We start from the raw sequence: 71,601 nt of genomic DNA, 5'->3' as shown, positions 1-71,601 counted from the left end.
AACAAACATGCACACTCTGTTTTTCAGACATTGGAAGCAATGTATGATCCTCTTCATATCCAGAAGGAAGAAATACTTAGTGATGGTATTTCACGTAAATTCCCAACATAACCCATTGGAAAATATGTCTATAATGATGTGGAAAATGTACTTTGGTCAGCCTTCCCTGTAACTTTCTGCAGTTGGCTGTTTGTAGATCTGGCTGCCGTCAGAAAAAGAAAAGGACGAAGCTGATTTGTTGCCTCAGCCAGTGCACAATGTTGCATTTCATTTTCTCTGCTGATCTCGTTGCTTTTGCACTTTTTCTGCCTTCCATCCTCCTGCAGCTTTCAGTGCCCTCCGATTCTCCTTACAAACAAACATTGTTATCTATTTTCACTCCATGGCAGCGATAGAGCCGCTTCCCTTCCATCCTCGGTCTGATTGCACCACCGTACTGCTTCCGCTTTGACACGGATAATGCTGAATGCCTTCAGACCCTGAGCCGCTTTCAAGCCTCGCTAGTACAGTTTTCCTTCCCTCTCGGCAGCAGATCGGCGTTTTCTGTCCAAAGAAAGCTTTTTTTCAGAACTTGTTTGGCTTCACGAGGAAATTCAAATCTGTCTTTGCGTCATGCTGAGATGAAGTATTTAGTTTTATATGTCTTGGTAACGTGAAGCTGACATTTCGTCTGAATGGAACTCTTGACTTTTTGAGGAGTTTTTGAACATTTACACATTTTGTCGTCACTGAAATTGGCTCAGTATAGCAATAAGCTATTATAATCAGATTGCTGGTAATCCATTATGTAGTCTTCACTTATCATTTGCTCAGTGGACGTTTATCTCAAATTTTGCCATTCTGTGTTTGGATTAGGAAGCATTTCCGACCAAAACAAAGTTGAAACAACCTGAACTGGGTGAGATTTAGAAACTTTCGGTCTTCCTCCAAATCACACAGCTCGTCTGTTGTGCGTGTTGGAACAGCTTCCGTCCTTCTGGGCTGACCAAGCAGGAAAAATGCCAGGTGTTGTTTCTCCCGCAGAGCTTTGCAGATCTCTGAAAGTCTAAAGTATTTACAACATCGCAGCGTGTTTTCCTCCAGCGAAGCGTCCTGCTGGACGGCGTCGCTAATGGGAGAGATGCGGCCAAGCAGATGGAGCCGCAGACTGTTTCCGAGACGTTCAAATGGGATTTTATTTGTTTGTGCCGGAGAAGTGGCTCGTTTATGGGGATTAATCTCGAATGCGACCTCCCCTGGTGGGCCTCGAGCGCTTCGTCGGGAGCCAGAAAAGCATCAAGAATCAAATGGTGAGGTAACTTCCTTCACAGCAGAAGAGTGAAACAAACTCACTTCCTTTGCAAAACGATTTCAATAGAGATCTTGACAGAAGAGGCACCTGCCTTTAGGCGAAATAGATGAAATTATGCAATATTTATTTGTTTGCCTGTGTCAGTGACACAATACAAGATGACCTTACAAAGAGGACAACTGTTAACAAATAGTTTACAGCCTCAACAACATGAGCGATTGCAAATCTGGAAGCCATTACAGACAGAAAATATACAAATATTTACATAAAAACTGCTCTGCAGTTTGTAGTCCGTCCAGCAAGAATACAAGGCGTTTCTTTAGTGAATCCCTGATGTATGCTTGGATTAGAACACACAGCAGATTTGTTGTTCATTCTTCTAATATTCAGTTCACTAACATAATAAAAAAAATTGCAGGTTTACACGTGAAAGAAAAGCAACAGTTAGTGATGATTTGTTTTTTGTGGATTTTACGAATTAAATGTACAATAAACGTTGAAAACGATATTGGTTTGTGATGAAACTTGACCTAATTTGGAATGTTTTCGTATTCAGTTGAAGAGACTGATGGGCCAGGTTTATGTATTTAACTCAGCAATGGAACAAATCAGGTTCACAATATTGTGATACTGTAATTGCTGAAAATATCTTCTTTTTTTAGGGTCAGGGTAAGTCGGTCCACAAGAGATGGCCCTATAGATATTTTATAGTTGGTCTGATTGCATTTAAACACATTTTGCTTCCATAAACCCCCTGAAAAGGATTTCAGAGGAAATTATTAGCACCACAAAGAACAGGAAGCATGACCTCATTTGTACAAAAATGTAATTCAAGTACAAAAAGAATTCTGTTTCCTTTTTCAAATACTACTTTTTTATTGTTCCTCTTTATTTTTATTTATTCGTTTATTTTTGGACAGCCTCTATTTATGAAAGCAGCACATTTCCACTTCCTGGTGAAAGGAATATTCAATAGCACCACTTCAACAGCACCACTCTCTTGTGGTAGAGAACATTGAGAGAATTGAAAGGGGGAAAAAGTAAACAACCAAACACAGATGCTCTGCCAACCCCGATTTCACTCCCAGTCTTACTGGACGCCCGGCGCCACCAGGTATCCGTTGAACGTGATGTAAACATCCACATCGTCGCTGTAGATGGCGTTCTCGCGCTCCCTCTTGTAGAGGCGGACCCACACCTCGTCGTTCAGGGCCAGGTCCAGCATGACGCTCTGGCTCTGCATGATGGACCGCTCGCTGGGCTGCGCGTACAGGATCACCTTCTCCTTGTCGTTATGCATGAGGTGCAGGTAGGTCTCCTTGAAGTTCCAGGTGTGGATGTTGACGTTGAAGAAGTAGATCCCCGGCACGTAGCAGTAGAACTTCCCCTTGAACATGTTGAAGTGCTCGTGGAGGTTGACGAACACCGTGTCGAAGACCAGCGCCTGGTAGTACTCCACGCTGTGCAGGGACTTGCGGCGCCCGACGGAGAAGGAAGAGTGCGGGATCTTGCAGGCATCGCCGGGAGCGCCCGCATGGCCTTTGCTGCCTTTTGGCCCCAGGGGTCCTAGCTGCCCGGCGGGCCCTTCCAGACCCGGCTTCCCGGGGGTGCCTTTGTCTCCTCGGTCACCTTTGTCACCTGCAGACACAGGAACAGGGGGAAGTTTGATGGAGGAATTTGCTGTCTACATAAAAGACAATGTCACAAAGAAAACGTTAGCTGTCGCACATAGCAATGATAGCTATGCATATGCTATGTCCTTGGTTGTTTTGAGTTGTTTTTGAGGCTTGATTATTCTGTGTTCCTTAGTTTCTTTCTTTGAATAGACCAGTCTTGTTTCTGTTCTACTCTAGTTTAGTCCTTCTTGGTGTTTCTAGTTATGTTTATTTTTGTCTCTAGTGATTCCTTGCTTCTCCAGTTTAATTATGTTTCTTTTGTTATTTTGTTAGATTAATTTTCTAATCCTGAGTGTCTCTCTTCCTCTTTCTCACGCTCCCTCCCCTCACACCTGCAACCAGTTAGCCAATCAGCCCAGGTCTTTTGTTCAGCATTCAAACTCCCAGTACTTAAGCTGTTAAATGATAGATTTTACTTTCCACTGTCACAACATGCATGCTCGATGTGAAGGTTTGCTGCAAAGCTAGGGATAGTCGCTACGTACTCATGCAGGAGGAGCGAATGCTCGGTGCAATCTGCTGAAGTTCTTTAGACCTAAAATTTTAATAATAAAATGAGCTTAATGCATTGTTTCATAACTAGGATCAATTGGACTGCATGTGTGTTTGAACTGAAATTACATTTGTTGTGAAATGACGCTGTCTGAATAAACTGGATTAGATATAATTGCAGATTTGCATTTTTGAAGAACTACTCCTGATATGACTGAACAGTCTGCTCTCTTTTGGCTTGAGGGTTACACTATCTAAATCAACAAAAAAACAACTTCATAACAACAAAACTGCTAATACATTTAACCAGAACTGCGTGCATGAGCTGATTGGTGTAGATGGTTTCTCTCCATCACAGTCTTGCTACAGTGTGTGGAGTTCTGACTTAGACGCTCAAAAGTCTTTATGTTTAATGTCGAATAAAAATGTGGACTTTGGGTTTGAAACATTACCATCAAGCTTTACTCAGAGTGAATCTGTCGTAGTTCAGAGGTTATGATTGTTGACTTTTGGATTTTTTATTTTTTTTTTAAACGTAAAATCCAAAAGACAAAAGGTCAGCGCAGATGTGACGTTTTAGTTGCTAAAGGTCCAGCAAGTGAAACCACCAAATGATCATAAACTGTTTAAACTACTCTGCTTAAGTTGGTTGTGAAGTATCTGAAACAACGTTTTATGTAATAAAACCAGGCTTTAAAATGTAGTAAAATATATCTGAAACCAAAGTATGTAATAATTGGCACAAATGTAATAAAATCCTTGAACACATTTTGCTATGCTTTCTGCTCTACATGTAATAACATTATTACACTTTGTGCCAATTCCAGGCATCAGGTATCTTGAAATTGGCCTCTGTCTCTTTAAGGCTCCTGTTATGTTGAGGGTCAAATTGATCCTTTTAAAAAAATTAAAAATCATTAAGAAAAAAAAAGTTCAATGTATTTTTTTCTGTTTGAACTTTCTTCTGCTTGGCTTAAGTAATCAAATCTTTCTTACAACAAAATGAACCAGTCAATGTTTTACTTAGCCAAATGTATTTATTTATTTTTAGGTTTAATTTAGACTGTTTCTCTCATCAGACCTTAATATCTCCTGAATTAATGTTTATATCAGTTATGTGTTAAGTCAACTTCACATAGAGCACAAAATGATGCATGCACCAAGGCCTCTTTACAAATGACATGCTGGTGATACAAATACAGGTGTATGCTTCAATGCTTTTAATAAATCAACGTCCAGGGCTTCTCTGAATCTATATTTTTATTTATGTATATACAGTACAGACCAAAAGTTTGGACACACCTTCTAATTCAATGGGTTTTCTTTATTTTCATGACTATTTATAAGGCAAGAAATCCCACTTATTAACCTGACAGGGCAGGTTGACCTATGAAGTGAAAACCATTTCAGGTGACGACCTCTTGAAGCTCATCAAGAAAATGCAGAGTGTGTGCAAAGCAGTAATCACAGCAAAAGGTTGCTACTTTGAAGAAACTAGAATATAAGGGGTATTTTCAGTTGTTTTACACTTTTTTGTTTAGTGCATATTTCCACATGTTATTCATAGTTTTGATGCCTTCAGTGTGAATCTACAATGTCAATAGTCATGAAAATAAAGGAAACTCATTGAATTAAAAGGTGTGTCCAAACCTTTGGTCTGTACTGTATATATATACACAGTATATATATATATATATATATATATATATATATATATATATATTTTGCATTTCCCTTCGATAGAAATTGTCAAACGTTGTACAGATTACTGCCACTGGACTGCCTGATTGTTTACCAAGAATCATTGAACTGTGGTTGATTTTAAAAGTGGTTCCTGGTCGTTTCTATCAATGGAGCGTCTAATTTCCTCTTCAAACAGCACGTCTCGTATCTCAGTTCCACTTACCCATGAATGCATCGTTACAGTCGGCTGCACAGTTCCAGCATGATTGCTCTCCTGATTAAGCACTACTACACCGAGGCACACAGCCTTCTGCTTTAAGTCGAAGAAGGGATTAAAGCAACGCAGCGCAGAGATACGACAGAGTGCTGGGGGACGTTGTAGACAGAAAGAAAGAGGAGTAAATTTCACACTAAAAAGTTAGAAATTTTGAGATGAATCTCAGAAATGTTCTAGTAAAAACAAGGAAATTTCTCAGTTTGAAAAGTCTAAAATTTGCTAGAAAAAAAGCCCTCAAGACTTTTGAGATTAAACTCAGAAATTGTTGAGAAAAAAACTTGAAAATTCCAGCAAATTTGCAACTTTCCAAACTCTGATATTTCTACATTTTAATGATTAATGTCAAAATATCTGAGTTTTTTCCAGCAATTTTTTGACTTTACAAAGTCAGACGTTTTTTAGATCTTCTTTCTAGTAGATTTCTGAGCTACTTCAGCAGAGATGTACTGCTCTTCCTAATTTCTATACAAAGGCCCTAATATGTCGTCATAGAAATGAAATACTTGCAGAGACACAGGGATTAAAACGTCACAGTAAAGCGCCACATACCTCCTGCATTTCTCCCTGCGTGGATTTTCTGTGCTTTAGGAATCGGAAGAAAATCAAAACCCTGAATTTCTCTCTGATCTTTAAGCGTCTTCCTACAACAAACACAGTTTGGAGAAATACCACAGGAGACTTGCGGTACCTTTGAGAATGGTCATGTTGATGACAGTTCTGACATCAGGCATTTGATAATGAGCGGTGGTGGCCGGTGGATCCAGCTGGTCGCAGCATCGCCTGCAGAGCCGAGACGGCGATCTGGGCGAAGAGGAGACGCAGCACACCAAGGCGAGGAGGAACAGCGGGCTGGAGCTAGAGGTCAACATGGCTGCCATCACCTGAGGAGGCAGGACAGAAAAACAAAAAAACATACTCACTGAGCTAAGCTGAAAAAAATCATGAAGTGTTTTTTTTAACAATCATTTTTTTCCCATTCAACGTCTGAAACGTCAAGTAAAAGCTAAAACCACGATTTTCTTTGTTGGTTTGACTGTGTTAGATTTTTTTTTTTTTTGCATTCCTGTGGATTTCTGGTCAAATGTGCAAATACTTCTTTGACAATAAGAATATCCTCCTCCGAAAGTAATTCTCACACATGACTGCCAAACGTAATGAATCTGGCCATAACTCTTCTCGCTTAATGGAGCCCTGGAACGCGCTGCACATCCGAGACTCGCAGGATGAAGTGCATGCTGCATTTCCTGTGATTTCTCCAGGGATCCAGACTGGCCAACATGAAAAACCGAAGCAAATCCTAAAAATCCCCGTGGCTGATTCTTGGCCATTTGAAGGTGTTGGACCAAAAAAAACAAAAACAAAAAAGAAACACGAGGCAAACTTCGAGACTAAAAGTGAGGAAATACCACAGTAATGCTTTCAGATTGCGTTCAAGTGAATGCAAACAAACAAACAAAAAAAGTATGAATTTGATACTTTGATTTGCTTTCACAAATATTTCCAGGGGAAATGTGTGCGCTTTCTAAGCCCACGGATTTCTGTGCATGATTTCCCTGAATCACTTCAGAGATTTGTTTGATTTGCATGAGAATGTGACAAAGTAGCAGTGTTTCCCAGCGCATTCAAATGCAAATATGGTCCAAAACGCATAACAATAAACGACAGAATTATATTCATCAAAACAAATCCAGCCACCTAATCTCTATACTGACTTTATCTGGTTCAGAAATGCCCAGAGATATGGTAGATCTCTGCCAACAATCATTTGTTGTTTTTCTTCTTCATCTCTCTTTCATTTAATGGAATGAAATGGAGGAGGTGCAGAGTTTCATAGTTAAGGTGGACAGTCAGTTGACAGGTCAGCCGTTGGTCGTTCTCAACATTTTACCCTTTATGGATGAATGAGAGCTGTTGTTAAAGGAGCAGTATTACGTTAAATAAACTTATGGGTTTTTTTTTTTTTTAGCTTTACATCATATTATAACGTTATTCTCTCATCAGAAACATTCCTGAAGTGTTGCTTTGATTCTTTCATGCATGTTTGTGACATCCATTCATCTCCATTGGCAACCACTCAGCTGTGTAAACAGCCTGACTGGACCTAGCCCCGCCTTCGAGAGGCAGCTCCTCCCCTGAACTGCAATTCCCAAGTTTCTGTGTTACAGAGCAGCTCTCCCCTGTGACTTGTAACAGCCGTAATTGTGTAGTGTCTCTTTAAGATACTCTGGTATCGTTAATGATGTCACTAGTGTGGGAGAGACCTGCTGCAGCTCCACATGTGGACTGAGACGGACATATTAGCCTTATTCATGTCTATGATGTTAGCTCCCTAACTTTAGTAACGTTACAGGTTGTTTGGACTCTGCTCATTTTAATGTTTGATGTTAGCAGCTTGGTGAAGAGAGTGTTTATTAAAGGACAAACACTGTGGAATTACCAGTACCAGTGTGGTTGTGAGTTTTTGACCGTCCTGATGAGTCTGCCGCCTCCTCTCCTCCCTTGAATACAACCCAACTGTTACAGACTTCCCCTCTCAGCTCCTTCAGACTAGCCAGCAGCAATTAGCAAACACCTGGTGGAGCTGTTATCTGCTGAGCTCATTATAGGAGCTATTTCACAGGGTAATAGTGGTAAAAACATTGTTAAAGGGTCAATAGAAGAGCAATGGTGCGGTGACGTCTTGGAGGTGGAGTTTCAGAAAGAGCAGGAGTTTCTTAAAGAGTCGAAGGTCTAATCTCAAGGTGTTAAATCTGGAAGTCATATTAGCTCAGTGGAGCTGGGCACTTTACCTGTGGAAAATGTAATGTGCAGAACAAAACTGATTCCGATATGCTGAAAGAAAAAAGATTTATATCGGCCGATACCAATATCAGTGCCGACATATTGTGCACGCCTAGTAATCATGGAAGAAAACCTGAAATAGACTTGAATCTTGGAGGGAGTTTTAACTCCTGCAAGACAAATAAACATCCAAATCATTACGTTTATTTATTAGAATTACCTGATTGCCGCTGATCACCATAATGTGACTCCATACGCTCCTATCTGATTAAATGAACAAAACTAGCGAGTGGAAATTTTGGATATAAAAGCCTGATTGCATGACTGTGTTCATTGTTTTTTCTTTTCTCTTCATTGCATGTTCTTTCTCTGTGTCCAGTGTACTTCATCTCCATCTTTGAATCTCCCCTCCTCCGTCTTTCTTCTACCACTTTCTCCAATTGCCTTCATTGAGAAAATGAAATGTTTGGAGCTCTGCCTCAACATTTCTATCCAACACAACCACTGTAGTTATAAAGAGCATCTGTGTCACTGTTAAATTCAGCCAGCTGTCAGAGGACAAGCTACTGCTAACTCTTAAAATATATTTATGCTGTTGATTTAAAACGTCTCTTCTTAGTTTTGACATATACCAGAGTATTTATTGTCCTGCTGGTCTACACAGATTGCACCAAATATGGAGTTTTGATATTCTTAAGCTATATTTTTCACATAGAGTCCCAGTCGGTTGAGACGGATGGTTAGTGTTTTTTTCCCTCCCGTTTAAAAGAAAGCCCTTCCTTTCAGCTGTCGCCAGATGCTTGCTTAGACGTTTGTTGTGAATTGGCGCCACATGAATCAACTGAATTGAACAACATTCGTCAAGAACAACTGTTACAATAAAAGGGGCAAATTTAATTAGCTTGCATTTACTTTGTTTTCTTTTTTCTCGGTTAAAATCCCCCCCCAAAAAATATGTCCTTTAGCTCCTCTATCAAGTGACGATTTCACTTCAGATGAACCAAAGTTTGACAGACGAAGGAAAGTGGAGCTGCTGGTTATCATTGAAACACATTCTTGTTTGAATATGCGTCATTTTAGCTGGCCTGCATTTTGTCCTAATCTTGACCACATTAATGTCCCTTACAGCTGGAGCAGGACTGAACGCCACCTGGGCATGGAAACACAAGATTTCCATCAAGCGGACGTTCGTGGTCTGCCAGGGTGAATTGTTTGACCTCAGACGTTAGAAACCATGAGCCGTTTGCATTTTCTGGCTGCGAGTCAAAAGACTTATTAACTTGCCGAATGCAATGAGGTTTGACACCGAAGCTACAGCACATAGAACTTGAACTGCGGTGCTGTAACCAGACTTGACATTTTAATAAAATACCTCTCCACATCTCAAGTTCGGCTGCGAGCGGCTCCTTCGTGAAGACGTAACAGGTGTGTGTTTCTTGGAGTGTGTGTTTCGAGACGGTTTTCTGCAGGAAATTTCACCTTGTGTCAAAAGTAAAGATACAGAAATGCAAAGCGTTGCACACAGTGACCAGATCATCCACAACAGACACAAACAATCCCTTGGTAGGTGCTGCATTATGGATATCTATGAGGTTATGGATATTGTACAAGTGCGTCAATAGAAATGACTAGAAATAAAACATTATTTGGGTTGTTTTGAGCTCTTGCTAGCATAAAGATGAGAATGTCTCACTTCAATTCAACTTTTATATAAACCCAACTCCAAAGTCCAGTGATGTTTATGACCCTGAAAGACATATCAAATCATCTTTAAGACTAAAATATCTGGCGCCTTAGAGCACGAGGGGCTGCTGCTGTAGGCAGGAAGCGGAGAGCTCTCTTCACAAAAAAAAAAAAAAAAATCCAGAAAATGGTAACGCATTCTTCCACATATCGGCAACACAGCGCTCTTACTTCTCCCAGAAATCTGAAGTGAGCGTTCTTACAGGCATCCTGGTTCTGGTTCTGCTCTGCATCCCCAGAGCCACAACTAAGCATGGAGAAGCAGCATTCAGCTTCTATGTACCACTCATCTAGAACAAACTTCCAGAAAACTGCAAAACAGCTGAAACACTGAGTTTCAGCTGTTTTGCTGAAACAGCTGTTTGTTTAGAGTTGATTTTGATTCATAATTACTGGAGCATTGATCAATATATTTGATGTATATTTGCTTGATGGCATTTAACAAAATGTAATGTTCATTGCTTGTTTCATAATTACTTGCTGCATTGTGTTGTTATGACGTAAATCACTCTGGACTGCCTAGTCGCTGACATGAGCTCTACAAATAAACTTGACTTGACTCAGTTACTCTGAACTGCACTTTCAGACCATGCAATCATGCTTTTTCTAAACCTTGGCCAAAAAAAAAAATGGAGCACAGAATCAGGGTAATAACTTTGACTCATTTAACTGAGATCTATCTGTTGCGTCATCGTTGGCTTTGACCCCGTGTTAGAGAAGGGTCAAGTTCAGATATGTCCCCACCCTAAAACCGCCTGCTCTGGCAAAGAAGTTTAAATTTACTGCACTCACAGTCACTGCGTTATTTGAACAACCCTCATTCTAAAACCCCTTCCTTTCCCCAAACAATCTGTGTACAACTTGTCCATCTAAGTCCTCGCTAGCGCTTCAACGAAGTGAACACACTCTACTGGAACTGAGTCAACCAGATCCAGCAGTCAGAGGGATTTCATTGTGGAAGCCACGTCTACAACGCCAGAGCATCAATTTGGCATGCAGCGGGAGTCCGGATAAACCCGACAGAAAGAGTTATACAACTCCCTTACACACACACACACACACACACACACACACACACACACACACACACACACACACACACACACACACACACACACACGCACGCCCCCCGCACCCCCTCACACACACACACTCTCACGCACACACACAAACAAAGCCGGGTAGCGCGTCGGGGGCGCGTGACAACGCGCGCGGGCGCCGTTACTGTAACTTTTGAACAAAGAAAACTTCTGCTGAGTTGGCGACTTGTGAGGAACTTCAACAATCCTGCGCGTCTCTGCAGGCACGCAGACGCGCCGCCGGGTGTTTCTTTTCGTTTTCCTCCTTCCCGGCTCCGCTTTTCTTTGACATTTTCCCTCCCTTTCTTCCTCCCGTCTCTTTCTTCCCAGAATTTTCTGCAGACGCTCGCGCGCTCGTCGCAGGTCGCTAGCTGTCACATCGCGCGCGCGCGCGCGGGGGTCGCTTCTCTTACCTGGTGGATTTTCCTCCACAGTCGAGGAGGAGGAGGAGGAGGAAGAGGCAGCGCTGCTGTTGCTGCTGCTGTCAGATTGAGAGGTGGAACGACTTAGAGGAAACCTCTCTACAAACACACACACTCTCTCTCCCTACTGCTCAAGTCTGCACACTCACACACACACACACACAGTCCTCCCTCCATCATGAAACTCTAGAAGGCTTTCAGAAGTTTATCTTCCTGCACACCAGTCGCCCCCCCGCCCCACTGCAGAGGTTTAGGCTGCTGTTCCTCCTTCCAGATGTTCTGTCGAGTCCAGAGAGTGGCACTGACAACCTAAAGAGAAGTGTGTTTAAGTCATTACTCCTCCCTCTCTGCTTTCTGCCTACACACTGCGTGTGTTTTATGCATTGAATTTGGTGTTTACATGGTGCTTTCCAACTATACGGCCCCACTGCGGTCCTTTAATTTCAGCAATCTTAGTTGCACACCAAGCCACCATCCGCTGGTTTCATTCTCGAGCTCCTGCTGTTGTGCTGTTGTGTTACCGTGTTAGGATTATTCCATTAAATACTCTCAAAACGGTTGGGTTAAAAACATTTAGAACTGGGTTGCCATTAGCCTGTTAAAAAGTGATCCATTGTCCTATGGTACAGATGGTACTGAGAAACGTTTGCTTCCTGGACACGTGGGCTATGTTGAAGTTTGGCCATTCGACGGTGTCAGGCTTGGCGGAAATAGGCTTCTTTCTAAACAACCGTCCCTCACTTAACTAACTGCGAAGGAAGAAGTTTCCAGTTGAACCAGGCAGCTGTTGGTGTCAGTTCAATGGTTGGAGGCGTGGCCAACACGGACTGACCGGCTTTGGTCACTTCCTCTGCTGCTAAAAATAGAATTCTACTACAAAGTGACGTCATCTTCCACAGCTTCTACTTCTGTTTGCTGATTGGCTGAATGAAATTCTGCCCAGGGAAATTCAGTTCAATGGTAGAAAAAAAATATATAATGCAACATAACTTCACTCTCTTACCTTTTCTTATTTTATCCTATTGAAAAGATTCAATAGGATCTTTTCAATAGGAAATAAAATGATTCCTATCAGGTCATTTTATTGTTCAAAATGGCGGCGTGTGAAGAACGATGGAGCTCCTTCTCTTCTCTGCCCTGATAAACTAGATTGCAGATTTTGACTAGTGAAAGCAGGGATGTTCCAAAGTGTGTCCTATGGACAATTTGAGGCATCTGAAATGATAGTGTGGCCCCTGTAATCACATTTTAAGAATGACACAAAACTGGTCAACCATCACTAAAGGTTGGTAGACCTATACTTTTTACTTGACAACTTAAACTCTTCTTAAAATATTGCATTTTGGGTAAAACACCAAGTGTTTGTCTACTCTCAGCTGAATGTGATGCTACGAAGGACCACAGGCATCCAGCAACATTTGCTCAAAAGCACAGTAATGTAACCCAATCTTTTTTTTTTCTTCTTCTTTTTTGTATGTGCGCTTTTAATGAACAATGTTGATTAAAAAAATAGTGTTAGGCCCTTTTGTCATTATTTTTTAAATTGCTCAATTAAATGTGATCAATCTAACTGATGTAAGATAGTTTGCTGGAGGCTGGTGTGAGGAAACATTGGTGGTTTCTGATATGGGCGACTTGGGCACCGTCCAGGGCTGCATCTCATCAGGGGGCGGCACAGCTGAGTGGTTGCCAGGTGAGATTCAATGATTTCTCAAATATGCATTAAAGAATCAAGGCAACACTCCAGGTATGTTTTTGATTTAAAAAAAAACCCCAAAACATTATAACATGATGTGAAGCTCAAAAAGTCAGTTTTACGTATTACTGCCCCTTTGAAGAAATACATAAGTTTGTCATTCTCTTTTATATTTTATGTTTCTTTTTTTTGAGTATTTCTTTCATTTAAAAATGTTACATTTATCTGTTGCTTTGTTTTCTCACTCCGGACTGCATTTTGCGATGCTTGATGATGCATCCTCTGTGTTTTCATGCAAGACATTACACAAACCAACATTAAAATCTAAAAATGTTACATTTATGTCCAGACATAGTTCACAGTTTTAGTTAGGCAAATAAAGTCAAGCTATTTTCACACTTTTTCAGCCCACAATTTGACAATAAACAAAAAAAAAACCCGTAGAAATCTGTGAGCAAAAAAAATCCCTCTGATCACCGCCGACATTTCGGAACAGCTTTATCTTTTACGGCTAACGGAGTGTTTCGTTTTATGCCCAGAGCCTATTGATTGTTTGCAGGGCTTCCTGAAGAGACGTGTCGTTTATCGGAGCTAATGAAACATGTTTACAGGCCTTAATCTCCTGCTGCTGTGCTAACACAATCATTCAATTAATACCGCTGCCTTAACTTGAACGAAAAGCTGCAATTACAGAACAACCTCTGCTGACAAAATTGGATTGGATGAAATTGTCCTGATTAATCTTAATAAACTTCTGATAAGTACAAATAAATTGAAACAACAACAAAAAAAGAGTGAAACACGATGATTTAATGCAATTTGAGACGAGGTGAGACGAGCCTCCGTCTCCACAAACCAACCTAAGCGAAGTGGAGTAAAGTCCCATTTTCGTGCCATCAGCCTGAAGCCAGTCAACGCAGTTCTAGTCGACTAAAACGCAGAACAATGGGCTTTGACGGTAAAAAAAACAAAAAAACCCAGATAATTACATGCCGATCGCCCCATGCGTTGCCTCGTTAAGTTTATTTGCTACCAGAAGCTCTTTAACTGAATTCCAGCTCCATGCTTCACAGTGAGTCACGTATGGTTTGTCCACCAAGCTTCAGGGTTTCGTTCTTCACATTCACAATGATTCATTGGGGCTGTTTACCTTGAACCATTTTCTGTCGTCCTCAGTCTGATAAAGAAACGCAAAGTTTTAACAAAGATTTGTTTGTTTTTTTGTCTACTTTCTAGTGTGAAATATCTTGGTTCACTTGAAATAAGATCAAACTAAATTATAGGTAACTTTTCAGAAAGATGCAGGAGTTTATTTTAAGTTTTAAAAAAAAATCCTTAAGTAGTAGCAGATTATTTCACTTACATTTTTCCTTAAGTGAAATAATCTGCTAATGAAACTAGTAATAAGAACTAATAAGAATTTGTTTTACCTCAAACAAACTCCTGCATCTTTCTGAAAGTTTGATCTTATTTCAAGTGAACTAAGATATTTGCAGAGTAGAGCAAAACTACTCTGCAAGACAGTTTTGTTTTTGCAGGGCGTCACTTAAACTCACCTGTTTTCCGCTGTGAAACTTATCGATGTCAATTTTTACTCTTTCATTTTGACCATTTCTGTGTTTTTTCCTGTAAATCCCACAAATTTCCTTTCATTATTTAACCCTGATTGCCACATAAATCTAATTGAACCTATCTTGCGTCGTAATGAACGAGTGTCTTCATTCTCCCATGAATCATAACTGACTACCATAGTGGCCAAACTAATCATATATTATGTGTTTTGCCCCATGTCTCAGCTCCATCCTTCACCTCCGTCTGTCTGTCTGCACCCACCACTTTTCGTTTTCTTTCATCTGTTTTTCACTCGTTAAACCCAATTTTCCCATCTTCCTTCCTTCCACCATCTCCTGCGCCAGCATCCGCACTCCTTCACACTTTTCAGCTCTTTTCATCTTCCTGTCATGCTGTCTACTTGATCTGCTGTCATAAGTCTGCAGCTTTGAGGTCACTTTTTTGTCTGTTCCAATATGCGAATCTCCTTCTAAATTCCTCTTTTTCACAACACTTAGGACCCTTTTCTTCTCCAAACGTGCAGTGTTTGTTTGTTGTGAATTCTGTTTCTCCTACTTCTATCAAACATAACCTGAGCAAATGAAAAAAAGCACATTTCAAATTATTTTGTTTGTTAAACCTGTAGCGTGTAACTTTTATATAAAAATCATTATATTAGTTAAAACTGCCATTATTTTGTGACAGTTTGTTATGAGACAGAAAATGTCTCAGAAGCTTTGAGCTCCTCTAGAAATACACTTCTCGGTCAGAAACAACCAATCAGAGCCAGGAGGAAGGTCTTAACGCTGTCAATTATGCTTATGTACGCTACTTACACCCTGCCAATTGTTCTCTGCTGCACTCTCAACGACAGACGCTGCCATGCTAGCTCAAGCTAGTTAACATAGCCACTGTTGACGGCGGATAAGCGTTTTTTTGGTAACCTTCTCCGTCATTAGCACATTTAGCAGCATGTAAACAAGCTTGATTGACAGACCCTCCCCTTGGCTCTGATTGGTTGTTTCTGACCAGGCGCGGTGCATTTCCACAGACAGCTATAGAAGCACTGGGAGGAGGAGAAACTTGATCTTTTCACAGATTATGTCTTATATTACACTGTCAGGAGATAGCTAACGTAAAAGAAAAAGAAAAAAAAAGATTTTTAAAATACTTTAAAATTAATAACTTTAAGGGAATAATTTATGTAAAGCAGCCTCGCCCAAGCATCCCTTGTTAAATCATAATTGTGAGTGAACACACTTTTGGCTCAGTTTAGCGAGCCACACCCAGGTCTGATTACTACTTGACCTGCAAGTAAATCATTTAAATAGAGCCTGTGTATTTCAACGATTCTACAGCAAATTGCATTTCAGCTTTATGTTGTTTCACTGGAGTAAATTTTGTCCCATTGTTTCTGAAACAGGATTGATGGGTTTGCTTTCCATTCTCTATCCAACAACTAACAACAGTGGAACCAATATAACACATTTTATACTTTTTCAAGGTAATAAATACCTGTAGACTTATGAATTCAGCATAGTTTTTTGTAAATAAATGCATGAAAATGTTCCTTTAGTTTATTTTTGTTTTATAGGTAAATTAAAGACAAAGATCGGGGAAAAGAAACTTTCAAGTTGTTATTCTTTCAAACTTGTCAGTTTTAGATCGGGGTCAATAGGCGATAGGTATATAAATCTCATAACCGTCAGCACTGATGGACTCTGGAACGGTTCAGATGTACGACTCAACACACTGTTACACTACAGCTGCAGACCTCAGGTCAAGTTTCACTTCCTCAGGCAGCGGATGTAGGTCAAATTAATCAATGCTGTATTTTTAAATCAGAAATTATCCCTGTATGCGATATGTTACATCTGACTCTCAGCATTTCTGGCAGGATCTTTCTTTAACTTGATGGAATAAAAACCAAAACAATAAACAAGGCACTTTGGAGCAAGACTTGTGGGGTTCTGGTCCCTTGCCGGGTTTTGCAATTTATCAAAAAACGCGTCACCATGGCAGAAGCTCTATATGTGTGTGACATTCAAGATAGAAGAAGCTTGTTTGAGATGCATTACTTACTGACTTATATGAGCAGGAATTCATGATTTCTTTGCCAATAAGATCTTCTCACTGCAGTACAAAGTGATAGATTCAAATGGCTGGAGGTCACAGAAAGCGCTGAGTAAGAGACCAAACTTAAACAGGACAAAGGGTGTTCAGAAACTAGAACAAACTTCAATTCAATATCATCAAAAAATAGTTAGCAATGGACCAAACTCAAATAAATAAAAAGATCAAATAATAAATAACATGGACATTAACTGAACAATAATTGAACTCAATCTGGTGTCTTAAGTGCAGTAACCTAAGCTTGCCACATGAGGGCGATACAGCATTACAAAGGGACAAAAAAAATACAAAATTAGATAAAGCGACATATAAAACAAAGAAAGCAAAACAATCTTTAATTCAGCACAATTAATAAGTGAACATTAAAGTGAAAAAAATAAATAAATAACTATACGGTCAACTTTAACAAATACAACTGGTGCATAAAAGTAGTGCAGATTCAACTACGTTCTCAAGACGTTTAAGAAAATAAATTGCCATGTTACCACTGATTTATTGATACAATGAGAAAGTTTTGTGGTAGTTGTAGATTTGATATGGGAATGTTTTTAATTAAAAAAAAAAAGCCATTGAAGTGGCAGAAAAAGTTAAATTACTTGACTTTTGATATGTTAACAGTTTTATTCCTGAGCTTGTCGAGCGATTTTAAAACCCAGACAGAGTCGTTGCAAAAAGAGTTTTCAGCAGATAATTTAGTAAGATCTAGCAGATGATTTGAATACTTTTCTTTTTATTTAAACAAACTCAAATACTTTAACCAGAGAATGCGCTGCCTATACGTTTTTGTCATGTTACTGTAAAAGGTTGCAGAATTAACCAAGAGAAGTGTTGGGGTTTTTTTTGTCTGTAAAACTGGAATCTAAAAATGGGAAGTATATAGAGAAGCATTTTAGCGTGCCTAAAAATACCAAAATGTAAAAAAAAAATGCTGTCTTAAAATTCCTGCTTGTTGTTTTCTATTGTTTGTTTTCACAAATTCTTTTGTCCTCTGCGCTCATATTTCCTTTGTGACCTCTGTGCACTTGAAACACCCTCCTCCCACGTCCTTCTGAGCCTAACCACTGCTCCGAAGATAAATCTGAACCGCTGTTAGCAAAAACACCCACACAGGCTTCAGCTGTGGAAACCATCATCTGGGGAGAGGATCCCAAGGGAGCGACGGAGGAAAGGATACACGAAGAGAAAGAAAAAAATAATAATCTAATGTTTTAAAATTGACTTGGAGTGCTTTGCAAGAGTGTTTAAAAACCTTGAATGTATTTCAGTTGGAATTCAATTGATAGTAGGAAATAAATTACAATTTATAAAACAAAAATATGAAACCTGTGGTGGCCCTTACATCAATGCTTTGCAATAACAGCTGTAATACTTGTAACTGCATACAAATTTCTGCACATCCTTTCTTTGCAAAATTAGCTCGGTGTGATAAATGAAAATCAATTGAAAAATCTTTCCACAGATTTTCAATTTAGAGTTTTTCTTGAACCAGGTCAAATGTTTTGGGACCTGGTCCAAGAAAAATTAGCTCCTGTGCCTGCAACATCATGCTGCCATCACCGTGTTTCATCATAAGGATAGTTTGTTCAGGGTAATGAACACTTAATTGTATTTATATTTAGAAGAAGTTCAATTTTGGTCTCATCTTAACTTTTACACTCTAAATATGTTAGTTTTATTGCTTATTCGCTTTCAAAAGGACTTTTTAAGGCTAACATTAGCTTTCATTTCATTGACCCCCCCTGAGCTTTGGATCTGTGTAGTTCCTGGAGTTTTCATAGGCTTTTTGCCTTGTTTGCATTCTAAAAGACAACACCTGTTCTCACTTCATTTATGTTTGTGTGCTTTTTTAAAGTTATTCCTTGAGTAATGTAGGTGTGTTTTAGAGGTGCAGGACTAAGTTCTTGCGTGTAAACTGAGAAGAACCTCGCTGGGACTGACAGTGGTCCGTCCAGTCCCTTCCTGTTTCCTGCAGCGAGGTGTACTTGTGTAAACTGGACATGTTACTGCGGAGTGCTAGAGCGCAGCAGTGCGCAGGCGCAGTAAATTAGTGAGGGAAGCTTCCAGGACTTTCTGTCATATTGGAAGAAGCAGATTTCTGTAAAGGTGAGGTATTCGTCTTCGACATATTTTCATGTGTCACGTATGCCATGCCATTATCATTCACGTTTACTGTGACGCATTCATTTTTCTTATAAAAGATGATGCGTAAATGGCTAGTATGCTAATGTTAGCATATGCTTATGAGGCTAACATTAGCTAAAACTGCCACATGTTTAACTTGAGAGCCTTTATTAATGTTTTCATCCGTGACAAGAGCTCTGGCCAAACATTACTTGTCTTTCAGTTGTAGCCCTTTAGCATGTATGTAACATAAACCAAGGCTGCTAACAGTCACGTAGCATTAAATTCACTCGGCCATTGCGGCGTTCGCAAACAATTCGATTCTTTTAAACGGCTCCATTCCGTGAACGGTAGGACTCAAAGTCTGAGTTTGTGAGAGCCGTTCTTTGTTTTTTATGACTTTGCTTGTTGCACATGTAACATGGAAGAAAAAAAAAAAATTCCACCAAAAATCTTTCACTTGTTAATTTTATGTATTTTTATTTTCTTGATTTAGTACCTTCTTTTAATCTTCAAATGATTATTCAAAAAGAAATACAATAATTTGGGGGAATTTATTTGATTTTGGTGTCCATAACCTGTGACATCACTTCCTCCCTCCCCATGCTGTTCATGGCTGCGATGGAGGAAAGTGAGTTTATCACAGAGCTCCTGTTCAGTTACTACCTGAAAATTGTTTTAGAGAATGAAATGCTGTAAAATCTATCAGCTGACATGTTGGTAAAAAGTTTGTTTCGTTTGCTGTATGTGGTTTGGTGAAGAATATAATGTTTTTTTGAGCGTTTGCCCTTATTTCTTACCGTTTTTTGCAGCGTTCACCAGAGTGGCGAAGGAGTCGTGGACAACACACTTCCCAAGATTTGTGTCCAGTTTGAAAGAGGGGTAAGCATTCAGATTCAGATTTTTTTAATGTATTTTATTTTAAGGGTAAAGAAACTCTGCAAGTTTGTAATGTACATCTTGTTCAGTTGGACATGCACATGGTTCCTCTTCCTCACATCCTCTCATTTACAATAAACTTAATGATAGGTGAAACCAACCAGTTTGGTGCTGTATTAAAGGGACATTGGGATGTATTTATTTTGGGGAAACATTTGTATTGCTGCTGATTGGTTGATTGAGACAGGAAAAAAACAATAATGAAAGAATGAGCACCAGCCTGTGGCATTAATGTACTAATCAGCTGATGGCTGGAAATCGCTGTTGCTCCTTTAAATGTACAAACATTGAAATTCTAATCGGTCTTAGCCAGACAATAAACAAATAAAGTCTGCATATAGAAAATTTGAGTTTGATGCTTAAAAAAAAAAAAAAAATAGAAAAAGAAAAATATAAATTCTTCTCTCTGGTATGTACAAGGTAAGATTCTGGTATATTTGGGTGTTACTGTGAGTTTTCACGTAATAACTGTGTGTGGGAGCAGTGCTATCTGTCGACTCATCTGTTAGATATTGGTGAACATCCATCACTAAGTTACTGAGGTTAAAAAGCTCACCAGAACAGGATAACGTCCCTCCATCGGGGTTCATCTCCTGCCAGTTTGAGAAAGAGCCATTAGCTTTTGTCAGTCAGAAGAGAGTTAAATATGTCAGGAGCTGTTTTCCCCACCTCATAAGTAGGATTTAGTTGCAGTGTTACGAGCTCCGTTTGTCTTCAGAGAGTGCTAAAACTTAGGATTTACACATCACCCACTGGAAAGAAAGGTCAACATCCTCCTCCTCCTCATAGCCGCTGGATGTAAACATTCGTCGGACCAGAGTAAAGAGAAGCGGCGAAGCTTGAAAGAAGAAGTGAGTAACTAGAACTTTACCAGAAAAGGAGCACATTCTAAGAGCAACTATTGTAAAACACGAAAGGGATTTAACATTTTGAACTTTAAGAGAAAATGTTTTGTTCGTAGCACTAAAGGACACATCAGCCCATTAAGGAAAGCTTGTCAAAGTGCACTTAACTCTCGTTCAACAACATCAACCCATGAAGTACACGGGGCGACAGAGCAGCAACAGTGCCCTTTCTAACCAGGGAGTCGGGAGCATTTGATTCGACTGTTTATATAACCCCATTAGTTTTTTTTTATCTTTTATTTTTATATGAAGCGTTTGGGGTTTATTTTAAAGTCATAGCTATACCTAGCTCCTATAAAGCTAAAGCTAATTTAGCACCGTTACTGGAAACCTGACCAGTTAGCGGGGGGGCAACAATTTCACAAAGTTATGGTGAAACAAGCATAGAATAGAAATAACTGCAAAGGTCAAACAATATCCTCCTTTAAACGATAGAAAAACAAAAAGTCTACTAATCTCTAAAAGTTGCTGAGTGACCACAAAAACATCTGGAACTCATACTCAGGAAAAAAAAAAGAAGAAAAACAGTCACCACAGCTTGTTTTTGTTTTTCAAAGCTTCAGCTCTCGATGTTCTTCACTCCTGTGTTTTTTCTCATTTCAGCACCGATAAACTGCTCGAAATGGAACAAAAAAAACAAAACAAACATTGGGTATATCCTCTGAAGAAAGACTTGATATCTCCTGTTCAAATGCGTATTCTTAAAGGGGCAGTATTATGTGTTTTCCATCCACATAGAATCAATTTATGACACAATCTAGTAACTATGTTACATTATGTTGTTATAAAAATACTATACATGTCAAATATGACTTAAAAGAAATTTGACTTGATAAATGAATGCTTTGAAATTGGGCCTCTGTCTCTTTAAGAAGCTCCTACTCTTTCTGAAACTCCACCTCCAGGAAGTCATCACAACATGACTCCTCCATTAACCCTTTAACAACGTTTTTATCAGCATTGTATCAGAAGTCGCTCATATTATGAGCTGAGAAGATGTGGAGTTTCACCTGAGGTTTGCTAATTGGCTAGTCTGAAGGAGCAGGGTGGGGAAGTCACGGGAGGGCTGCTCTGTGAGGCAGGAGCTTGGAAACTGCAGCTCAGAGGAGGAGCTTAGCGCTCAAAGGCGGGGCTAGGTCTACCCAGTCGTTTGCACAGCTGAATGGTTGCCATGAAGATTAAAAGATTTCTCAAACATGCATGAAACAATCAAGGCAACACTCCATGTAAGAGGGGATAACATTATAACATGATGTAAATCTCAAAAAATTTAATTTTACATAACACTGCCCTTTTAATATTTTTAGTCATATCAGCAGTTATCCTCTTTTTGAGTAAAATACAAGCTTATCTCTTCACTCAACACCATTTACCTGATAATAAAATTTTCCAGAGCTAGCAACTTTTGCTTCTCTGTGCTACGGATTGATTTGTTTTGTTTAATGATGAAGATAAAGAAGAGTTTCAATGAAACTCTGTGAAAGATAACAGACACTTTGAGGGGAGTTTTCCTTTCCACCTCCTGCTAACATCAATCCATCCAGTAGTGAAACCTACATGCCGACGCTAAAATTCAAAGCATTGTTTTCTCTGCATATACACAATGTATGAAATGGCAGGTCACTTGATACAAGCTCCTTCCCTTTAATTCCAAGTGTAACTCATGGAAATATGCTGAAATTGGCTCATAAATATTGTAGTTAGTGCGTGAAAGGAGAGCTTGAGTCTGGTAATGACGAGCATCATTATGCCTCATTAGCTTTAATTAAACCAAATTCATCTTTCATAATTGCCTTTAAAAAAAAAAGAAAATGCAACAGAGCAACAAGCTGAGTCCATGCCAAATATTTAATAAACACACCACTCTAGGTTTACTGGTTTTTGGTATTCAGTGCTAATTCATTCTCTGCATTATTCACTCATTTATATGAATCTGTATTCCCACATATCTGGTGATTTGACCCAGCAGAGGATAAATCTGAAGGAGCTTCTGGCCACCCTTTGGCAGAATGATCTGTTTATTTCTCCTCCCCAGCTGCCACTCTTTTTAGCATAGCTGCCTATCAGTGGCATGGAAATGATTAACCTCCCCAAGTCTGAGTCTGGCACAGTCGATTATGCAGCACAACAAAACCAGACACACACACTTTTTTTGTTGTTGTTGTTGCAGAAGTCTTACATTTTTGGAGGTCAGTTTGAACTTTTTATCAGAATATCTGGTGATTTGTGTGAAATCGGGAGTCTGTTTCACTCTATGCACTACAACTGGTTTAGATGGATGTGAAGGCAATGTTTTTTAATGATAAAAATCTAAATTGCCTTTGCAGACAAACAGTCTGAGACCATGTAGTATTATCCATGCTTTGCTTATGTGAGTGGGTGATATGAGTTTTATCACAATGTTTTCTTGTACTATTGTGATAATAAAAGTGACTATAAGAACTATTTATTAAATTATTTGGTTGGCTCTTGAAAAGCATACCCATTTGTAATACACATATTTAGTCATACTGAAAAATGTCTTGGTATTTATTGATACTCCTTTATTGAACTAATCGTGGTGAAAAATAGTAAATATAATAATCCTGACAATACAAACATTCTTTTTGGTTTTTCTTAAAACATTATAAACCCTGTGACAATGATAAACCAAATGAAGAAATTTATCCCAATAAATGATAAACAATAAGATAAATGCTCTTCCCTACTTGCTTATGAACCTAGTCCAGACTAAATTTCGAGAATTATCTACTTGTTTTTCACCAGAAACCTGAGGTAAATAAAATGTTTACTTGTGCTTAGCATTGTCCTTAGGCTGTTTTCACACCTGATAGTCCGGTAGACTCTGTTCGATTTGGGACCAAATTTCCAACATTTGTTACATTTTCAGCTGGTGTGGTTAGCCTTCACAGTGTTAAATGAACCAAACCCTTAATTCAATCTGGAGAGACTCAGACAGAAATAAGAAGACAATTAGAAGAGTTTATTGACCAACAGAATTTAAAGTCTTTGGCGCTCGGGCCCCGGCCGGGGATAACGGTTATCGCAGCGTTAGCGATAGGCTTCAGATGAGCATTCCCGATGCTGTTAGGAACGTCATCCCCCAGGGCCCGGCACTGGTGGTGGAGGTTGAAGAAGGGTGCCGGCCTCAGGACCGGGCGAATGGAGGAGAAGGGGTGGTGGTGGGTTGAGCTCGACTGGAGAGCGAAGGACACCATGAATGAAGGTCCTTATCAGCTGGGACTTGGTCGATGATTGGACGTGACGTGGCTTGGTCCAGCGTTGATAGGTCGACGATTGTGGGCAGGTCGCTTCAATTAACGGGTCCCGGTGGGGATAAAAGAGTCTTCCAGTTTGAATTTGCGCCTAGGCTTCATAATAGCTTTTCCCCTACTGGCCTGTGTTGGCGCTGCACCAAGAGCTACTGAAAGAAACGACAAAAACGCAGGAGACATGAGTGCAACTTCCTTCTTCATGAAATGTAAACATAAATGGAGTGGTGTCAGATTTTAGCGGCTGTAGGATTTCTCTGTCGTTAGTAAAAGACCATTTCACCCGCTGTCGCTAGCCTAGCATATTTGTTTTGGCTGTAATTACCCAGAATGCCCTGCTTCCTAAGTTTTTTGGTGAACTAGAGTGGGTCTCATCCCATTGAGACCTCCCCAAACATACCGGACTTGACCAGAGTTTGATGAAAGCTGACTGAACGGGGCTGGTGTGAACGCACACTTAGAAATATTTGCTCAGTTACAGTTTTACAAATGCATCCCAGCCATCACGGCCATTTGAAACACACCAAACAGGAAACTGTGGGTAATTCAAACATTACTGGAAGCAGTTGTTTTGATTGATCGTGTCTGTGCTCACTGAAGTCATGTTTTGTGGCTGCAGTTGTGCTTCATAGAGCAAAACGTCTCCAATGGTTTGCAGCCTAGTAAAAGCTCAAAATGGGAACTTATGGATGAGGAAATTTTCCCTGCGGAGAGCGACTCGTTTCCACAGAGACAGAAGCATAAGACTAGGCCTGTTACGATAACAAATTTTGCTGAATGATTAATTGTCTCCAAAATTATTGCGATAAACGATAATATTGTTTGAAGACCTTTTTACACTGATTTAATGGAAATGACGTAATAATGCATGCGATTTCTTGCCAAAGATAGATACACTTTATTTTCAAAAGAATATTTAACACTTGAGCTGATAAACAAAATAAACAAAACAACCAAAAACAAAAATAAAATGGATTCTCAGTCTCCATTAACAAAAAATGCACTTGAAAAAAAACTAAACAAAGCCAAAGTGGAAATAAATACTGCATTCAACCAAGAGTGCAGATTATGCAGTCTGTATATCATGTTGCCCTTCAGTAATAAGTAGATTTAAATAGAGAAAATGGGCACATCGACTACATGATGCAATAGTTCACACTACACGGTTTTTTTGCCCCTATTTTTCCCTTACAATTTTGTAACCGATCATCCTGTAGTGTTTGGTGTGTCACGGAAGATCAGGATGCTCAATACGTCGATCGCGGGAAGGTTTTGAGTTGATCTTGGCAGTAGGTGACATACTGAAGCCGCCAGGACGATGAGACCAGCACTTCCTCTTCTGACGCGCTTATCAAAATATTCACTAAGATCCTAAACGTTTGTAGCTTCATTAAAGAATAATAATTTTTTTTAAAAAATCAACAAAACCTGTTCAAATTTATATTCTCAGTAATTATTGTTTCAACAACGTGTTGCACAATTCAGTGCGTTTCAGTTCCATTAACAAAAGAAAAGGCGACTCAAAGACCGACTGACTAGCAGAGCAGGAGTTTACATTAGCTAATCAACCAATAATTGAGAAATAAATATCAAGCCTGGAAACTTGGCATCGTAACGGACTGAATGTTACGTTTTTAATGTCGCTGCTCCGTTGCGGGGCGCAGGCGGTTGCCACGGCAACGGTTGTGCTTAACGACAAAGAGAGAGAGAGTAAAACGGTAGGAGAATCTCACTGAGGAAGAAATATATTGCATTAGGTTTTCTATCACTTTATTATTTCTGCTATAACTGATGTATATTTGCATATAAAATAAGTCAAAAGAGTTTAATTTACAATTTTTATGGCTTCGTGTCATGAAGTAGATCTCAGCCGGCTGGTGACAGAAAGTTTGAGCAACCCTGCGGTAGATCATCGTTGCCGCTCCGATCTAAATCAGGGGTTTTCCCCCGACTGGGATCTTAACGCAGCCTGTTGAATGTGACAGGGAGCCAATCAGAAAGCGTGGATTCCCCTCGTGCTTTCTGAGGGGAAATACGTCGGGGAATCCCAAACAGCTGACAGGCGCAACCCGAAGTCCAGCGGACATTGGACATGATATGTGGAAACAACATTAATGTTTATTCAACATGTTGTGCAAAGAATACAGCAATGACAAGGAGAGCAGTTGGAGCGAAGTTGCTACCGCAGTTGATAAACCCAGTAACTTTTCAGCTGTTCTTCGTTAACGTGACATAAATAGGTTATAATGATTTTCATTCAGTCAGGACTTTACACTGACACTAGCCACATACATTGCAGGTAGATTGTAGTAAAGCATTGATTAATGCCTGGTTTTAAAATTAGTTAACTGGACTTGTAGCCATTATTTTGTTCCTATTGTTGGACACCACATGGCAGGATCGAACCGTTATAGCTAGGATTTCTGTCAGCTAATGTTTGGTCTGTCAGGTGTTGAAAATGGGCCAACAATCGGCTGGCAGCTCTAAGATCGTGAGCCATTTTTTCATTCAGTGTCATTAACAGAAAGAGAAAAAGGCCGGAAGAGACGATAATGCCGATAATTAAAATGACATCGATAGTTTTAATTTATCATACGATTAATTGATTTATCGTTTATCGCTACAGGCTTATTAGCACCATCTAGTGGCAAAAGAAAACCGTCATACTCAATAGCGAACTACAAGTTCCGCAGGAAAACTAAACATATATTTACACAACAAAACACTCACCTTGTTCCCTCATCAACCAAGCGCCAATTAACTGATTGTCTACACCTTAATTTGAATTACTCCGTAATTGGCTATCTCAGCTCGCTCCGACCCGTGCTAGCTCTCTCTCTGCGATGACCGAGCAGTTAATTGTCTACAGTTTGCCACCTTTCCGTTCCAAGCCCTTTCACAATAAAAGCATAGACTGTCATGTCAACAAATACTCCTTATTTACATGAGGAAATACAAAATACTAGTAAGGTCATTTGCACACTGCACTGTGTCAAACTAAGAGCAGACGAGTAAAGTGTAGAAATATTGCTTGCAAAAATATCGTAAATATATAATGTATATGTGAATTTATTCCTTATAAATATTTAAAAACGTGACATGTGCTCACAGTTCGACGCTACAGTTACCTTACCAAAGGATTGTGTTTAAAAATAATAATTGGATAAATGGCTTAAGACCATTTATACCACAGCAGGTATGGAAAACCACAAATGCAAAAATTAAATCACAGACAAATCTATTAATCTCTTCAGGTTAAATAAATTTAAAATATTACTTTTTATTTAAGTATTTATGTCAGCTTGAGTCATGCTGAACTGATCTGATCGTTTCCATAGCAACAATCAGAAGCAAGTGCCAGAAGTCCAGTGAGCTCACCGATGAGGTCATAGATGATGTCATGTACATCACAGTAGATCAAAGAAGTTCTAAAGCTTGAATGCGTGAATCTCAAAGCATCAGTCAGGATCAAGAGATTAATATTTGTGCTCAGCAACGATGTTGAGTGTTTCAAACGTGCTCATTCCTTTGTTTATCCCGCTTGGTTGGAGCCTGGGGTATGCTGTCACCATGGGGTTAAAGAGAGTGTTCCCTGGAAATTTTGATTTTCAAGAGAAGGATTTTGATAAAGGTTTCTATCAAGACGAGGAGGACGATTTGTTTTGGAAAGGTGTTCCTGAACGACAAGGAACAACATTTAAACGACAAAAAACAAACCGACACGGCCGGGTGGGTGTGTCCACAGCCAGTTTGTCGGTTGTTCGTTCTAAACAACCGACCAATATCTGTGGGACCACAGACATTGGTGCGACTGCGACTGTACAAGACCGTACCAAGTAGAATATCGTTACTCGAACAAAGTGACCCGGCTGGGGAAGCTTGTTCGAAGACGATCGTACACCGTGAGGGTCACAGTACAGTCGCAGAAAAATCTAACCCGGCTGGGGAGGATTTGTCTGTGTCTGAAGTAACAGCACAAGCTTTGGTTTCGTTGGTTCCATCGCTTTTCTGTCATGACAAGAATTCTCTGAAGAAATTTATGGGACAAAAGGGTAAAAAGATTCGACAGGTTTCCTGTTTGCAGGTTTCTCTCCGGGCGCTCCGGCTTCCTGCCACAGCCTGGATCAGTTGAGCTGTCCAGTGTGGGTCCTTAGGCAAGACCCTTCGTGCGCTGCCTGCCTCATACCATGAGAAACAATGAAATTCACGCTATGACGGATCAGACGCCGCCCGGCCAAACTAGGTCTATGTCAGGTGCTGGGGAACCAGAGCACCTTGATGAAAAACGGGCTACTGGAACAAGACGGAAATGGACGAGAGGTGAAAACATGGATCTGTAGAAGGGGCTACATGTAAAAAATGTGGGAGGACTGGTTACTTTGACATCCCCAGTCAACACTAACTGCCAAAAAACTAGCAGCTCAGTGTTCCAACATCCACAAACTGCAACTGCTATCACAACTTGAGATTGATGAGGTACCACACAAATGCTGCGGCAAGGCAGAGCCAGACTGACATAACTAGAAGCAAAAAGAAGGAGGATCTTGGCTGCAGATTTTTTTTCCTACCAAAGAGAAGAGAATGATTACTTTCAGGAAAAGCCCGACAGCCTTTAAAAAATTATAAAATCTGCTACATTAGGCCTCAGAAAAGGACTGATGGAAAATATTTAGGATTATCTTTTAATTTTCTTTACAGAATACTTACAGTTAAAACTGTTTATAACTATTTTTTCTTCATTTTATGACAAATGAACTAATTTTTCCTCCAAATTTTGTTCAATTAGCACTGCAAACGTTTTCATTTGATAAATACAAGAATGTTGAGATTTTCTGGCTGTTTCTTCAACATGCCTTTAGATACTAAGGATCTGAAAATTACAATAGTGTCATAAACGTTGAAACAGATGAGAACTAAAGGGCCTCTCTGCGAGGAAGAAACCATCAGTCCAAAAGCGACACAAAAAGTCAGTTTCTTAGTTCAGTTTAAGTAGCAGAGTTTGGTTTACTTCATCTCACTTGTCTCTTCAGCTTCTTTTAAGCAAATTTTGTTCACCTTTTTCTAGCAAAAATTTAGTTTCAGGTGGTCCCACCCTAGCATAGTTAGCTTAGATTTATTTAGCCTAACATCCATCCATCCATCTATCTGTCATGCCTGAAGCTACACGCTTGACCCACATGCAGAAACACAATGAATCAGATAAATCAAGTTTATTATTTCTTTCTTTTCAAAGAAAACAGATGAATATTTGGGTGGGGAAACGTCCTCTTGAAAGGGCTGGATCGGGATCGTCTGAGTGCTGGTTGCAGGAAGGTGGAGAGGTAAGTTTATGTAAACTGGAACCAAACGGGTTCTGTAAGGAGCTTACTGGGTGAGGTGAGGTTCGTCCGCCGGGGTGGGGGGTGAGAGACCCCAGGTGGATATGGAGTCTTGAAGGCTGGGTTTAGGGTGGAGGAGTCCGGTCCGGGATCCGGAGGTTGGGTGGATTTTTCGAGGTCGCGGAAGGGAGAGTACTGGCGTCACGAAGGAGGGAATCCAAGGCCAGAACTGGGTTCTCACAAGCCGAATACTCAGCATCACAAAGATGCACCTGAAAACAGGAAAACAAGGAATGATTACTAAGAGTAGGATTCTTGGACGAAGCTCATAGAAATCACTCAGGGGCTGTGGGTACCATTACTGGTTTAACACTCTGGCGCTGGAGAACCCGCCGTCCGCTCCTCTTTTGCGGGCGATGATTGTGCCAATTACGCGACGGTTCGCGGGAGCCGCCCTCCAACAGACCGCGACTGCATAGCTTCTCCTGGTGGAAAAAACAGCTCCCCACAAGACTAGACCTCCAGCCTCCAACACTATCGATCTATCTGTCTAGATAGAGATCTATCTATCTAGATATAGATCTAGATCTATATATCTATATATAAATATATAGATCTAGATGTATATATATAGGTATAGATCTATATATATATACTGTATATACAGTATATATATAGATCTACTGTATATCTATATATATATATATATATATATATATGTTTGACCAAGCTATTGTTTTAATTTCAGTTTCCTGATCTTTAGACAAAAAACGACAACTTCTAATTTTTAAAAAATATATTCTACTTGGGGCTGGGAACTAAAGCAATAGCAATGTCAATAGATCAGGGGTGCCCAAAGCTTTTAAGACTTTTTGGTCCAAAATTGCAACATTTATTACATTTTCAGCGGCGTGGTTCACTTTCACACTGTGTAGCGTCCCGGTTGAAAGGATGGTCTCTCAAACTGATGGTTCACAGTCCTTTCTTCTACAGCCTTTGTGTGTGAACACACCGTAAGAGCTACAAAATATATAAATAAAATACCAATAGTAACTCAAACAGTGTTGTTCTAACCTTTTACCTTAACATTGAATCTTTTACCTTATGTAATTTCTCATGCTATAATTATGTGTTACAATACACGTATTTATTAAACTCTAACATCCCTGTGTCATGAAATAAAATACAACGTATTTCAACTGTTGATGGTTGACCAAAGAATATTAGCTCCTAGGCCTGTCACGATAACAAATTTTGCTGAATGATTAATTGTCTCCAAAATTATTGCGATAAACGATAATAATGTTTGACGACCTTTTAACACTGATTTAATGGAAATGATGTAGTAATGCATGCTATTTCTTGCCAAACACGGATACACTTTATTTTCAAAAGAACACTTAACACTGGAACTGATAAATAAAATAAACAAAACAACCAAAAATAAAATGGATTCTCAGTCTCCATTAACAAAGAATGCACTTGAAAAAAGAACCTAAACAACATAAAGCCAAAGTGGAAATAAATACTGCATTCAACCAAGAGTGCAGATTATGCAGTCTGTATATCATGTTGCCCTTCAGTAATAATTAGATTTAAATAGAGAAAATGGGCACATCCGACTACCTGATGCAATAGTTCACAGTACACGGTTTTTTTGCCCCTATTTTTCCCTTACAATTTCGTAACCGATCATCCTGTAGTGTTTGGTGTGTCACGGAAGATCAGGATGCTCAATACGATCGCGGGAAGGTTTTGAGTTGATCTTGGCAGTAGGTGACAAACTGAAGCCGCCAGGACGATGAGACCAGCACTTCCTCTTCTGACGCGCTTATCAAAATATTCACTAAGATCCTAAACGTTTGTAGCTTCATTAAAGAATTATATATACTGTATATATATATATATATATATTTAAATCAACAAAGCCTGTTTTGGAAAGGTGTTCCTGAACGACATTTAAACGACAAAAAACAAACCGACACGGCCGGGTGGGTGTGTTCACAGCCAGTTTGTCGGTTGTTCGTTCTAAACAACCGACCAACATCTGTGGGACCACAGACATTGGTGCGACTGTACGAGACCGTACCAAGAAGAATATCGTACGTCGAACAAAGTGACCCGGCTGGGGAAGCTTGTTCGAAGATGATCGTACACCGTGAGGGTCACAGTACAGTCGCAGGAAAATCTAACCCGGCTGGGGAGGATTTGTCTGTGGCTGAAGTAACAGCACAAGCTTTGGTTTCGTTGGTTCCATTGCTTTCCTGTCAAAAACTAAACAACATGAAGCCAAGGTGGAAATAAATACTGCATTCAACCAAAAGAGTGCAGATTATGAAGTCTGTATATCATGTTGCCCTTCAGTAATAAGTAGATTTAAATAGAGAAAATGGGCACATCGACTACATGATGCAATAGTTCACACTACACGGTTTTTTTGCCCCTATTTTTCCCTTACAATTTTGTAACCGATCATCCTGTAGTGTTTGGTGTGTCACGGAAGATCAGGATGCTCAATACGTCGATCGCGGGAAGGTTTTGAGTTGATCTTGGCAGTAGGTGACATACTGAAGCCGCCAGGACGATGAGACCAGCACTTCCTCTTCTGACGCGCTTATCAAAGTATTCACTAAGATAATAAACGTTTGTAGCTTCATTAAAGAATAATAATTTTTTTTTAAAAATCAACAAAACCTGTTCAAATTTATATTCTCAGTAATTATTGTTTCAACAACGTGTTGCACAATTCAGTGCGTTTCAGTTCCATTAACAAAAGAAAAGGCGACTCAAAGACCGACTGACTAGCAGAGCAGGAGTTTACATTAGCTAATCAACCAATAATTGAGAAATAAATATCAAGCCTGGAAACTTGACATTGTAACGGACTGAATGTTACGTTTTTAATGTCGCTGCTCCGTTGCGGGGCGCAGGCGGTTGCCACGGCAACGGGTGTGCTTAACGACAAAACGATAGGAGAATCTCACTGAGGAAGAAATATACTGCATTAGGTTTTCTATCACTTTATTATTTCTGCTATAACTGATGTATATTTGCATATAAAATAAGTCAATAAAGTTTAATTTACAATTTTTATGTCTTTGTGTCATGAGGTAGATCTCAGCCGGCTGGTGACAGAAAAAGTAGCTCTTGGTCTCAAAATGTTTGAGCACCCCTTCTGTAAGTGTCACTAAAAATGATTAAAGTCATGAAAAAATGTATTTTTATTTCTAAAAGATAGAATAATGTATTTTAAGTTATTTGGTTCACGTTTTAAGATTTGTGTGAAATGATTGTATTTTATTTTGTGTCAAATTATTTTTTGTCGAACGTTATCGCGAGATTTGTGTACATGTGTGAAGCTGCGAGACTTAAATAAGCATAGAAGCAGAAGCTCGTGCCAGAGCTATGTGTAGCAGCCTCATGTCCTGTCGTTGTCAAGGTATTTTGTACTTATGTTTGTAATGTTTTGTGAATTTATTGGTTGTGGTATTTTTATGTTGTTTTAATTACTTAATATTTTGGTTTAGAGTGAACAACCACAACTTAATCGTTAAAGACCTCCGAAGTGGCAGGCGGCCACGAGGTAACGTTTGTCAAAGCACGTGTCACCTGTCTGTCTGTAAATGTATCTATGTCTAAAGCGTTGTCTTTTATTTCTGTAGTTTTCACGGCAAAAAATAAAGAGCCCGTCTTAAGAAAGCCGTGCCAGAGTTGTCACTTTGGAGCTACACCTTCGGTAGATCGTCGTTGCCGCTCCGATCTAAATCAGGGGTTTTCCCCGACTGTGAGCGTTAAGGCAGCCTGTTGAATGTGACAGGTAGCCAATCAGAAAGCGTGGATTTGCCACCTTTCCTTTCCAAGCCCTTTCACAACAAAAGCATAGACTGTCATGTCAACAAATGCTCTTTATTTACACGAGGAAACACAAAATACTAATAAGGTCATTTACACACTGCACTGTGTCAAACTAAGCAGACGAGTAAAGTGTAAAAATATTGCTTGCAAAAATACCGTAAATATATAATCTATATGTGAATTTATTGCTTATAAATATTTAAAAACTTGACATGCTCAAAGTTCGACGCTACAGTTAGCATATCAAAGGATTGTGTTTAAAAATAATAGTGGATAAATGGCTTAAGACCATTTATACCACAGCAGGTATGGAAAACCACAAATGCAAAAATTACATCACAGACAAATCTATTAATCTCTTCATGTTAAATAAATAAAAAATATTACTTTTTATTTAAGTATTTATGTCAGCTTGAGTTATGCAGAACTGATCTGATCGTTTCCATAGCAACAATCAGAAGCAAGCGTTGCAGCCAGAAGTCCAGTGAGCTCACCGATGAGGTCATAGATGATGTCATGTACATCACAGTAGATCAAAGAAGTTCTAAAGCTTGAATGCGTGAATCTCAAAGCATCAGTCAGGATCAAGAGATTAATATTTGTGCTCAGCAATGATGTTGAGTGTTTCAAACGTGCTCATTCCTTTGTTTATCCCGCTTGGTTGGAGCCTGGGGTATGCTGTCACCATGGGGTTAAAGAGAGTGTTCCCTGGAAATTTTGATTTTCAAGAGAAGGATTTTGATAAAGGTTTCTATCAAGACGAGGAGGACGATTTGTTTTGGAAAGGTGTTCCTGAACGACAAGGAACAACATTTAAACGACAAAAAACAAACCGACACGGCCGGGTGGGTGTGTCCACAGCCAGTTTGTCGGTTGTTCGTTCTAAACAACCGACCAATATCTGTGGGACCACAGACATTGGTGCGACTGCGACTGTACAAGACCGTACCAAGTAGAATATCGTTACTCGAACAAAGTGACCCGGCTGGGGAAGCTTGTTCGAAGACGATCGTACACCGTGAGGGTCACAGTACAGTCGCAGGAAAATCTAACCCGGCTGGGGAGGATTTGTCTGTGTCTGAAGTAACAACACAAGCTTTGGTTTCGTTGGTTCCATCGCTTTTCTGTCATGACAAGAATTCTCTGAAGAAATTTATGGGACCAAAGGGTAAAAAGATTCGACAGGTTTCCTGTTTGCAGGTTTCTCTCCGGGCGCTCCGGCTTCCTGCCACAGCCTGGATCAGTTGAGCTGTCCAGTGTGGGTCCTTAGGCAAGACCCTTCGTGCGCTGCCTGCCTCATACCATGAGAAACAATGAAATTCACGCTATGACGGATCAGACGCCGCCCGGCCAAACTAGGTCTATGTCAGGTGCTGGGGAACCAGAGCACCTTGATGAAAAACGGGCTACTGGAACAAGACGGAAATGGACGAGAGGTGAAAACATGGATCTGTAGAAGGGGCTACATGTAAAAAATGTGGGAGGACTGGTTACTTTGACATCCCCAGTCAACACTAACTGCCAAAAAACTAGCAGCTCAGTGTTCCAACATCCACAAACTGCAACTGCTATCACAACTTGAGATTGATGAGGTACCACACAAATGCTGCGGCAAGGCGGAGCCAGACTGACATAACTAGAAACAAAAAGAAGGAGGATCTTGGCTGCAGATTTTTTTTCCTACCAAAGAGAAGAGAATGATTACTTTCAGGAAAAGCCCGACAGCCTTTAAAAAATTATAAAATCTGCTACATTAGGCCTCAGAAAAGGACTGATGGAAAATATTTAGGATTATCTTTTAATTTTCTTTACAGAATACTTACAGTTAAAACTGTTTATAACTATTTTTTCTTCATTTTATGACAAATGAACTAATTTTTCCTCCAAATTTTGTTCAATTAGCACTGCAAACGTTTTCATTTGATAAATACAAGAATGTTGAGATTTTCTGGCTGTTTCTTCAACATGCCTTTAGATACTAAGGATCTGAAAATTACAATAGTGTCATAAACGTTGAAACAGATGAGAACTAAAGGGCCTCTCTGCGAGGAAGAAACCATCAGTCCAAAAGCGACACAAAAAGTTAGTTTCTTAGTTCAGTTTAAGTAGCAGAGTTTGGTTTACTTCATCTCACTTGTCTCTTCAGCTTCTTTTAAGCAAATTTTGTTCACCTTTTTCTAGCAAAAATTTAGTTTCAGGTGGTCCCACCCTAGCATAGTTAGCTTAGATTTATTTAGCCTAACATCCATCCATCCATCTATCTGTCATGCCTGAAGCTACACGCTTGACCCACATGCAGAAACACAATGAATCAGATAAATCAAGTTTATTATTTCTTTCTTTTCAAAGAAAACAGATGAATATTTGGGTGGGGAAACGTCCTCTTGAAAGGGCTGGATCGGGATCGTCTGAGTGCTGGTTGCAGGAAGGTGGAGAGGTAAGTTTATGTAAACTGGAACCAAACGGGTTCTGTAAGGAGCTTACTGGGTGAGGTGAGGTTCGTCCGCCGGGGTGGGGGGTGAGAGACCCCAGGTGGATATGGAGTCTTGAAGGCTGGGTTTAGGGTGGAGGAGTCCGGTCCGGGATCCGGAGGTTGGGTGGATTTTTCGAGGTCGCGGAAGGGAGAGTACTGGCGTCACGAAGGAGGGAATCCAAGGCCAGTTTAAGTAGCAGAGTTTGGTTTACTTCACCTCAAATTAGCTTGGTTTTGTCTCTTCAGCTTCTTTTAAGCAAATTTTGTTCACCTTTTTCTAGCAAAAATTTAGTTTCAGGTGGTCCCACCCTAGCATAGTTAGCTTAGATTTATTTAGCCTAACATCCATCCATCCATCTATCTAACGATCTATCTATCTAGATATAGCTATACCTATCTAGATAAAGAGTACAGACCAAAAGTTTGGGCACACAGTTGTGTCCAAAGTTTTGGTCTGTACTGTAGATCTATATTTATCTAGATATATATCTAGATAAAGGTCTATAGCTAGATCTATACTTATCTAGATATAGATAGATCTATATATCTACAGTATATATAAATATATAGATCTATATCTATCTAGATATAGATCTAGATGTCTATATATAGATAGAGATCTATATATATATAAATGTATATCTATATATATCTGTATCTATATATCTGTATATATATGTATATACTGTATATATATATAGTACAGACCAAAGGTTTGGACACACCTTTTAATTCAATGAGTTTCCTTTATTTTCATGACTATTGACATTGTAGATTCACACAGAAGGCATCAAAACTATGAATAACACATGTGGAAATATGCACTAAACAAAAAAGTGTAAAACAACTGAAAATAGCCCTTATATTCTAGTTTCTTCAAAGTAGCAACCTTTTGCTGTGATTACTGCTTTGCACACACTCTGCATTTTCTTGATGAGCTTCAAGAGGTCGTCACCTGAAATGGTTTTCACTTCATAGGTCAACCTGCCCTGTCAGGTTAATAAGTGGGATTTATTGCCTTATCAATAGTCATGAAAATAAAGAAAACCCATTGAATTAGAAGGTGTCCAAACTTTTGGTCTGTACTGTATGTCACTGTCTGACCCAGTTTAAAGCGTTTCACTGTGATCATTTAAGTAAAGTCAAACCGGTGAAGACATATGGTACCCTGAATAATAGTCACCGGTCCCCACTAGCCACGTGCTTTGGTCTCGCATGGCCTTATGTGATTACTGGGATGCTATCTTCAATGCTTTCTCTCCCACTAGTAAAAGAAATTTGGATCCAGACCTTTGCGATTTTCAATGTCCCACCATTGTCAGTAATATTGTTGCCTTTGCTTCACTGGTAGCTCACAGGGTGATACTCTTGAAATGTCCATACTCAACAACGTTTTATTTGTTGGGTTATGTGATTACAAATGCAAAAAAAAAAAGAAGTTCAAATATGATAATGGAACATATGATGAAGCTGGACCCTCAGCAAGCATGAGTTTTTATTTCATGGCATGAAACAAAGTGGAAAAAGTCTATGTCTAGTTGTTCTATTAAGTTCACATGATGGTACATTGAAAATTATTTAATGAGTGACCTACAGTATGTTTAAACAATTACATGTCAGCTGCATGATTGACCAAAAATACTGATCCGATGGATGGAACTTTTTTTAAAATCAAAGTTTGAGTTTCACTAATTTCAAGTTGTAGCCCAGGTACATACTGAGCTTTTCACGTTCATTTCAATTTGAGATAATCCTAGAGGCAAAAAAAGTATTTCGAATGCAATTTTTGTGTTTTTATATATTTAATGAATGGATGAATGATTTAAAAAGTGTAGAATTTGAGCTAGCATGAATTAAATATTGTCTACACTTTAGAAATAGAGTAGACCTTTTATTTTGTGCTTACTCATAACCTTCAAATCATGTACTAACTTCAGTGAAATAACAAATATCAAGTGCAAAGGTCCATTTGATAAATATTAAATATTATTGAAAAGTCCATTTGTTTCAGGAACTATATCACATTATATAGATTAATTACACACAAATGGGTGCTAGAAAGCCTTTATTTCTCCTAATTATGATGATTTCTGCTTACAGCAAATGAAAACATATTTTAATTTAGAATTTTCCATCAGACCAATAAAAAAACATGTTTAATACAGAAATATGGGCTTTATAAAAAATGATATGTTTAATGCCTACTTTAGGATGTTATTTTTAAAGGTATTTTTTAATCCAACAAACATGCAGTCATATTCAAGTTTATTGAATATGACTTTACAGTAATATTTTTCTTTCAGTGCTTTCATTTTGTTCACCACATGGGGGCAGTCACTCCTAATTGACTGGACATATTCATAAACGACAAAAAGCAATTAGGCTGGAATACACAGATTGTTTTTTTGATTTGTTTGTTTTTACATTGTGGTCCCCCATAGGCAGTGTCGCCCTGGGCAAGAACCATATGTAAATTAAAAATAAACACATTTTTAAGGATTTGTTCTGAAAGCATAAAATTCTCATTCTATGTTTCCTCTCAGCTGTTAGCATTTTCATGTACTTTTTCTCCTGCTTTGTATTGTTTATTACAAATAAATATATTTTTAAGGAGGAAAAAGATATATATATATATATCAAAATACAGGATTCAAAAGTAATAGGGACAAAAATTGTCCAAATTAGTTTTAAAATAAGCAGCTGGATAAAATAAATAATGATATAAGCTTTATTACTTGACGACTTTTAAACAGAAGTCTTCACCATTTTACCTAGAGGCTTCTCTGATTGGTTGAAACTCATGCATCACCGCTATGGGACTGATCCCCAGTGATTTACGGGCTGCTGATGACCTGCTTGATCCAGTCGGTCAGTCTGGTGATGCGGGTGTAGACACCGTAGTAATCTGGACGGCCGCAGCCTTTGCCCCAGCTCACCACTCCGGCCAAGAACCAGCGCCCTGACGGCTCCTGGCAGACCAGGGGCCCGCCAGAGTCCCCCTGGCACAGACAGTCACAGAATTAAAGAACGAGGGAGAAATATCATAAAAATATCTTTATTCTGTCTAAAAGAGATTAATTAGTTATTATTCAGCAGAATGTTTTTTTGTGGAACACTGTTACGTCTCTTTAGTATTAGTAGAATATAAATTCATGTCAGCCTGTATCTTGTGACAGATTACCGTAACTGAAATAATGTATTTTATATAGTTGTACCTTACTAAAGTATTTCTACACCTTGAACCTTGTCACATTTTGTCAAGTTACTAACAAAAGCTTTAATTTTTATAGTTATTAATGACACAAATAACTATATAATAATAAATTAAGAACATGACATAATTTTCAAAAGGTTTTGCAAATAGAAGTCAGAAAGGCTAATTCAGTCAAGACTTCCTAGAATAATCTTTATGTTTTTTGAGGTATGGTTGAAACCAGATGTTAACATAAACTGAGTAAGAACACACATTTTTTTTTCCCCTTAGTGTCTGAAGTGAAATCAGACCAGACTTTTTTTTGTTTTAGCTTAGTTAGAATTACTAAAATTGCTTCTATTTGGCAAATGCCAGAAAACTTGGCTGGAATATTGTTTAGATTATTTTTAATTTTTTGTAACTTTTCTCAAATTCAAAAGTTTGGAGAAGTTGTTGGAATCTCTGAAAAGGCGTGTGTGAGATTGGCGGCCTACAAATAGCTCCACCAGTTCTTTCAGGAGGAATGAGTCCAAACTCCAGCAAACTGTTGTGAGAAGAAGGAAGAAAACCTAGAAGATTTGACCCAAAACACACATTTTAAAAGATAGATACTGACTGACACTGAATGTATGTGAAAGTTTGAATTTGAGCAAAGTTACTAAAGAAATTCTACGAAATATTCTTTCTAAGTTTTCTGTCATTTAGCAAAAATACATTTATTTATTTATCTCAAACAGATTTTGAAAACAATGAAACTGTACAATTGGTAAAGAAGTGTAAGTAATTTAGAAAGCAACTGTAAAAGCAAGACATCGAGCAAATTTCCATTTTCTTTTTGGGAAGTGAGTACATGGAAATATCTGTAAAAGGTGTTTGAATGTGCAATGAACGTTTCACTTATAGAACATTGTTTTAAATCAAGGGTTTTTCACTTATTCAATTGGCAGTGGACAAGTTTCTAATTTCTGCATGATGTGTTTCTGTTCACCCAATGTTACTAAAACTTTGTCAAAACAACAAAAAGTACAGAGAGGAAAAAAAGTTCCTTTGATCAGAAAAACAGAGGGGTTCTGTGGTTCACAGCCTGTAGTCTGACATGCAGTTTTTTCTTTGCTAATAGAAAGAAATCAATGCAGATTGGTTAGCAAACACTTAGTGTTATGTTTATATGTCCATACCTGACAGGCGTCTTTCCCTCCACTACGATAACCAGCACAAAGCATTCTGGGAGTGACTAGGTAGCCGTAAGAGCGAACGCAGGCTTCCTCGCTGACCAATCGAACGTCCACTTTCTGCAGCACATTGTTGGTTCCGCCTGCAGGGGGTCAGAGGTCAGACATTAGGATCACTCTGTTACCACTTCCTCTATTTCACAAGAAGCGTGAAAGACATTGAGTTAAAGTCACTGCTAGCTCCCTTCAGCCTCTGTGACTCCTGACGTCGGAAGTTTTCAGCCTCTGTGACTCCTGACGTCACAGAAGTTTTCAGCCTCTGTGACTCCTGACGTCACAGAAGTTTTCAGCCTCTGTGACTCCTGACGTCAGAAGTTTTCAGCCTCTGTGACTCCTGACGTCACAGAAGTTTTCAGCCTCTGTGACTCCTGACGTCACAGAAGTTTTCAGCCTCTGTGACTCCTGACGTCAGAAGTTTTCAGCCTCTGTGACTCCTGACGTCAGACGTTTTCAGCCTCTGTGACTCCTGACATCGGAAGTCTTCAACCTCTGTGACTCCTGACGTCACAGAAGTTTTCAGCCTCTGTGACTGCTGACGTCACAGAAGTTTTCAGCCTCTGTGACTGCTGACGTCACAGACGTTTTCAGCCTCTGTGACTGCTGACGTCACAGACGTTTTCAGCCTCTGTGACTCCTGACATCGGAAGTCTTCAACCTCTGTGACTCCTGACGTCACAGAAGTTTTCAGCCTCTGTGACTGCTGACGTCACAGAAGTTTTCAGCCTCTGTGACTGCTGACGTCACAGACGTTTTCAGCCTCTGTGACTGCTGACGTCACAGACGTTTTCAGCCTCTGTGACTCCTGACATCGGAAGTCCTCAGCCTTTCTGACTCCTGACGTCAGACGTTTTCAGCCTCTGTGACGTCAGGAGTCACAGACGTCTTCAGCCTCTGTGACTCCTGACATCGGAAGTCCTCAGCCTTTCTGACTCCTGACGCCACAGAAGTTTTCAGCCTCTGTGACTTCTGACGTCAGACGTTTTCAGCCTCTGTGACGTCAGGAGTCACAGAAGTCTTCAGCCTCTGTGACTCCTGACATCGGAAGTCCTCAGCCTCTGTGACTCCTGACGTCACAGAAGTTTTCAGACTCTGTGACTGCTGACGTCACAGAAGTTTTCAGCCTCTGTGACTCCTGACGTCACAGAAGTTTTCAGCCTCTGTGACTCCTGACGTCAGAAGTTTTCAGCCTCTGTGACTCCTGACGTCACAGAAGTTTTCAGCCTCTGTGACTCCTGACGTCAGAAGTTTTCAGCCTCTGTGACTCCTGACGTCAGAAGTTTTCAGCCTCTGTGACTCCTCACGTCCCAGAAGTTTTCAGCCTCTGTGACTCCTGACGTCACAGAAGTTTCCAGCCTCTGTGACTCCTGACGTCAGACGTTTTCAGCCTCTGTGACTCCTGACGTCAGACGTTTTCAGTCTCTGTGACTCCTGACGTCAGAAGTTTTCAGCCTCTGTGACTGCTGACGTCACAGAAGTTTTCAGCCTCTCTGACTCCTGACGTCACAGAAGTTTTCAGCCTCTGTGACTCCTGACGTCAGAAGTTTTCAGCCTCTGTGACGTCAGGAGTCACAGAAGTCTTCAGCCTCTGTGACTCCTGACATCGGAAGTCCTCAGCCTCTGTGACTCCTGACGTCACAGAAGTTTTCAGCCTCTGTGACTCCTGACATCGGAAGTCCTCAGCCTCTGTGACTCCTGACGTCACAGAAGTTTTCAGACTCTGTGACTGCTGACGTCACAGAAGTTTTCAGCCTCTGTGACTCCTGACGTCACAGAAGTTTTCAGCCTCTGTGACTCCTGACGTCAGAAGTTTTCAGCCTCTGTGACTCCTGACGTCACAGAAGTTTTCAGCCTCTGTGACTCCTGACGTCAGAAGTTTTCAGCCTCTGTGACTCCTGACGTCAGAAGTTTTCAGCCTCTGTGACTCCTCACGTCCCAGAAGTTTTCAGCCTCTGTGACTCCTGACGTCACAGAAGTTTCCAGCCTCTGTGACTCCTGACGTCAGACGTTTTCAGCCTCTGTGACTCCTGACGTCAGACGTTTTCAGTCTCTGTGACTCCTGACGTCAGAAGTTTTCAGCCTCTGTGACTGCTGACGTCACAGAAGTTTTCAGCCTCTCTGACTCCTGACGTCACAGAAGTTTTCAGCCTCTGTGACTCCTGACGTCAGAAGTTTTCAGCCTCTGTGACGTCAGGAGTCACAGAAGTCTTCAGCCTCTGTGACTCCTGACATCGGAAGTCCTCAGCCTCTGTGACTCCTGACGTCACAGAAGTTTTCAGCCTCTGTGACTCCTGACGTCACAGAAGTTTTCAGCCTCTGTGACTCCTGACGTCACAGAAGTTTTCAGCCTCTGTGACTCCTGACGTCACAGAAGTTTTCAGCCTCTGTGACTCCTGACGTCAGAAGTTTTCAGCCTCTGTGACTCCTGACGTCAGACTTTTTCAGCCTCTGTGACTCCTGACATCGGAAGTCTTCAACCTCTGTGACTCCTGACGTCACAGAAGTTTTCAGCCTCTGTGACTGCTGACGTCACAGAAGTTTTCAGCCTCTGTGACTGCTGACGTCACAGACGTTTTCAGCCTCTGTGACTCCTGACATCGGAAGTCCTCAGCCTTTGTGACTCCTGACGCCAAAGAAGTTTTCAGCCTCTGTGACTCCTGACGTCAGACGTTTTCAGCCTCTGTGACGTCAGGAGTCACAGAAGTCTTCAGCCTCTGTGACTCCTGACATCGGAAGTCCTCAGCCTCTGTGACTCCTGACGTCACAGAAGTTTTCAGACTCTGTGACTGCTGACGTCACAGAAGTTTTCAGCCTCTGTGACTCCTGACGTCACAGAAGTTTTCAGCCTCTGTGACTCCTGACGTCGGAAGATTTCAGCCTCTGTGACTCCTGACGTCAGACGTTTTCAGCCTCTGTGACTCCTGACATCACAGAAGTTTTCAGCCTTCGTGACGTCAGGAGTCACAGAAGTTTTCAGCCTCTGTCACTCCTGACGTCGGAAGTTTTCAGCCTCTGTGACTCCTGACGTCAGAAGTTTCAGCCTCTGTGACTCCTGACGTCACAGAAGTTTTCAGCCTCTGTGACTCCTGACGTCAGAAGTTTTCAGCCTCTGTGACTCCTGACGTCAGAAGTTTTCAGCCTCTGTGACTCCTGACGTCACAGAAGTTTTCAGCCTCTGTGACTCCTGACGTCACAGAAGTTTTCAGCCTCTGTGACTCCTGACGTCACAGAAGTTTTCAGCCTCTGTGACTCCTGACGTCAGAAGTTTTCAGCCTCTGTGACTCCTGACGTCAGACGTTTTCAGCCTCTGTGACTCCTGACGTCAGAAGTTTTCAGCCTCTGTGACTCCTGACGTCAGACGTTTTCAGCCTCTGTGACTCCTGACGTCAGACGTTTTCAGCCTCTGTGACTCCTGACGTCAGACGTTTTCAGCCTCTGTGACTCCTGACGTCAGAAGTTTTAAGCCTCTGTGACTGCTGACGTCACAGAAGTTTTCAGCCTCTCTGACTCCTGACGTCACAGAAGTTTTCAGCCTCTGTGACTCCTGACGTCAGAAGTTTTCAGCCTCTGTGACGTCAGGAGTCACAGAAGTCTTCAGCCTCTGTGACTCCTGACATCGGAAGTCCTCAGCCTCTGTGACTCCTGACGTCACAGAAGTTTTCAGCCTCTGTGACTCCTGACGTCACAGAAGTTTTCAGCCTCTGTGACTCCTGACGTCACAGAAGTTTTCAGCCTCTGTGACTCCTGACGTCACAGAAGTTTTCAGCCTCTGTGACTCCTGACGTCAGAAGTTTTCAGACTCTGTGACTCCTGACGTCAGACTTTTTCAGCCTCTGTGACTCCTGACATCGGAAGTCTTCAACCTCTGTGACTCCTGACGTCACAGAAGTTTTCAGCCTCTGTGACTGCTGACGTCACAGAAGTTTTCAGCCTCTGTGACTGCTGAGGTCACAGACGTTTTCAGCCTCTGTGACTCCTGACATCGGAAGTCCTCAGCCTTTGTGACTCCTGACGCCACAGAAGTTTTCAGCCTCTGTGACTCCTGACGTCAGACGTTTTCAGCCTCTGTGACGTCAGGAGTCACAGAAGTCTTCAGCCTTTGTGACTCCTGACATCGGAAGTCCTCAGCCTCTGTGACTCCTGACGTCACAGAAGTTTTCAGACTCTGTGACTGCTGACGTCACAGAAGTTTTCAGCCTCTGTGACTCCTGACGTCACAGAAGTTTTCAGCCTCTGTGACTCCTGACGTCAGAAATTTTCAGCCTCTGTGACTCCTGACGTCAGAAGTTTTCAGCCTCTGTGACTCCTGACATCACAGAAGTTTTCAGCCTTCGTGACGTCAGGAGTCACAGAAGTTTTCAGCCTCTGTCACTCCTGACGTCGGAAGTTTTCAGCCTCTGTGACTCCTGACGTCAGAAGTTTCAGCCTCTGTGACTCCTGACGTCACAGAAGTTTTCAGCCTCTGTGACTCCTGACGTCAGAAGTTTTCAGCCTCTGTGACTCCTGACGTCAGAAGTTTTCAGCCTCTGTGACTCCTGACGTCACAGAAGTTTTCAGCCTCTGTGACTCCTGACGTCACAGAAGTTTTCAGCCTCTGTGACTCCTGACGTCACAGAAGTTTTCAGCCTCTGTGACTCCTGACGTCAGAAGTTTTCAGCCTCTGTGACTCCTGACGTCAGACGTTTTCAGCCTCTGTGACTCCTGACGTCAGACGTTTTCAGCCTCTGTGACTCCTGACGTCAGAAGTTTTCAGCCTCTGTGACTCCTGACGTCAGACGTTTTCAGCCTCTGTGACTCCTGACGTCAGACGTTTTCAGCCTCTGTGACTCCTGACGTCAGACGTTTTCAGCCTCTGTGACTCCTGACGTCAGAAGTTTTCAGCCTCTGTGACTGCTGACGTCACAGAAGTTTTCAGCCTCTCTGACTCCTGACGTCACAGAAGTTTTCAGCCTCTGTGACTCCTGACATCGGAAGTCCTCAGCCTCTGTGACTCCTGACGTCACAGAAGTTTTCAGCCTCTGTGACTCCTGACGTCACAGAAGTTTTCAGCCTCTGTGACTCCTGACGTCACAGAAGTTTTCAGCCTCTGTGACTCCTGACATCGGAAGTCTTCAACCTCTGTGACTCCTGACGTCACAGAAGTTTTCAGCCTCTGTGACTGCTGACGTCACAGAAGTTTTCAGCCTCTGTGACTGCTGACGTCACAGACGTTTTCAGCCTCTGTGACTCCTGACATCGGAAGTCCTCAGCCTTTGTGACTCCTGACGCCACAGAAGTTTTCAGCCTCTGTGACTCCTGACGTCAGACGTTTTCAGCCTGTGTGACGTCAGGAGTCACAGAAGTCTTCAGCCTCTGTGACTCCTGACATCGGAAGTCCTCAGCCTCTGTGACTCCTGACGTCACAGAAGTTTTCAGACTCTGTGACTGCTGACGTCACAGAAGTTTTCAGCCTCTGTGACTCCTGACGTCACAGAAGTTTTCAGCCTCTGTGACTCCTGACGTCAGAAGTTTTCAGCCTCTGTGACTCCTGACGTCAGAAGTTTTCAGCCTCTGTGACTCCTGACGTCACAGAAGTTTTCAGCCTCTGTGACTCCTGACGTCAGAAGTTTTCAACCTCTGTGACTCCTCAGGTCACAGAAGTTTTCAGCCTCTGTGACTCCTGACGTCACAGTTTTCAGCCTCTGTCACTCCTGACGTCACAGAAGTTTTCAGCCTCTGTGACTCCTGACGTCAGAAGTTTTCAGCCTCTGTGACTCCTGACGTCAGACGTTTTCAGTCTCTGTGACTCCTGACGTCAGACGTTTTCAGCCTCTGTGACTGCTGACGTCACAGAAGTTTTCAGCCTCTGTGACTCCTGACGTCACAGAAGTTTTCAGCCTCTGTGACTCCTGACGTCGGAAGATTTCAGCCTCTGTGACTCCTGACGTCAGACGTTTTCAGCCTTTGTGACTCCTGACATCACAGAAGTTTTCAGCCTTTGTGACGTCAGGAGTCACAGAAGTTTTCAGCCTCTGTCACTCCTGACGTCGGAAGTTTTCAGCCTCGGTGACTCCTGACGTCAGAAGTTTTCAGCCTCTGTGACGTCAGGAGTCACAGAAGTCTTCAGCCTCTGTGACTCCTGACATCGGAAGTCCTCAGCCTTTATGACTCCTGACGTCACAGAAGTTTTGAGCCTCTGTGACTCCTGACGTCACAGAAGTTTTGAGCCTCTGTGACTCCTGACGTCAGAAGTTTTCAGCCTCTGTGACTCCTGACGTCAGAAGTTTTCAGCCTCTGTGACTCCTGACGTCAAAGAAGTTTTCAGCCTCTGTGACTCCTGACGTCAGAAGTTTTCAGCCTCTGTGACGTCAGGAGTCACAGAAGTCTTCAGCCTCTGTGACTCCTGACATCGGAAGTCCTCAGCCTCTGTGACTCCTGATGCCACAGAAGTTTTCAGCCTCTGTGACTCCTGACGTCAGAAGTCCTCAGCCTCTGTGACTCCTGACGCCACAGAATTTTTCAGCCTCTGTGACTCCTGACGTCAGAAGTTTTCAGCCTCTGTGACGTCAGGAGTCACAGAAGTCTTCAGCCTCTGTGACTCCTGACATCGGAAGTCCTCAGCCTCTGTGACTCCTGACGTCACAGAAGTTTTCAGACTCTGTGACTGCTGACGTCACAGAAGTTTTCAGCCTCTGTGACTCCTGACGTCACAGAAGTTTTCAGCCTCTGTGACTCCTGACGTCACAGAAGTTTTCAGACTCTGTGACTGCTGACGTCACAGAAGTCTTCAGCCTCTGTGACTCCTGACATCGGAAGTCCTCAGCCTCTGTGACTCCTGATGCCACAGAAGTTTTCAGCCTCTGTGACTCCTGACGTCAGAAGTTTTCAGCCTCTGTGACTCCTCACGTCACAGAAGTTTTCAGCCTCTGTGACTCCTGACGTCACAGAAGTTTTCAGCCTCTGTGACTCCTGACGTCACAGAAGTTTTCAGCCTCTGTGACTCCTGACGTCAGAAGTTTTCAGCCTCTGTGACTCCTGACGTCAGACGTTTTCAGCCTCTGTGACTCCTGACGTCAGACGTTTTCAGCCTCTGTGACTCCTGACGTCAGAAGTTTTCAGCCTCTGTGACTCCTGACGTCAGACGTTTTCAGCCTCTGTGACTCCTGACGTCAGACGTTTTCAGCCTCTGTGACTCCTGACGTCAGAAGTTTTCAGCCTCTGTGACTGCTGACGTCACAGAAGTTTTCAGCCTCTCTGACTCCTGACGTCACAGAAGTTTTCAGCCTCTGTGACTCCTGACGTCAGAAGTTTTCAGCCTCTGTGACGTCAGGAGTCACAGAAGTCTTCAGCCTCTGTGACTCCTGACATCGGAAGTCCTCAGCCTCTGTGACTCCTGACGTCACAGAAGTTTTCAGCCTCTGTGACTCCTGACGTCACAGAAGTTTTCAGCCTCTGTGACTCCTGACGTCACAGAAGTTTTCAGCCTCTGTGACTCCTGACGTCACAGAAGTTTTCAGCCTCTGTGACTCCTGACGTCAGAAGTTTTCAGCCTCTGTGACTCCTGACGTCAGACTTTTTCAGCCTCTGTGACTCCTGACATCGGAAGTCTTCAACCTCTGTGACTCCTGACGTCACAGAAGTTTTCAGCCTCTGTGACTGCTGACGTCACAGAAGTTTTCAGCCTCTGTGACTGCTGACGTCACAGACGTTTTCAGCCTCTGTGACTCCTGACATCGGAAGTCCTCAGCCTTTGTGACTCCTGACGCCACAGAAGTTTTCAGCCTCTGTGACTCCTGACGTCAGACGTTTTCAGCCTCTGTGAAGTCAGGAGTCACAGAAGTCTTCAGCCTCTGTGACTCCTGACATCGGAAGTCCTCAGCCTCTGTGACTCCTGACGTCACAGAAGTTTTTAGACTCTGTGACTGCTGACGTCACAGAAGTTTTCAGCCTCTGTGACTCCTGACGTCACAGAAGTTTTCAGCCTCTGTGACTCCTGACGTCAGAAGTTTTCAGCCTCTGTGACTCCTGACGTCAGAAGTTTTCAGCCTCTGTGACTCCTGACGTCACAGAAGTTTTCAGCCTCTGTGACTCCTGACGTCAGAAGTTTTCAACCTCTGTGACTCCTCACGTCACAGAAGTTTTCAGCCTCTGTGACTCCTGACGTCACAGTTTTCAGCCTCTGTCACTCCTGACGTCACAGAAGTTTTCAGCCTCTGTGAATCCTGACGTCAGAAGTTTTCAGCCTCTGTGACTCCTGACGTCAGACGTTTTCAGCCTCTGTGACTCCTGACGTCAGACGTTTTCAGCCTCTGTGACTGCTGACGTCACAGAAGTTTTCAGCCTCTGTGACTCCTGACGTCACAGAAGTTTTCAGCCTCTGTGACTCCTGACGTCGGAAGATTTCAGCCTCTGTGACTCCTGACGTCAGACGTTTTCAGCCTCTGTGACTCCTGACATCACAGAAGTTTTCAGCCTTTGTGACGTCAGGAGTCACAGAAGTTTTCAGCCTCTGTCACTCCTGACGTCGGAAGTTTTCAGCCTCGGTGACTCCTGACGTCAGAAGTTTTCAGCCTTTGTGACGTCAGGAGTCACAGAAGTTTTCAGCCTCTGTCACTCCTGACGTCGGAAGTTTTCAGCCTCGGTGACTCCTGACGTCAGAAGTTTTCAGCCTCTGTGACGTCAGGAGTCACAGAAGTCTTCAGCCTCTGTGACTCCTGACATCGGAAGTCCTCAGCCTCTGTGACTCCTGACGTCAGAAGTTTCAGCCTCTGTGACTCCTGACGTCACAGAAGTTTTCAGCCTCTGTGACTCCTGACGTCAGAAGTTTTCAGCCTCTGTGACTCCTGACGTCAGAAGTTTTCAGCCTCTGTGACTCCTGACGTCACAGAAGTTTTCAGCCTCTGTGACTCCTGACGTCACAGAAGTTTTCAGCCTCTGTGACTCCTGACGTCACAGAAGTTTTCAGCCTCTGTGACTCCTGACGTCAGAAGTTTTCAGCCTCTGTGACTCCTGACGTCAGACGTTTTCAGCCTCTGTGACTCCTGACGTCAGACGTTTTCAGCCTCTGTGACTCCTGACGTCAGAAGTTTTCAGCCTCTGTGACTCCTGACGTCAGACGTTTTCAGCCTCTGTGACTCCTGACGTCAGACGTTTTCAGCCTCTGTGACTCCTGACGTCAGACGTTTTCAGCCTCTGTGACTCCTGACGTCAGAAGTTTTCAGCCTCTGTGACTGCTGACGTCACAGAAGTTTTCAGCCTCTCTGACTCCTGACGTCACAGAAGTTTTCAGCCTCTGTGACTCCTGACATCGGAAGTCCTCAGCCTCTGTGACTCCTGACGTCACAGAAGTTTTCAGCCTCTGTGACTCCTGACGTCACAGAAGTTTTCAGCCTCTGTGACTCCTGACGTCACAGAAGTTTTCAGCCTCTGTGACTCCTGACATCGGAAGTCTTCAACCTCTGTGACTCCTGACGTCACAGAAGTTTTCAGCCTCTGTGACTGCTGACGTCACAGAAGTTTTCAGCCTCTGTGACTGCTGACGTCACAGACGTTTTCAGCCTCTGTGACTCCTGACATCGGAAGTCCTCAGCCTTTGTGACTCCTGACGCCACAGAAGTTTTCAGCCTCTGTGACTCCTGACGTCAGACGTTTTCAGCCTGTGTGACGTCAGGAGTCACAGAAGTCTTCAGCCTCTGTGACTCCTGACATCGGAAGTCCTCAGCCTCTGTGACTCCTGACGTCACAGAAGTTTTCAGACTCTGTGACTGCTGACGTCACAGAAGTTTTCAGCCTCTGTGACTCCTGACGTCACAGAAGTTTTCAGCCTCTGTGACTCCTGACGTCAGAAGTTTTCAGCCTCTGTGACTCCTGACGTCAGAAGTTTTCAGCCTCTGTGACTCCTGACGTCACAGAAGTTTTCAGCCTCTGTGACTCCTGACGTCAGAAGTTTTCAACCTCTGTGACTCCTCAGGTCACAGAAGTTTTCAGCCTCTGTGACTCCTGACGTCACAGTTTTCAGCCTCTGTCACTCCTGACGTCACAGAAGTTTTCAGCCTCTGTGACTCCTGACGTCAGAAGTTTTCAGCCTCTGTGACTCCTGACGTCAGACGTTTTCAGTCTCTGTGACTCCTGACGTCAGACGTTTTCAGCCTCTGTGACTGCTGACGTCACAGAAGTTTTCAGCCTCTGTGACTCCTGACGTCACAGAAGTTTTCAGCCTCTGTGACTCCTGACGTCGGAAGATTTCAGCCTCTGTGACTCCTGACGTCAGACGTTTTCAGCCTTTGTGACTCCTGACATCACAGAAGTTTTCAGCCTTTGTGACGTCAGGAATCACAGAAGTTTTCAGCCTCTGTCACTCCTGACGTCGGAAGTTTTCAGCCTCGGTGACTCCTGACGTCAGAAGTTTTCAGCCTCTGTGACGTCAGGAGTCACAGAAGTCTTCAGCCTCTGTGACTCCTGACATCGGAAGTCCTCAGCCTTTATGACTCCTGACGTCACAGAAGTTTTGAGCCTCTGTGACTCCTGACGTCACAGAAGTTTTGAGCCTCTGTGACTCCTGACGTCAGAAGTTTTCAGCCTCTGTGACTCCTGACGTCAGAAGTTTTCAGCCTCTGTGACTCCTGACGTCAAAGAAGTTTTCAGCCTCTGTGACTCCTGACGTCAGAAGTTTTCAGCCTCTGTGACGTCAGGAGTCACAGAAGTCTTCAGCCTCTGTGACTCCTGACATCGGAAGTCCTCAGCCTCTGTGACTCCTGATGCCACAGAAGTTTTCAGCCTCTGTGACTCCTGACGTCAGAAGTCCTCAGCCTCTGTGACTCCTGACGCCACAGAATTTTTCAGCCTCTGTGACTCCTGACGTCAGAAGTTTTCAGCCTCTGTGACGTCAGGAGTCACAGAAGTCTTCAGCCTCTGTGACTCCTGACATCGGAAGTCCTCAGCCTCTGTGACTCCTGACGTCACAGAAGTTTTCAGACTCTGTGACTGCTGACGTCACAGAAGTTTTCAGCCTCTGTGACTCCTGACGTCACAGAAGTTTTCAGCCTCTGTGACTCCTGACGTCACAGAAGTTTTCAGACTCTGTGACTGCTGACGTCACAGAAGTCTTCAGCCTCTGTGACTCCTGACATCGGAAGTCCTCAGCCTCTGTGACTCCTGATGCCACAGAAGTTTTCAGCCTCTGTGACTCCTGACGTCAGAAGTTTTCAGCCTCTGTGACTCCTCACGTCACAGAAGTTTTCAGCCTCTGTGACTCCTGACGTCACAGAAGTTTTCAGCCTCTGTGACTCCTGACGTCACAGAAGTTTTCAGCCTCTGTGACTCCTGACGTCAGAAGTTTTCAGCCTCTGTGACTCCTGACGTCAGACGTTTTCAGCCTCTGTGACTCCTGACGTCAGACGTTTTCAGCCTCTGTGACTCCTGACGTCAGAAGTTTTCAGCCTCTGTGACTCCTGACGTCAGACGTTTTCAGCCTCTGTGACTCCTGACGTCAGACGTTTTCAGCCTCTGTGACTCCTGACGTCAGAAGTTTTCAGCCTCTGTGACTGCTGACGTCACAGAAGTTTTCAGCCTCTCTGACTCCTGACGTCACAGAAGTTTTCAGCCTCTGTGACTCCTGACGTCAGAAGTTTTCAGCCTCTGTGACGTCAGGAGTCACAGAAGTCTTCAGCCTCTGTGACTCCTGACATCGGAAGTCCTCAGCCTCTGTGACTCCTGACGTCACAGAAGTTTTCAGCCTCTGTGACTCCTGACGTCACAGAAGTTTTCAGCCTCTGTGACTCCTGACGTCACAGAAGTTTTCAGCCTCTGTGACTCCTGACGTCACAGAAGTTTTCAGCCTCTGTGACTCCTGACGTCAGAAGTTTTCAGCCTCTGTGACTCCTGACGTCAGACTTTTTCAGCCTCTGTGACTCCTGACATCGGAAGTCTTCAACCTCTGTGACTCCTGACGTCACAGAAGTTTTCAGCCTCTGTGACTGCTGACGTCACAGAAGTTTTCAGCCTCTGTGACTGCTGACGTCACAGACGTTTTCAGCCTCTGTGACTCCTGACATCGGAAGTCCTCAGCCTTTGTGACTCCTGACGCCACAGAAGTTTTCAGCCTCTGTGACTCCTGACGTCAGACGTTTTCAGCCTCTGTGAAGTCAGGAGTCACAGAAGTCTTCAGCCTCTGTGACTCCTGACATCGGAAGTCCTCAGCCTCTGTGACTCCTGACGTCACAGAAGTTTTTAGACTCTGTGACTGCTGACGTCACAGAAGTTTTCAGCCTCTGTGACTCCTGACGTCACAGAAGTTTTCAGCCTCTGTGACTCCTGACGTCAGAAGTTTTCAGCCTCTGTGACTCCTGACGTCAGAAGTTTTCAGCCTCTGTGACTCCTGACGTCACAGAAGTTTTCAGCCTCTGTGACTCCTGACGTCAGAAGTTTTCAACCTCTGTGACTCCTCACGTCACAGAAGTTTTCAGCCTCTGTGACTCCTGACGTCACAGTTTTCAGCCTCTGTCACTCCTGACGTCACAGAAGTTTTCAGCCTCTGTGAATCCTGACGTCAGAAGTTTTCAGCCTCTGTGACTCCTGACGTCAGACGTTTTCAGCCTCTGTGACTCCTGACGTCAGACGTTTTCAGCCTCTGTGACTGCTGACGTCACAGAAGTTTTCAGCCTCTGTGACTCCTGACGTCACAGAAGTTTTCAGCCTCTGTGACTCCTGACGTCGGAAGATTTCAGCCTCTGTGACTCCTGACGTCAGACGTTTTCAGCCTCTGTGACTCCTGACATCACAGAAGTTTTCAGCCTTTGTGACGTCAGGAGTCACAGAAGTTTTCAGCCTCTGTCACTCCTGACGTCGGAAGTTTTCAGCCTCGGTGACTCCTGACGTCAGAAGTTTTCAGCCTTTGTGACGTCAGGAGTCACAGAAGTTTTCAGCCTCTGTCACTCCTGACGTCGGAAGTTTTCAGCCTCGGTGACTCCTGACGTCAGAAGTTTTCAGCCTCTGTGACGTCAGGAGTCACAGAAGTCTTCAGCCTCTGTGACTCCTGACATCGGAAGTCCTCAGCCTTTATGACTCCTGACGTCACAGAAGTTTTGAGCCTCTGTGACTCCTGACGTCGGAAGATTTCAGCCTCTGTGACTCCTGACGTCAGAAGTTTTCAGCCTCTGTGACTCCTGACGTCACAGAAGTTTTCAGCCTCTGTGACTCCTGACATCAGAAGTTTTCAGCCTCTGTGACGTCAGGAGTCACAGAAGTCTTCAGCCTCTGTGACTCCTGACATCGGAAGTCCTCAGCCTCTGTGACTCCTGATGCCACAGAAGTTTTCAGCCTCTGTGACTCCTGACGTCAGAAGTCCTCAGCCTCTGTGACTCCTGACGCCACAGAATTTTTCAGCCTCTGTGACTCCTGACGTCAGAAGTTTTCAGCCTCTGTGACGTCAGGAGTCACAGAAGTCTTCAGCCTCTGTGACTCCTGACATCGGAAGTCCTCAGCCTCTGTGACTCCTGACGTCACAGAAGTTTTCAGACTCTGTGACTGCTGACGTCACAGAAGTTTTCAGCCTCTGTGACTCCTGACGTCACAGAAGTTTTCAGCCTCTGTGACTCCTGACGTCAGAAGTTTTCAGCCTCTGTGACTCCTGACGTCACAGAAGTTTTCAGCCTCTGTGACTCCTGACGTCAGAAGTTTTCAGCCTCTGTGACTCCTGACGTCAGAAGTTTTCAGCCTCTGTGACTCCTCACGTCACAGACGTTTTCAGCCTCTGTGACTCCTGACGTCACAGAAGTTTTCAGCCTCTGTGACTCCTGACGTCACAGAAGTTTTCAGCCTCTGTGACTCCTGACGTCACAGAAGTTTTCAGCCTCTGTGACTCCTGACATCACAGAAGTTTTCAGCCTTTGTGACGTCAGGAGTCACAGAAGTTTTCAGCCTCTGTCACTCCTGACGTCGGAAGTTTTCAGCCTCGGTGACTCCTGACGTCAGAAGTTTTCAGCCTCTGTGACGTCAGGAGTCACAGAAGTCTTCAGCCTCTGTGACTCCTGACATCGGAAGTCCTCAGCCTTTATGACTCCTGACGTCACAGAAGTTTTGAGCCTCTGTGACTCCTGACGTCGGAAGATTTCAGCCTCTGTGACTCCTGACGTCAGAAGTTTTCAGCCTCTGTGACTCCTGACGTCACAGAAGTTTTCAGCCTCTGTGACTCCTGACGTCAGAAGTTTTCAGCCTCTGTGACGTCAGGAGTCACAGAAGTCTTCAGCCTCTGTGACTCCTGACATCGGAAGTCCTCAGCCTCTGTGACTCCTGATGCCACAGAAGTTTTCAGCCTCTGTGACTCCTGACGTCAGAAGTCCTCAGCCTCTGTGACTCCTGACGCCACAGAATTTTTCAGCCTCTGTGACTCCTGACGTCAGAAGTTTTCAGCCTCTGTGACGTCAGGAGTCACAGAAGTCTTCAGCCTCTGTGACTCCTGACATCGGAAGTCCTCAGCCTCTGTGACTCCTGACGTCACAGAAGTTTTCAGACTCTGTGACTGCTGACGTCACAGAAGTTTTCAGCCTCTGTGACTCCTGACGTCACAGAAGTTTTCAGCCTCTGTGACTCCTGACGTCAGAAGTTTTCAGCCTCTGTGACTCCTGACGTCACAGAAGTTTTCAGCCTCTGTGACTCCTGACGTCACAGAAGTTTTCAGCCTCTGTGACTCCTGACGTCAGAAGATTTCAGCCTCTGTGACTCCTGACATCGGAAGTCTTCAGCCTCTGTGACTCCTGACGTCACAGAAGTTTTCAGCCTCTGTGACTCCTCACGTCACAGAAGTTTTCAGCCTCTGTGACTCCTGACGTCACAGAAGTTTTCAGCCTCTGTGACTCCTGACGTCACAGAAGTTTTCAGCCTCTGTGACTCCTGACATCACAGAAGTTTTCAGCCTCTGTGACGTCAGGAGTCACAGAAGTCTTCAGCCTCTGTGACTCCTGACATCGGACATCCTCAGCCTTTGTGACTCCTGATGTCAGATGTTTTCAGCATCTGTGACTCCTGACGTCAGAGGTTTTCAGCCTCTGTGACGTCAGGAGTCACAGAAGTCTTCAGCCTCTGACACTCCTGACATCGGAAGTCCTCAGCCTCTGTGACTCCTGACGTCAGAAGTTTTCAGCCTCTGTGACTCCTGACGTCAGACGTTTTCAGCCTCTGTGACTCCTGACATCGGAAGTCTTCAACCTCTGTGACTCCTGACGTCACAGAAGTTTTCAGTCTCTGTGACTGCTGACGTCAGACATTTTCAGCCTCTGACTCCTGACATCACAGAAATTTTCAGCCTCTGTGACTCCTGACGTCAGAAGTTTTCAGCCTCTGTGACTCCTGACATCACAGAAGTTTTCAGCCTTCGTGACGTCAGGAATCACAGAAGTTTTCAGCCTCTGTCACTCCTGACGTCGGAAGTTTTCAGCCTCTGTGACTCCTGACGTCAAAAGTTTTCAGCCTCTGTGACTCCTGACGTCAGATGTTTTCATCCTCTGTGACGTCAGGAGTCACAGAAGTCTTCAGCCTCTGTGACTCCTGACATCGGAAGTCCTCAGCCTTTATGACTCCTGACGTCACAGAAGTTTTCAGCCTCTGTGACTCCTGACGTCGGAAGATTTCAGCCTCTGTGACTCCTGACGTCGGAAGATTTCAGCCTCTGTGACTCCTGACGTCAGAAGTTTTCAGCATCTGTGACTCCTGACGTCACAGAAGTTTTCAGCCTCTGTGACTCCTGACGTCACAGAAGTTTTCAGCCTCTGTGACTCCTGACGTCAGAAGTTTTCAGCCTCTGTGACTCCTGACGTCACAGAAGTTTTCAGCCTCTGTGACTCCTGACGTCAGAAGTTTTCAGCCTCTGTGACTCCTGACGTCACAGAAGTTTTCATCCTCTGTGACTCCTGACGTCAGAAGTTTTCAGCCTCTGTGACCCCTGACATCGGAAGTCCTCAGCCTTTGTGACTCCTGATGTCACAGAAGTATTCAGCCTCTGTGACGTCAGGAGTCACAGACGTTTTCAGCCTCTGTGTCTCCTGACGTCACAGAAGTTTTCAGCCTCTGTGACTCCTGACGTCAGAAGGTTTCAGCCTCTGTGACCTCAGGAGTCACAGAAGTCTTCAGCCTCTGTGACTCCTGACGTCACAGAAGTTTTCAGCCTCTGTGACTCCTGACGTCGGCAGGCGGCAGTATTTCTTATTTCTACTTCCCCGTCTTCCTCAGCCTCACTGGAAGTCAAGTCAAAGTCTGAGAGCGACGTGGCGAGTAACAAAAACTCATATTGGCATTAAAGAAAATATCATAAAAAGTCCTTGCAAATATTTTCAAAATAGCGCAATAACATTTTTGATTTTCACTTTTTTGCCGTCAAAATCACATTTTATGGCGCTAATTTAGAAAGATGTTCAACATTATTTAATCTTAAGTTCTTATCGAATGCAGAGACTGCAATTTATTAATATTTTAACAGTTTAGCTGGTTTTATTAATATGTTCTGCCACTAACGGCCCTGTGAGAACATTCTGGATCTTGAGATCCAGCAAAATAAAATTAAATTTGACACCCTGCCATGCAGCATCTCAGTGAAATCAAGGATCTGGGCTTTATGTCAGAATTGGTCTCTCCTTTTCTTAATTCAATTTAGCAGTACGTTTTACATCATTGTCGTGTCACCCTATCCGATTTTACGTCAGCTTTAATCTTTTTCCAGATTATCTCACATTTTCCTCAAGCGTGCTCTGACACACCTTGAATTCAGTGACGTGATCTTTCCAGATACTGTAGTATTTTGGTTTTGTTTCTATTCCTTGGCCGCTCCGCTTTCTGCCCGAGATCTCCGACCTGTTGGCCAGCTCACCTCCCTCCTGTTGTGCTCCCCAGCCGGTGACCCAGCAGAGCAGGCCCGGCTCCAGCTGGTGGGTGGCCGGCGGCAGGCAGGCGGGCCGAGCGTGTCCGGTCAGCAGTGCGTACGCGGGCCGGTCCAGCTTCAGCAGGGCGAGGTCGTAGTCGTGGGTCTCGCTGTCATAGTATTGATGGAGGTGGATCTGCTGAACCCGAGCCACCTCCTCTATGGAGCTGCTGCGGTTCAGCAGCAGTTTACCCAGATACACCGTCCACACCGAGGGGGAGTACACACTGCAGCGGGAATATCAGAGCGAGAGGGTAAAGGCCCGTTACGGTGACAGATATTCCAGAACCATAAATTGTCACAGACGTTATCACGATAAAACGTAATATTACTGTTTTGAGACTATTTTCAGATAATATAATGGATAGTAATGCAAGAGCACATTCTCAAAGATAAGTAGATGTCACTTCTAATGAACATTTAACACTGGAACCGGAAGACGTTTTATGTATCCAAAATAAGTACATTAAACAATAGAAACGGCAAATAAAATGAAATATTAAGTCTCTGTAAACAAAATTGTCCTTCAAAAAAGGGCCAGTTACAGACATACACATAAGCACTGGGAGAAGGCAGATGAGCTAAACTTTTTCACAGATTATATTACGATGATTTTAACAAGTAGAATTTATATATATATAGTATATAAAACTTGCATACTGCAGCGTTAATACATTTTTAATTTTATAAATTTATTTATTAATTTATGAGGCTTTGCATTTATGCCTTGATTGGAGAACATGACTATATTCCTTTCTGTGACGTGAACATGATTCCGGGTCCAGTGGATTGAGCAAGATTTTCAGCAGGGGGCCATATGCCCCATCGAATCTCCCGGAGGGGTGCCACTGTCTTCGACTCTGATTTTTGATCTATATCAATCAAACAATCATAAACAGTACAACTCAAAAAGTTTTTAATCCTTCCCAAGAAAATTAAAAAGTGCCGTAATTCTTTTGAGCTGCATCCCGGTTAAGCTATTTTTGAGAGACAGGTGCAGATAAGACCAGAAATGCACTCACATCACTCCCTCACTCACTCTGAGACGGTTTTAACTCCTACATCCTTATCCTTATCCATCACTTGAGCCAAACGCAGAGGGAGTTTTAAAGAAAAGAGACGATCCTGATTTAGGAAACAGGGAAATGAAAGAGCGTCCTTCAAAGCGTAGGCAGGGAGTGAAAACATGACATTTGCAACAACAAAGAGCTTCAGGTCGTCTGTTTGCTGCTGGCACTCACCTGTCGTCGTAGAAGCAGTGGGCGGCCGACGCCACCCACTGACTGGAGATCAGCGCTCCTCCGCAAATGTGGGTCCCTCGCACCTGCAGGCTGGTCTGCCAGGGCCACTCCCCCTCTGAGGCGTCGCTGCCCCCGACGATGCGGGTGGAGAACTGCCTCAGGCCACATTCTGAACACGGGCAGACATCGAAAAAACACCCTGAAAAAGTATTCCTGTCCTCTAAAACTTTCACATTTTGCTTTGTCGCAGCTACAAATGTCTTTTGAAAACTTAATATAACAAAAAGTAGAAGATAACTGTAACATCTAAGGAAATGACACTTCCATCTTTTACTATTAACCTTTATTTAGCTATATATAAAAACTACTAATACGAAACATAACTATCAATAGCAATTGCAGTTAAAACTCTCTTCTTCATGGTCTGTCAGCGATACCTTTAGTTCACTGAGAGTCACTTTCTCTCAGGTGACCGAGTCCAACAGATTTATTTTCATAAGTATTTTCGCATTACTGCTTTTACTATGATGTCTACTTCATATAAAGCTTCATTAGAAATTGCTTTGGGTTTATTTCAAATGTAATAGATATTGAGATGGGAAAGAAAATTAAAAAAAAGTGGGCAGAAAAGTTTAAAGGGAAAGAAAGACAGAAACAATACAAAATAACAGGCTAGATACTGTATCTGCTTCTACGCCTGCAGAAAGAGAGAGGAAACAAACCAAACTGAAAAACTTGAAACAAAACAACTGTACATGTTTAATGTGTTCCACAGTGCTTGTTGCTAAATGAAACATTGAATTTGTCTGGCTTTGACATTAGCTTTTTTTCCTGTCACTGTGTATGAAAGGCAGATTTGTGTGTCTAACTATTTGTATTTGTTCTGTAAAACAAATTGTGCTAAGTGAGCTTTTGGATCTTTCCCCCACCAGATCCCATGTCCCCCTTACTGGGTTAATGCTCTCCCAGTCCAGCTTGTCTGTGGAGAAAGCTAAATCTTGACACGTTCGCAGTTGTGTTATGACGGCTGCGTAATTGAAAATTGATAAACAAATCGTAAAACAATTTACAGTTTATTAATCGTGAATTGTTTTACTATTAATAAACGGAACAGCTTGGATTATTGTTTACAACCCTTAAATTTCACTAATTTGTTCCTTTTGATAAATGTCTGAGGCATTTACAGAGCAGCTGTGTTTACACTTGAATGAAATTACACTTATAAAACCCAGGGCCACTGACTGAGTCATATTTAGGGGTATCGTATTAAAAGTAGCTCAATACATGTACACGCCGCACTATTCAGATTATCTTTAGTCGGAAAAAAACGTAAAGCACATAGTATTTTTCATCCACTTCACAATTGTGTATTTTATATGGTTCTATCACCACATGTATTAATAAAATAGATTGGTGTTTGGTTCTAACGCGAAACAATGTAAACAAGTTTGAGAGACATTAATGCTTTTGCACCGTTGCACACCCATAAATCCTCAGATAACTCAACAGTAGCATCTCAACGATCTAATTTAAAATGTGATGGATTTATTTATTAAACCGCAAGTTAAGGCCAAGTATTGCATTGTTGTAATACATGGGGGCTTTTAAGCTCTGACTGCATTTCCTTTATGGCTACTTTCAAGCATTTACATTGAGGGAGCCAACCTTATTTGGAAATGTTTACTCAAACAAGCTATAAAGTTTTCATGAGCAGAAGGTGGCGACTAAAATGGTTGGAGTCTATCTATGAAATCAGTAACATTTAGAGTTCAGCCTTATATTTTCCTAGCGGAAGGTTTTAAAGCTCTTCCCCTGGCTCCATGTAGCTTGGAGAATAGACTTTAAAATACTTCCTGTTAGTTTATAAATCCCTGTACGGCTTAGCAAAAACATACATTAAGGACGTGTTGCCATGGTATCAACCCTTCCAGACCTCTCAGGTCTTCTGCTTCTGGTCTGCTCCCAGAATCTGGGACCAGATCCCCAGAACCAGAATCAAGCAGAAAAGCAGCATTCAGTTTTTATGAACCACAAATCTGAAACAAACTTTCAGTTTTCGGAAGCTTGGAAGGCGGAGGTAGGTCCAGCCAGGCGTTTTGCACAGCTGAATGGTTGCCAAGGGAGAACAAAGGATTTCTCAAACATTGCATGAAAGAACCAAATCAACACTCCAGGCATGTTTTTGACAAAAGAATAACTATACAACATAATCCAAAGCTCAAAAAAGTATGTATATATATATATATAGTTTTACATAATACTACCCCTTTAACAGGAAAACAATGAATAATATTTAGTTATAACAGTATGATTGATTGGTCTACATGCAAAACAAAGTGCTACCCTGATAACATCCACAGAATAATTGATAAAAACCAGATTAGTTTTAGTTTTAGTGGAACGTCGTCTGATCTCACCGCATCGATTCTCATCCGAGGCGTCGGGACAGTCTGTGACGGAGTCGCACTCTGGGTTCGGCTTCTTCAGGCAAGTGCCGTCAGCGCAGACGTAGGTCATATCCGTACACTCTACTCCTGGACGCACAAACAGACCCACACACCGAGAACCCAACGCTGGTCAGAAAAGCTAACGTGGAGAGGTTTTCTTACTTAATGTTCCACATCTAAATAACACAAACAGCTTGCTTTGAAATACTTCCCTGCAAAGAGTAAAGGAAAGGGAATTTTTCTTCATGCTGTGACACCTTCTAATGTGTGTGTGCGTTGCGGGTGGGGGTGTGTGTGTTAGTGTTGGAGGTCAGAGTGTTACCATCAGTGCAGTTCATCTCATCGGAGGCTTCGGGGCAGTCTGGGTGTTGGTCACACACTTTATAGTAGTCGACACACTGACTGTCCTCGGGGCATTTGTACTGCGCCACACACACTGAAACACACATGATAAAGTATCACTTTGCACGTCTTATAAAACATTGTAATTAATCTTTACTTTTGATTAAAAAAAATTAAATACATAGATTTTTAAAATAAATATATTTGGTGCCGTTTGCACAATTATTTTGAGTTACTTAGCCTGTAATAAAAAATAAATGATATAACTTTTTTTTTTTCAAAATCTTATTTAAATCATGTTGTCCATTCATTTATAAATGTGACCATTTCAAACTACAAATATTCAGTTAGCAAGGTAATTATTTAGCTTTAAACTAAATTTTTAGCGAACAGACTAAATATTTAGATTTAAGCCAAATATTTAATTAGCAAGAAAAATATTTAGTTAACCATCTAGTTAACCACTTAGCACCAAACTAAATATTTAGGTACTAAGCTAAATATTTACCTTTATAAAATAAATAAGTGCAAGCTTAGTACTTGATTCGAAATTAACTATTAAGTTAGCAAGATAAATATTTTGTTCACCATCTAAATATTTAGCTCCAAACAAGTTAGCTTCAAACTAAAAATTTGGTTTAAAGCTAACTATTAATTAGCAAGATAAATATTTAGGACTACAGTGCAGGGCATTCTGGGTAACTATAACTAAATCAAACGGGTGATGCTAGCGCTAGAGGGAACAATGTAGCATTTCTCTTTTCCCAAAGACAAAAGAGAAATGCTCCAACCACTAATATCTGACCCTACCCTGTGTTTTGTTTACATTTTGCCAAGCAGGAAGTTGCTCTCGGTGTCATTTCCTTCAGTGGTTTTTGGTGCAGCCCCGCCAGAGGCGAGGTGAACAGGGAACAGGTTTTTGAAAGAGTTTGGATCATTTCACACATTGCAGTGTGAAAGTGAATCGCACCAGCTGAACATTTATCAAATGTTGCAACTTTGATCCCCAATCGAACCGAGTTATCCGGGTTATCATGTGGGAAAACACCCATTATATTTAAAGTGGAGGTAAATATAAAGTTGGTTAACTAAACATTTAGCTTGCTATTTAGATATGTATTTTGGTGACATTTATAAATCAATGAACTAGTTATCTTATGACAGACTAAATATTAATAATACATTCAACTATTTGGTAAGCTTCACTACAAACAGCAAATGATTCTGAGATCTATATTACAGAGTTTTTAAAGGCTCCTGCTGGCACCTGGGTCCTTAGACCAGCTCCCAAGAAATGACGCGTCTGTGTTGAGTATTTCAGTAATAGACTTGACAGTGTGTAACTATCTTCCCTTGTTGAAAAGCCTTGGTGATGTATGCCATTATGAATTTAAAATCTAAACTTCGTACCACAGTTCCTCTCATCCAATCCGTTGGAGCAGTCCTTGATTCCGTCACACAGGGGGACACAGAGTCCGCTCACAGTGCACAGGAACTGACCTGGACAAGCTGCACACACAGAAAACAACAACCAAAACTCACGTTGGACAAAGGGTCTCTTCTCGGGAATCTTTCCTGCATCCGCAACTTACGGTCGGAAAGGTTAAAGATGCTGTAGTGGACCTGAAGGCCCGGCCCGGTCAGCGACACCTCGGAGGTCATAACGACGGTGGTTGAGTGTGTGAGCAGGGAGAGGCGTTCGCAGTACGGCTGCAGACCTCTGGTACCGCACAGCCTGAGAATTCAACCAGCATCGTTTCTTTTATAATGATAAAAAAAGGGACAATGAAGAACTCAAACATAAATGTTGGCATTTCATGCACTGAACCAGATTATAGCAAAAGCTAATTTGCATCTGCAGTACCTTGACTAGTTACAAAAATGGACATACAATAATGAAATAAGACAGAAAATACAACACTATGAGTTATTTTCTATTCACAATACACACACATGTACAGACTTAACCACTGGCACACACGCCGTCAAGCGGTTAATGTTCACATAACTGAGCGGTTTTTAACAACCTAAGCTAGACTGTATGTAAAATGAAAATCATATATTTTTATCCAAACAGATGGGTGTAATTTTTGCCTCTGACTATCTGTAGATAAAGATGAGAATATGAAACCTGCAGGTTAAAAACAACATAAAAAGGTCACTAGATAGTATTAGGATGCTTTAGTGAGACAATAGTGCCACCTTGTGTTCAGACAACTGTGAAAGTCCCCTCACTTGAGTCTGGTGAATGATTTAAAAAAAAATATTATTAAAAAATAATTGAAGTTGTAGTTACAAAAACGTAATTTAGTTGGGAATGGGATTCAGTCAGGCTTTAAAGAAGTTGTGATATAGTAATTGTTTTGGCACATGGACATGATTTAATGTTATTGCAACTAAACTGAGATGCACAATGTGAAAAATCCAGTTAGCAGATTATTTTGTTGTGAGGTCTGCTAGCCTTTTAGCTGCCACCTGCATGTGTAGTCTAAATGGAGGAAGAAAAACAGAGAAGTGGGGCTTAACCATAAACCTGCCTTTTTTACTTCAGCGGTGCAGCACCTGGACCTTTCATAAAGGATCGGAAATATTTATGAAGCCAGACGTTTTTGGGGTTTTTTTCCCTTGATTGTCTAACATTAAAATACACATAACTTTTCTATTTTAAGTCACGTAGGATTCTGAAAAGTCTCTACGTTATAATTAGATTTCTGTTTGTGGTTTAAACCTGTAGTTTAGTTGAACACTGGAAAAAGAAGGCCATCCAGACCGATTGTAACAGACCATACCTGCGGTTCTGGATGACCCACTGACCCTGGGTGCAGGCCTGGTTGTAGCTGGCTCTGCTCAGCTCGTAGCCTTCAAACTCCAGAGCTAAACCCAGCGCTGCGCCGGGCATCTGAGAGAAAACAGGAAATGTTTGAGGGGTTTTTCATGGTCTTCGACACCGGCTGTAACTACATGTTAAAAGAAACAACGTAGAGGTACGGATGGAAGGGACACTGACGATGAAAGTCCAGGTACAGTTGGTGTTCGGAGGATAGAAGCTGGGGAAGAAAGGCGTCTGCAGAATCCCCTGCACCCCCTGTACTTCCTTCAGCTGAACAGAGGAGATGCAGTCTGAGAATACCGAGCAGAAAAAATCTAGGTTAGAAATCCGTTTGGCCTTGCGGTATGAAACTCAGGAATTCAGCTGCATGTGGTTTGCTAATGAAACTGTGTACTTCAACAAATTTACGGTCATGTTTTTTTAATGACATTGGGTGAAGAAACTCATGTGATGTGATTTTAATTGATTTTCGTATTCAGTGGAAACACTGTAATTCCGAAATTTTGTTTTTTCGACATTAGCGGAATGTCAACAACGTTTTTCGCACGTTTGTAATGGAAACAGAGCTTTAGGCGGCAGCATAATAGCAGAATTTGTTTCTATTGAAAACTCTATACCATGGCTTCATAAACAATACTTCTTTCAGATGTTTGACAGCTTCAGTCTTACCCTGTTGGGGCCAAGCTTGCGCAGACAAAGAAAATGGGTCCTTGTAATTGTAAAGACCTTTTTTCCAAACCACTGTCATCCACTCGCCGGATGAGAGCACGCGCACCACGTCCTCATGTCTGCTGCAGCCATACACCCTTCAGTAGGAAACAATGCTAAAATGTAGCCACATGATTGTTCTTTTCTGAGGTTTTGAATTTTGACTTTCACAGAGCTCGGATCTTAAAGCGATCGAGTTTGTTGCAGCTTTTGTTGAAAAAACAAAGAAAACCAACTTACGACGTAATTAGATGGTGATCGGAGGGGGTGATGGAGTCATACACCACCAGCCGGTCTCGGCACTCGGGGAGCAGCCACTCCATGTGGAGCTCCAGCTGGGAGCCGGGGTCGGTCTGGAGGTGCCACAAGCAGGAGGGCCGATGTGTTTCAGGGCCGCGCAGAGCCACGGGGCTGCTGGACACCACCTTCTGGTAACGGTAACAGTCTGAGGACGAAGAAGTCAGAACTTACAATAAATACTTAGAAGAAGAAGAAACCTTTCATTTACACTTTAAGGGCCCATCAAAAGATGAAAACTAGTGAAACTGAATACTGAATTATTGCAGAATGACTAATGTAATTCCATGATATTTGCATTAGTTTCACAAGGTGTCTTAGTCTGGTACCACACGCTACCACAAATCTTGTTTTTCCTTTTCTTTTGAGTTGCTTTGACTAAAAGCCTTTGCTAAATGCCCACTTATAAATCCTTGATAATATTCAGCTGAATAAAACATGGAGGGTAGAACAATCTGCCAGCTGTTCTGTCTTCTGTTCTAATTTGTGGTTTTTCACTAAATCAGCCTAAAATTACATTAACCAGCTGCTTGGGTCTTACTTAAAACATTTTCCTTTTATCTATCATAAACACATTTATCCATCTTCACTGCGTTGGGAAAATATTCATACTAATTCAGTATATAAACTCTTTTCACTTTACAGCTACAGATTTCAGTATATTTATATTTTGGGGGGATTTTATTAACGGAACCAGGAGTCTGCAACATTTACAACCCAAAGAGCCATTTTTATTCAGGCCATCCAAAGAAAACTTGTTCAAAGCAACAAGCGACTAGGAAATAAGACAACTTATAATTTTAGATAAATATCTACTATTGGAAATTTGTTGTGATTTTAAAAGAACTACCATTTTATTTATATTCTTAAGATTTGAAAGAAAGATAAACATAAAATGTATTTTAGAAACGATGGGAAAATGACACTAAACATAAAAATTCACATTGATTCCAACCTAATGACTAGAAAGACTAAAACACATCACTTGTACCCTTAGTGACACTCGCTATAGGACAAAAAACCCATAGAGTGATAATAAAATTAACAAATTACAAAGTAAAAAATGATGAAATGGAAAAAAGAAAGAAGTGATACCAAACGAAGATGTCAAAACTTCTACAACTTTGGAGTCAGTTTCTGTGGGGAGGTGAACAAAAACCAAATGAAACCGAAAATATATCAGGAATACGATCTGTTTCATGATCTCATTCATAACTCTTTGGCTCACCAGTAACACACAGGGTAGGGAGGTGGAACAGGAAGCCATCCACGTTTGCTGTCTCCCCGCGCTGTGACCTTCCGTACCACCTGAGGCCGTCCTCCAGGCTTCTGGTGACTTCTTCTACTGTGACTTTTCCAACGTGACTGCTGGGGACCGACAGCACTATCCAGAAGTGAGCCACCACACTCCCCTGCCTGCAGGCACACAGACGGGCCTTACATGAACACAACCGATAATAGAGTAATAAATAAATGGATAAAAATAAACTGCTCCGTAACTCTTAAGCACTTTTCACTATTGATTTAGACATCACCCACTGTCTTAGGAGGCGGGTTTTAGGTGTATGCTTTGTGAAAAGAAGTGAAGTTCAGTCACTTTGGTTTTAGCTTTAATTACTCCACTACTTAAAGAAAAACAAAGGCCCACATACCCAAATGCAAAGACAGTGGTGTAGTTAAAGTATCTGGAGAGAGATGAGGCTTTTAAGATCTTCTTTAACTAAAAGACACAAAAAACACATTATTTAACATTCAGCAGCCTTTATTTAATCCTGTTTTTTGAATTGGTGTGATTTCATTTCCACATTTTAATGTGATTAGCTGCGTTTCCATCACAGAAGTGCGAAAATCTTCATCTATATTCTACTAATGTCCAAAAAGCACAATTTCACAATTGCGATGTTGCTATCAAATAACAACATTATTGTTGTTGTTATCCAACATTATTGTTGGAAATGCTACTTCCTGTTGTCTTCTTCGACGTTTCGCCAGTAGTAACATGTGATCATGTGATGCGAAAAAAGGGTTTCCATTGCAGTTTTGCAAAATACATTATTTCGATAGGCTGATAAAACACCTCATCCTAGCACTTTTCTTTTTTTATCGAAAAACTCGTTTCGACAAAAAACAAGGCTTTTACCGACTTTCTTTAAGTCGGCGTGTTTCCATTAAGCAAATTTATTTTTGTAATTTCAATTTGCACAATTTTATGGTTAATGGAAATGCAGCTACTGATAAGTGAAAGTAAACAGAGAACGTTGCTCTGCTTTTATTCTGAAGACAGGAAGTGCATTTTGTGTGTCAGTGTATCTCAGAATCACCAGTACAGTATGTATCAGTGTGAACCCGTATTGAAAAAAAAGCGTGTTTCCTGCTCACCGTGTTCTCTACATATTTTGCTTCAGTCTTAAACACTGGGTTACTGTGACAGGCCAGATCTGCTGAGAAGTTCCTGTTGACGATGGTTAAATAAGCCGTGTACTGCTGCTGGACACGAGGCTCTAACGTCCAAACACTGTATTCTGTCACAGATAAAGAACAACAAACATTAGAATTTAATCCGTAGATATGGACAATAAGTTGTTGGCACATTTTAAATTGTTCGTACTTATGTGACATCAGGTCAAAACGCCAACTTTCATTGTGAAGACAAAATAAAAAACTTGTCCCAAATGTTTTACTGAATAACATCTACCAAAAGGTCTTTATTATAGTCCAACCACTTGCCTCACAGCTGATTGGAAAGGCAGTACAGATGGACGGCGGCCTAAAGAGCTTCAGAAGAAGACAGTTTTTCACCTTAAATTAATACAATGATAACGATCTCAATGGAACGTCCTTTCTTATGTTGGTGTAACGGCAGAAAGACCAAATGATTCACAAGCCATCATTGAAAGACTTACACTTTATGTCACACAGTAAAGCTAAAAGTCTCCAGCAGCACAGAAAAAAGTCCCTAGATTTGTCACTTGTTGTTTTGTTTTTCATAAAGAGTCACTATAGGTGTCTGGACAGTCACTAAATATAGCAGCAAAGTCTATAAGTAAACAACAGTGCTACTTTTATCTTGACCACAGCCACACTTAACTCCTCCGTTCAGCCCCGTACTGAATTCATGGGAAGTCAGTACGTCAGATGATTTAAGATATCTGACCAAAACATTTATAACTTTTTGGATTTACTGAGGAGATCTTTTATTTATTTATTTTTTTTTACTTTTTGATTTCAGACATTCGAAAGTATTTGCTTGGCCAAAGATGAATAACTCCACACTGAGAAACTGAGAAAGAATCGCTCACCCAGGAAGTACCAGGCCAGTGCGGCTGCGACCGCAATAATGAAGACGATAAGGACGACGAGGGAGGCGAGCAACAACTTGCAGGTGCGCGTCGTCTTTATGTGTAGTTCTACATTTTGTGTAGCAGCTCCTACCTGCTTAGAACAAAACCAAAATAAAATTACAGTATGTGTGCCCCCAACATAAATTACCATGATATCTAAACATCATTTTAGATCATATAAAACATGTTTTGCTTTTGCTACGTCTTGGTTCATCAGGGGGAAATACAGGTCTCAGGTGGTTTCCCAGTAGATTGTTGCCATACGTAATCCTTACAGTAAGGTAGCTGTTATTTTATTCCTCTGGGTAAAATTTTTGAGAGATAACAATATCAATCTGACTTCAAAAGGCAAATAAATCCGAGACGCTACGAGTTCGAAGTCACGTTCAATAATTCCCTTGGTTGACACCTGGGTTAAGGAAAGATGGGATTTTGTGATATTTTTCTTTCCCAGTCAATTGACACTTGTCATCGCAGTTTAAATTCTTTGGCTGAGTTCATCAACACTCATTTTCTTAAACAGAGATATGTAAAAAATAGTAATAACAATAATGCTTTTCTAAATAAACTGATATTTTTGGATCTCACTCGTTCATGAAAACAGAAAATGAAAAGAATAGGGCACATTTATAAAAACGTCATTTAATTTCTAAATCACCATTAATAAATGATGTTTTATCTTTTTGAGAAAAGTGCAGAACGAAACCCAGTAAATTTCATAAATCCGGGCATGCCGTGGTGGCGTAGTGGTTAGCGCGACCCGTATTTGGAGGCCTTGAGTCCTCGACGCGGCCGTCGCGGTTTCGACTCCCGGACCTGACGATATTTGCTGCATGTCTTCCCTCCTCTCCTTCCCCGTTTCCTGTCAGCCTACTGTCATATAAGGGACACTAGAGCCCACAAAAGACCCCCTGGAGGGGTAAAAAAAAAATCATAAATCTGTGGGATGTTCCAAACTTTCTACTTTTTGCCAAAATCCTAGAATCTGAAAACAGAGTTTGACTGCAACAAGCTTTGGCTTACAGTAATGTCTAAAGTCAAACTTTTGTCTTAATCCATTCATCCATCCATTTTCTGTACACCCTTGTGGGTCGGGAGGTGCTGGTGCCTATCTTCAGCGAACGTTTCAGGCGAGAGGCGGGGTCACCCTGGACAGGTTGCCAGTCTGTCGCATGTCTTCCTTTAGTTTGGGTCATATGAGGAACATTTTAAACAATTAAATATCATCATTGCTTTGGATAGGAAGCAACATTGTTCTTCCTTGTCTGTTGACCAAAGTCATTTTTTGTTGATTATGAGTTACTTTTCAGACAGACTCAGAAGGTTTACCAGCTCATTTTGATTTTAAATTGAGTCCTCCAAGGCTCATTCTTAGGCTCCCTTTTATTAATAGCAGCATTGATGATTTGATCTTTATAACTAAAGTGCGCCTTTTCAACATGATACTGTGTTATGAAACTAGACTAAATGTTTTCCAGAAATCCCTCCTGGCTCTATGATTACATCACTATTTCTACCCTATTGGAAGACTTTATTGGAGGAGAGTCAGCCTTTCTTTTCAGAGTATATTGACTGTTTAGTAAAAAAAAAAAAAAAAAAAGCTACATTGCAGTATGTTGTCAATATTTACTATAACCATTTTTACTTCATTAGTCTTTTAAGGAATGTCTCTGAAGACCTCTGCACTGATTTTATTTCATTTTTTTGCCCATGCTTCTTTGCAACTTTCCACAAGTTAAAGCTCGATTTTAATGTCCCTAAACCTTTCACCATTGTTTTGGAGCTGTGGCTATATATTTAAGAACTTTTTTGCAATGCATTTTCTTTTCTGGCTCTCTATAAAAAAAGGGATTTCTGACAAAAACACCAAAAATGACATTAAGCTCAAATTAATACCCAACTAATTTCTGTTGAGTGTTTAAAACCCCTCAACCTAAATTAGAATGTTACTGTTTTAAAGGTACAAGCACTGTAAAAAAATGTGTCACAAACATTTTTGAAAAACTTATACTAGAAACTGAATATTTGCATGTATAACTTAGTATTTTGAAAGTTTCTAGTGGTTTTGTTGGTCGTCATATTAATCCTAAAAACATTTTTCATGTCTATGCACTCTAAAATGTGTCACACTGATACCAACTGTTCATCTTTATGTCTTTTTAAGTGGCTACTCTGATGTTTAGCACTGTTTTTTTCTCTTATCTTAATCATCTTCAAAGTAATACCAAAAGCCCACTCTGACTCATGAGTGGCAGCTACACGTCAACCTGCCTTTTTGTACGTGCAACTTTTTCCATTAAGTTGAAACCATATTTTGTTGCATATAGAAGGAGTTCCCCTTTCTAGGCTTCTGTGAAATTGTGTACAAGACGGTTTTAAAACCCCTGAAATCGAGTGTGGCTGAAGAACACATAACAGGAAGGGGTTTTGAGTACAGGAACCTGAAAGTTAGCATGAAACTAAAGCCAGGCGAAAGCCCATTTTTCATGTCCTTACATTTCAGTTTACACTTAAAACCGCAGCAGAAGTTTCTGTTTCCATAAACAAGGGCATCCGTTATGAAATACGAGGCAATAAAAACAGCACGTTAGACAGTGCGTTAAAGTTTTGTTTTTCGGCGTTTCAGCAATACTGACCTCATTGCTCAGAGAGGCAAGTGTAACCTCCCGGTCACAAGAAAGGGACTCCTTCGAGCCGCACCCGAGTGCCATTGAATCACTCCAAGTAACTTGTGGCCTGAGTAGACATCGTAGCCTCCTGGAGGGCTCACAGTTGTTCAAATCTTAAGACTCTTATTAATAATTTTCAGCTTGCAGACAGCAAAAGCTGCTGTTTTCCGCTGCAGCTCCTGCTGTGTTTGTAAGTCCAAAGGTGTCCGGAGCTCGGTTGAATTTGGACGCTGATGTCAGGCAGGGCTGGCATCCACAAAGCTCAGAAAGGCTCCGCTTTATTCCCGCACAACGACTGGCATAATTCACATACAGCAACAGGAGCGAGAGTCAGGTGCATCGCAGTTGCACTAATGGCACCGCCTGGCAACAGTGAGGTAACCAGTCAACACCCCCGTGCACAGGTAAGTCTGTTGGGTACGAAGCATGGTGAAGGTTCTGCAGTTCATGTCAAGCCCAATGCCAAACACACAGCGTATCTAGAGAAGATGCAAAACTTCTTTTATTGGGATTAAGCTTCTCAACAGTGCGCTACATTTGTTTATGTTTTGACTTGATAGGATAGGCAGTACAAAGGACACCAATAAAAAGCATAAAATATATTTAATATATTGTAAAAATCCCAGAAACTGAAGAGATTTATGGCAATATAAACAGAAACATAAAATCAAATTTAAAGACAAACTACAAAAACATTAATCGCTGCACT

General features: G+C 41.8%; 2 protein-coding genes and 1 long non-coding RNA gene across 6 annotated transcripts; 1 reads left to right on the top strand and 2 right to left on the bottom strand.

Moving 5' to 3' along the window:
- Positions 1-1,394: 1,394 nt before the first annotated feature.
- c1qtnf6b (C1q and TNF related 6b) lies at positions 1,395-11,684 on the bottom strand. The gene is made up of 3 exons (XM_028018897.1): positions 11,436-11,684; positions 6,108-6,300; positions 1,395-2,929 (listed from the first exon to the last, which is right to left on the bottom strand). Exons 2-3 carry the CDS (start codon positions 6,295-6,297, stop codon positions 2,382-2,384), a joined length of 738 nt encoding a protein of 245 aa, XP_027874698.1. The 5' UTR covers positions 6,298-6,300; positions 11,436-11,684; the 3' UTR covers positions 1,395-2,381.
- A 19,278-nt stretch (positions 11,685-30,962) lies between these two features.
- LOC114145300 (uncharacterized) lies at positions 30,963-32,188 on the top strand. The gene is made up of 2 exons (XR_003595656.1): positions 30,963-31,239; positions 32,031-32,188. It is a non-coding gene; the product is annotated as an uncharacterized LOC114145300 (long non-coding RNA).
- A 6,094-nt stretch (positions 32,189-38,282) lies between these two features.
- Positions 38,283-71,281, bottom strand: tmprss6 (transmembrane serine protease 6). 4 transcript variants are annotated; one of them, XM_028016169.1, is made up of 18 exons: positions 70,860-71,278; positions 68,182-68,317; positions 67,262-67,404; positions 66,535-66,602; positions 66,111-66,298; positions 65,978-66,019; positions 64,826-65,030; positions 64,547-64,683; positions 64,055-64,167; positions 63,837-63,946; positions 62,640-62,782; positions 62,458-62,556; positions 61,028-61,141; positions 60,676-60,792; positions 58,259-58,427; positions 56,967-57,244; positions 40,079-40,215; positions 38,283-38,706 (listed from the first exon to the last, which is right to left on the bottom strand). In XM_028016169.1, exons 1-18 carry the CDS (start codon positions 70,932-70,934, stop codon positions 38,542-38,544), a joined length of 2,439 nt encoding a protein of 812 aa, XP_027871970.1. In that variant the 5' UTR covers positions 70,935-71,278; the 3' UTR covers positions 38,283-38,541. The 4 variants fall into 4 exon arrangements, with proteins under 4 accessions (XP_027871970.1, XP_027871971.1, XP_027871972.1 ...); XM_028016170.1 differs by having other exon boundaries at positions 68,182-68,314; positions 70,860-71,277; XM_028016171.1 differs by lacking the exon at positions 65,978-66,019 and having other exon boundaries at positions 70,860-71,280.
- Between the last annotated feature and the right edge of the window lie 320 nt (positions 71,282-71,601).

This window comes from Xiphophorus couchianus, chromosome 5 (assembly GCF_001444195.1).
Source record: "Xiphophorus couchianus chromosome 5, X_couchianus-1.0, whole genome shotgun sequence".
NCBI classification, from domain to species: domain Eukaryota; kingdom Metazoa; phylum Chordata; class Actinopteri; order Cyprinodontiformes; family Poeciliidae; genus Xiphophorus; species Xiphophorus couchianus.
Note: the sequence above shows the minus strand (reverse complement) of the source record. Positions and strands in the feature narration are given on the sequence as shown.

What these genes read in the sequence shown, in the direction of transcription:
- tmprss6 (XM_028016169.1), bottom strand. Translation starts at nt 70,934, where the DNA reads ATGGCACTCGGGTGCGGCTCGAAGGAGTCCCTTTCTTGTGACCGGGAG. An exon ending in TGGGTCATCCAGAACCGCAG is followed by an intron (nt 62,783 to 63,836) that starts GTATGGTCTGTT and finishes TTGAATTCTCAG; the next exon opens with GCTGTGCGGTACCAGAGGTC. An exon ending in CACTGCTTCTACGACGACAG is followed by an intron (nt 57,245 to 58,258) that starts GTGAGTGCCAGC and finishes TTCCCGCTGCAG; the next exon opens with TGTGTACTCCCCCTCGGTGT.
- c1qtnf6b (XM_028018897.1), bottom strand. Translation starts at nt 6,297, where the DNA reads ATGGCAGCCATGTTGACCTCTAGCTCCAGCCCGCTGTTCCTCCTCGCC. An exon ending in CAACATGACCATTCTCAAAG is followed by an intron (nt 2,930 to 6,107) that starts GTACCGCAAGTC and finishes CTGTGTCTGCAG; the next exon opens with GTGACAAAGGTGACCGAGGA.